The sequence below is a fragment of the Dreissena polymorpha genome, chromosome 2 (genome assembly GCF_020536995.1).
Source record: "Dreissena polymorpha isolate Duluth1 chromosome 2, UMN_Dpol_1.0, whole genome shotgun sequence".
Lineage (NCBI taxonomy): Eukaryota > Metazoa > Mollusca > Bivalvia > Myida > Dreissenidae > Dreissena > Dreissena polymorpha.
The window spans coordinates 125,552,752-125,624,840 of record NC_068356.1 but is presented as its reverse complement, the minus strand read 5'-3'; the positions used below and the strand labels follow the sequence as shown (position 1 = coordinate 125,624,840).

At 36.0% G+C, this 72,089-nt stretch overlaps 2 protein-coding genes, 1 long non-coding RNA gene and 1 pseudogene across 3 annotated transcripts; 3 read left to right on the top strand and 1 right to left on the bottom strand.

Moving 5' to 3' along the window:
- Positions 1 to 24,949: 24,949 nt before the first annotated feature.
- LOC127868888 (uncharacterized) lies at positions 24,950 to 27,050 on the top strand. Its single transcript, XR_008044297.1, has 2 exons — positions 24,950 to 25,279; positions 25,426 to 27,050. It is a non-coding gene; the product is annotated as an uncharacterized LOC127868888 (long non-coding RNA).
- Positions 27,051 to 33,296: 6,246 nt separating this feature from the next.
- LOC127870064 (allatostatin-A receptor-like) lies at positions 33,297 to 34,268 on the top strand (annotated as a pseudogene).
- A 4,079-nt stretch (positions 34,269 to 38,347) lies between these two features.
- On the bottom strand, positions 38,348 to 47,309 carry LOC127868885 (uncharacterized). The gene is made up of 2 exons (XM_052411024.1): positions 43,356 to 47,309; positions 38,348 to 42,943 (listed from the first exon to the last, which is right to left on the bottom strand). The coding sequence occupies exon 1, from the start codon at positions 46,555 to 46,557 to the stop codon at positions 45,760 to 45,762; it is 798 nt and encodes a 265-aa protein (XP_052266984.1). The 5' UTR covers positions 46,558 to 47,309; the 3' UTR covers positions 38,348 to 42,943; positions 43,356 to 45,759.
- Positions 47,310 to 58,577: 11,268 nt separating this feature from the next.
- On the top strand, positions 58,578 to 60,604 carry LOC127868883 (allatostatin-A receptor-like). The gene has a single exon (XM_052411022.1). The coding sequence runs from the start codon at positions 58,624 to 58,626 to the stop codon at positions 59,647 to 59,649; it is 1,026 nt and encodes a 341-aa protein (XP_052266982.1). The 5' UTR covers positions 58,578 to 58,623; the 3' UTR covers positions 59,650 to 60,604.
- Positions 60,605 to 72,089: the final 11,485 nt, after the last annotated feature.

Here is a 72,089-nt window from a genome sequence, read left to right as displayed (position 1 = left end):
GTTTAATAAAATATGGTATGATATGACAACGAGTGTCAGATCTTTTTGATCACATTCTTTTAAATGAGCAAATTAAACAAATATTTACGCAAACATAATGATAAATCCCGAATTTTGTTTACATTTCGTGACGTCATTTGACGTGGCAACGTTATTTCAGCAAAATAACAAAATGCGATTGGTCAATAAACGAAAAATAAGCCAATGAAAAAGCTTAAAAATGTTGTATTACACACGCGTAATAAAAAAAATAAATGTAATGGTTGTATTACATGGGAAACAGCGTATAGCATGTGATAAATCATAGCATGAAATAGTTCGTGTGTTTTTTGTTAAAGTAGTGGATAAGAACAATAATATATTTCCGGATATCGTTTTCTATACTTCCATCTTGATGAAGGTGAAGAAAGCCTTGTGGATTTATATGCTAGACACGTACATTGCTGTTGTAGTATCATTTATAACTACATTGATACGTTTGCAATTTACATAGTATGACATGGAAATTTCCTATTTGTCTTATACAAGAGTGCACAGGACAAGCACTTTGTCTTATGTATTTATTTATTACCTGTATAAATTATGATTTCATAATTGTATGCATAAATATACAATACACAACATTAAAAACATGTTATTTCGTAGAGATTCTGCTGTTGCTGATAATTGTTATTATTATACTCCGGTTTTTGAAAAACGGGCGTATTAAGGGAACCCACGAGTTGACGGGAAGCGGGCGGGCGGGCGGCGCGAATTATTTTCTTGAGCATAGCTGTGTACAGCATAGCTAGATTTTCAAATAACTTGCCATAAGTTATCAGCAGTATGAAACCGAGTGTCGCACGCAAGAACTTGGTTACAAAGTCCAAAGAAACACACAGTTTCATTTTAAAAGCCAAATTTAGGAAATGTGTAATTGACATCATATCCGCATAAACTAGTCAAGCATGTATGGATTTTAATCTAACTTATAAGGTCACTATTTAAGGTCAAATATCAAATGTGTACATGGCACTTTTTCCGGATAAATTTTGTTCAGTATAAGTGATCAGCATGTTAAACCACGCTGAGTAGCGCAAGAACAAAGTCTCTTGTCTTGAGGTCAAGGTCACGAGTCAAGTTCGAATGACACATTTAAGAGATGTGTTTACTCAACACGTTGTCCGGAGAATATTATTCAGTGTTGATGGATTCTCATATGACTTGACATAAGCGTTCAACGTTATAAGACGTAGTGTAATGCTCAATAGCCAGGTAACTACGTCCAAAGTCAAGGTCATAATTTAATGTGAAATGTCAAATTCATGTAATGTATACTTGACACGTTTTCCGGAGCATCAATTTTTCCAACATGATGGATTTTCAAAAAATGACCAGTATGCTGAGTTTAAGTGTCGTGCACAAAAATCCAAGTCTCTATGTTCAAGGTCATGGTTACCATTCAAGGCGAAATATCTAACTAACAGCATGGATGGACTTTCATATAACTAGCCATAAGTGATCATCATGGTGAGATGGTTTGTCGCGACTAAGAACATTGTCCCTAGGCCCATTGCCATGGCCACTATCAATGTCAACGTCCACATTTAGGAACGTTTTTTATTTACCAGCGTGATATGCATTATGAGATGTAATGCCGCAGGTAGAATTGGACATGTCTAGGTCAAAGGCCATCGTCAAAGGTCAAATTTGGTAAATTAGTACTTAAAACTTTATTCAGAGCATAACATTGTCCATCAGAAAGGAATGAATAACATGACAACATTGGCAAGCATGTTGAGACGGAGTGTCCCGGATAGGAGGCAGGCCACTAGGTCTTAGGTCATGGTGACTTATTTAAGTTACGATTTAAGACATACTCTCGAGCAAATTATTATCAGTAGTTATTAGTATATTTATGCCGTTGACATATGCAAATTAATGATGCAAATAATGTCATTATAAGTGTTCCATGGTATATGAACGTTTTGAGATGTTGTGCGTATTGTACGTCAAAGTTCATCATATCAACAGATTGTTCGTGGAATCAGCTGACATCAGCATTGCTCATGACTTTGCCGCCAGTTGTCGGCCGCAAGCATTTCGGCGCCTCCGCATTGTGACAGATGAGTGGCACGCCGAATTATTTTTGATGATTACGGTTAATTTTGAGGTATGCTCTAGTAACAACCTTGTGAAGCAGTTTGCATAAATCGCACACTATTTTGGACGATAATCAACATAACGGAAATAAGCCTCTATATGCTTTCGGCATTTTCTGACGCTATTCTATTAATATTTAATATGTTTTAAATAAAAACAATCACTTCAATTCATGTGTCTGTGGTAAATTGCAAATGCACTCCATAATACACATAACATTTGTATTGTACATACATGGTCTCTGGTTTGTCACACAATTGAAAAAAGGACAAGCGTAAATGGGTCGTATGACATATGCGGCCAGTGAAGCTCCAGACCAGTCCTTGCATTTGCGCAGTCTGGTCAGGAGCTATTATGTCCGCTTACGAAACCACACAATATTGCGTGATTTTATAAGGGATAGCGTAAGTCTCGACCAGATTGGGTGATTTGCCGCATATTGCATAAGACCCATTTTCGAATGACGCGGCACATTGATACATATTAATTTACCACCCTGAGTATGAGATATGACCACTGTGCATTTGCTAAGTGCCTCATGCAAAAGACGACATAGTAGGTTAGAATTGAGGGAAGGGTATCAACATGCAATCCATGGGTTCTGGCACCGATGTGTTTATGCAGCTTATTGTTCCATTAGATGTGAAACACCATGGATAAACAATAATTGGGAATACAAAGAAATTTTGAACGGAAATTAAATTATCGAATATATAGTATTTAGGGCGTTTATATCAAAATGATAAACCGCTGTTATATTAATTGACGAATGATATGAAAAAAAAGAAACACTGTTCAACCCACTCTGGATCAGCAGACGATTTATTCCATAAAGCCTATCTTGCGGAGGATTCCGATGATAGCCGATGTATCACGATTTTGCTAAACCAACAATACATCAAGGGAAGTAACTCACGATCCACTTCAAAAAATGGTAGCATGAGTTAATGGCATGAGTACATGGATATATCCACCAATATTTTAAGAGAGTTCAATCACGATTGAAAATATAACCTACATTGAAAAACATATTTACAACCATATACTATTGAGTCTTTGCAGTCAAAGTAAATATGTAGGACGGTTGGTTGAAAGGGACATTTTTTTAGCGTTTGGCCTGAAAAAACTAGTGTTGCCAAAATTCTGCAAACATCGCGTTTTTGAAAAATTCTCAAATATGTAATCTTACATATATGCAGCCAAAAGTGTGCGACACATGCAAATTTCGAAATGTCGATTTCGTCATAAACATTCCTCCAATTAAACACTCGTTTAACTCCCTTTTATGACATTCTTCATGGTAATTTTCGAAACAATTAACCATAAGGACAGTATCCAGATTAAGTTTGCAAATCCAGATTATTTGCAAACTTATTTTTTTATATTTATTGAACAATTGTTATGAAATTTTGCATATTTGTAGGGGGCATTGAGTAAATACATATAATTGAAAAAAAAGAAGAGTTAAAATGTTTTTGGATAGTAGAGTTATTTGATGATAAAGTTGCCATCCCCCGTGGGATCCCAACGGGGTTTTGGCACCCCCGTTAAAAATTGCAATTCTCCCACAGCAGTTTTTTTCCAGACGAGCGAATTTTTCCTATATTTTACAAAAAATATAATTTAAATATAATGCTTTGTTTACTGTTTAAATTTTTATAAATACACATGCTCAAGTCATAATTGTTAGAAATATGTACTTAAATAAGAAAATAAAGTTTGTAGATTTTCTTCTCCCGTGGGATTTTTACGGGAGCTCTCGCCAAACTCCCATTTCCATTAAACTCCGTGGGATGTTTGACAGGTTCCCTGTGGGTGATTTGATGGGGGACCCCGTCAATCCCCCATTTTCAATAAACCCCAATGGGAGTTTCACGGAGGCCCCCCGCCCATTTACAAAGAACACCCGTGGGTGATGAAGCCCCCCCCCATATAACTTAAATACAAATAAAACACCTGTTTGAGTAATCATATATGTATGTTAAATTCAAAATACAGTAAACATCAGTGTAATCAATAAAATACAATATAAATTTTAGACATTTTCTAGCTTCCTATTCTCAATATTTTGCTGTCTAGAGCTACTGTGTTTAAATAATTTAGTTCGCCTATTATCTTTTTTCAAATAATTGATTTTCAATAATAATCTTCTATATAATATACTATATTATGTATATTGACTCATTTCATGGCTGTCAAACCAGAAATAAAACAAAAATGTGTCCATATAGAATTACATTGTTGTTCAACAATATGTTTGAGCTAATGCTATATGGCAGCCATATGCCTTCTCTACCGGTAATTAACATTGACAAGTTTATGTTAAAATCTGTTTATCTAGTTAAATCATTGACTTGCAATATATTGAATATTTTAAGGTCACGAAAATATGTGACAACCAGATTGATTTTTAACAAGATCGTTGCACCATCCTCATGCGACTACCAGTACTTGCTGCTCTGACAAATGTTTGTCCAAGATTCATGTTAAAATTCATCATGTCTGTGAACGAACATGTTGTCATAGTTCATAAATATCCACACATAACACTGACATTTACACTGTCAATTACAGGAAACAGTTTGAATTGAATGGCAATAATCTACTTGTATAATCGATTACTTTTGTTTGTATTTAATGTATTTACTAAAATAAACATTTTGTTGGTCAAAAGTTTAAAAAAATATAATCCATTAATTGAACAATCATGAAATTATTCACATACTTGCATTGTAGATCTAGTCACAGGCAGCAGTATCATTAATTTGCCCCCCCCCCCCCCGAGCTTACCCCAGGGGTTCCAGATTGTTAAATGTACACGTAATGTGTCTGGTTTGACTTTTCAACAACGAATATTGACAAAAAACACAGTTTGAAAAAATACCTCTCGTAAAGGTATTATATACACACTATATAATACTTATACGAGGGGTATTTTTATCAGTATTTGTTGTTGAAAAGTAAAACCAGACACAATACGTGTACTTTTAACAATCTGGAACCCCTGGGGTAAGTTCGGGGGTGGGGCAAATTTATGATACTGTTGCCTGTGGATCTAGTCTGGGGGCAATTGCACTTTACCAGTACGTAAAAAAGAACGGAAAAGCGTACCCTAGCCCGAAAACCTAACTAATAATCCTAAACCCTAATAATCATTTTTATGCTACCGCCCCCAAACCCCCGCGTTGTCGATAGTGGTAAACAACTGCGTACCGGTAAAGTGCAATCTAGCCCTAGTCTGTGTGGTTAATCAAGTGTACTGTAGATTATTTTTAATTTCTTGAACATCAACTTTTCACACAAGATTTACCTCTGCTGCATTTTTTAGGGTTGAAAAGCCATAGGTTGTGAACAATTGTGTACATGTTATGTTTCTTAGTTCCTTCCTCATCTGAATAATTACATGACAGTGTGTGATGATAAATTTGCATTATCGTGCTTATGAATATGACAATGTGTGGACCTGGAGCTCCTGCAGTTTAGACTCAAAAGGTGGGAAGAATTTTAAGTATTAAGAGCTTAATTCTATGCATTAATCTCTGACTACTGAAAAACATATTTTAAAGTTGACATGGTATTGTGCCATGTGGGTCAACCAGAGTACCTTTTAAGCCCCACCTATATTGTATTGTCACCACAAAAAACAATTAGATCTATCGTTAAAGCAGGGACCTATACAAACAAAGGGATGAGAAACTCACTGAACCGAAGAACAAGATAACGCGTTGTTACGCAAAAGGGAAACGAGACTTGCGACCCAACGAGACTTCGCGCGACAAGGCAAATTTTCACAGCCGCCATTTTGACAAAACGAGACCGTGACAAAGCAATCGAGACAGAATAAGATAACAAATTAACCAAGTGTTGCCAACACAGAAGTATTCATTGCAAAGGTTTGTTGAGTTTGATACATCGTATTGTTTCATTTGTTTTCGACTATGCTTTGTATTTACTTATAATGTAACTTTATGTATTTTCCTCCAAATGTTTATTTGGTTAAATGGAAAACACAAAGTCGTGGGTTCTTCTTTACTTATTTCTTTTCAGTTCAGTGTTATATAAATATAAATTAATTCAGGAATACAATCATTCTGATCCGAAGAAGGAATCAATAGACGTCCTGCAAATTAACAATAACACACATATAACACATAATTAAAAATATTGCTGTCTTGCTGTAAAATAATATGATATATATGAAAAGTATTTATAACAGCAAATATAACAACAGTATATAGATAAATATATTAACAAATGATGAAACAATCATTTGACGCATTAGTACTAATTACAACATAAGATTAATTACATAATAAAATATCTTTCCATTAAGAATAATGTTGTGGCGACCAGACCGACTGATTGACCTAGACATCCAAACACATATCTCAAAACACAAATACATATGTGAAACACATACATACATATACACAGTTCAACACACATTTACTCACAAATTTATGGAATCTGGCGTCGCAGCGCTTCTTCCGAATCCGTGTCCGCAAGTGATGTTACTCTGCAAGCTGTTAAAAAGTGCACACATATTAATAAAGGAAAATGTGATTTTAAATAGAAACCATCTTGAACCGTAGAAGAATTACAAATCTCATAAATACGTTAAATTGCTGATCTTAAATAAATCTTTATGACAGTTGACAAGCATGTGCAACAGCATTACAATCAGTAATTACTTATTTACACATTTGTACATACATATTGTTAATGATACCTAATAATTTAAAGATGTTTAAAGTTGACAGATGTTCACTAGTCTCTTGACATATTTGTTCTGGCGCGCGAGCTCGTGAAACAATACCGTACATTACACAAAAGACGTAACCACATAAAATAGGTTACATACAACTATACTAAAATTTTGATGTGAAATCCACCCTGTCACAATAAAACAACGGTGGGTATTTTCACCAAATCATGCGTATCATTGTTTACACTTCCATAATCAAAGAAACGTGTGTCGTGGCTTTTTTCAAAAGGCTTGGTCAAATAAAGCTCTATACTATTCATGTTGGTATTCTTACAACAGTTACATTTCAACGCATTGTGTGATGCTAATTTTATTTGTATTATTAGCAAATTCATGATTTTGAATGAGCACAAAGGCAATACAATTTTAGTCATTTTTTAAAATATATTTTACCACTTTCAGTTTGATCAACATATGCCGTGGCTCTTTTTGAAGGCTCAGTCAATACTAGCCCTATATATATCATGTTGGTATCTTTACAAACGTTATATTTCAATGCATTGTGTGGTGCAAATTTAATTTGCATTATTTGAAATGGTATAATTTTGTATAAGCTCAAAGATTATACAATTTTAGTCATTTTTTTATTTTGTAATCACTATCAGTTTGATCAACATATGTCGTGGCTCTTTTCGAAAGGCTCGGTCAATACTAGCCCTATATTAATCTTATAGGTATCTTTACAAACATTACATTTCAACGCATTGTGTGATGCTAATTTTATTTGTATTATTTGCAAATTCGTGATTTTGAATGAGCACAAAAGAAAAAACAATACAATTTAAGTCATTTTTTTATTTTTTTACAATTTCAGTTTGATCAACATATGTCGTGGCTCTTTTCTAAAGGCTCAGTCAATACTAGCCCTATAGTTATCATGTTTGTATCTTTACAAACGTTACATTTCAATGCATTGTGTGGTGCAAATTTAATTTCCATTATTTGCAAAATCATAATTTTGTATTAGCTCAAACATTATACAAATTTAGTCATTTTTTTAATTTTGTAATCACTATAAATTTAATAAAATATGTCGCAGCATTTTAAGAAAGACTCAGTCAATACTAGCCCTATAATAATCATGATGGTATCTTTACAAACGTTGTATTTCAATCTATTTTGTGGTGCAAATTTCATTTGCATTATTTGAAAAATCATAATTTTGTATAAGCTCAAAAACAATACAATTTTAGTCATTTTTTTTTAAATTTTAACCACTATTTATTTGATCAACATATGTCGCAGCATTTTTGGAAAGGCTCAGTCAATACTAGCCCTTTATTAATCTAGTTGGTTTAAATTCATATCGTTTTATATTTTCAGTGTGCTGAAAAGAAGCAAAAGAGGGTCTCTTGCTCTTTAGACGGAAAGTTTGACCCCGCAAAGGAAAATGTCATGACGCCAGCGAAACTTGGGCGTACAAACCCAGGTCATTTCCACATTAAGAACTTTTAATGGTTGAAAAACATTGTGGACTTTAAATAGTGCTGACATACATGTGTGTTCACAGCTATGCCAAAGATACTGATACTGTCTGATTCAACTGGGAAATTGGGTTCCTTTCTTTTCCTGAGACGTACCTTGACCATCCCAGCACTAAGATGATGTTACTATATTCATGTCTACTATATAAAGCAGTGGCGACAACAAACTTCACAAACCTTTAGACTGATTAGTTTTAAATATTCAATTGATTAAATTAAACTGTTGCATTTTTTCATAAATGAACACATTCCAGCAGTGAATATCTCTGCTTAACTCAAAAGTGACTGTTAGATCTTTGATCATGTTAATCAAAAATGTGTTCACAAAACTCATTATAAATATAAAATTTTCAAACTTGTTTAAACAAGATAATTTGGTATTTTAATTTTAGTAAGCTTTTTGTATTGCTGTAGGCTTCGAATAAATCTTCTGCATAACCATGTCAGGAGGAATCTCAATCTTTTGTTGTTGAAATTGTGTATGTTTCAGTGATTAACTGATTTATACTGAGGAATAAAACATAAACGACTTTTATGAATTGCCTTTCCTTCAAATTCTGCTGATTTTTGTTCAATACTTGAACACGAAATCACGAAAAGACTTACAGTACTACTATGGATATCATGTTCAAAAGGAGTCCAACAGAATAATATAATGGCATGCGAACCTTCATTGTCTCGGATGATAAAGAACAATTATACATTTTAAATTGTAAGCAATCGGCAGGCGTTAATAATGTTGATATTTTTCACACAGCAGAGTAACATTGTTAATAAATTAAAAGACCGGTCTTTGCTACATGCACATATGTGCGATATACAATGGCAATTGAAACCATGTGAAACAAATGGTATTGTTACTCGTCAACGCATCCGGTAATTGGGTTCCGTGTAGCATACTGCATGTTAATATTACTAATTATTTATTTACAAGACAAACAAGGCAAAATTGAACGAATATATATTTGTTTAATTAAACAACGAAAGTCGAATATCGCGAAACAACTATCACCATCAATGAGCGAAATCGCTCGCAATCGAATGAATCTGCTTTCCTTCAGCTACATGAAGGTCAGTCTGGCTGCACAGGTTCTGAGCGACTCTGCTGGTAAATATTAAAATGGCGAAACTTTGCTGCGTCGGAGGTTAAAAGAACAGTTATACATTTTGTGTTGTTTGCACTTAACATGTCTTGATTATGTTGCTATTTAAAACAAAACATGGTAACATTTTAATTCTATTAAAAGACCGGTCTTTTGTACATGCACATACGTGCGATAAACAACGGCAATTTAACCCTGGCGAAACAACCGGCAATTAATATTCATCAAAGGGTCCGATAATTGGGTCCCCGTTCGACATACTGCGTAATAATTAGACTAAATAATGATTGATTTTGAGATCAACAACGCAACAATTGAACGAATAGGTACTTGTTTATTTAACATAATATAATTTGAATCCGAAAAAACGTAACCCGCTCAATAAGCGAAATCCCTCGCAATCGATATCGTGTAGCCGCATTATCGCTACACAGGGACCAATCAAGCTAGATTATCAAATCTCGCGCACCGGTTTATTATCGCTACACAGGGACCAATCGATCGAGATTATCAAATCTCGGTTTATTTTGCGTGCTGTAACGGGATATCGCGAGGTTGCTAATCCCTCTGTTTGTATAGGTCCCTGGTTAAAGTAACTATTCTCGAACCTCACCTTTATTAAAAACCCTTCATTTGTTTACGCACTTTTGCACACGCACTTCATCACCGTTTTTTGTACATTCAAGTTACCATTACCGGATCATTACCCAACGTAGTCGAACTTGTTGACGCTCTCAAATATTAAGCTACTTTTTATATTGGTAATATTTGGAGCGTCAAACCTGGCTAGCATTTAAAATGTGTTGGAATGTTTTTCTTCTTTGTCTATATTGTTGCGCAAGGATTTTGTGCGCAACATTCAAGCCCTGATATAAGACACTTAATATCGACAGATTGCAATAAAATTTAAGGACATATCACTTTCAGAAACAGTCAGAAGTGGGTGGGGTTATGTAAAAAAATATTCCTTATATTAACATTCTATATTAGGTTTGGAACAATATGCTCAATTAAAAATAGCATATACTTCAGTGATACATAAACAAGTTCTAATGAAGTCTTTCAAAGAGAGTAAATAATCACTTTTTTTATCTTATAAACCATTTTTTTCTTGAGCGTTCAAAGTCCTTATTTTCGTATTTTCTTCATAAATCCACTGATACCAGCTGGAACATACACCACTGTAGAACAAATTGTATTAGTATTATTAAATATAACACACTAGAAACACTGAAAAAAGCATCCTCTTTTGTAAGAAAAAAATGTAAACAACTTCAGTCTAAAAATAGTAGGAAAAAGTATGGTTGACCAGAAAAGACAAATATAAATTAGATTGAGACTTTTTTTAAATGTGTAAAACATAACTTTAACAAACACATTTATATATCATTATGCATATTTCATTAATATATATTATAAAATTGAAGGGATTTTATTAAAATGTTTTCAATATTTCTGTATCTTTCATATTTTTTATTATAAATTATAATTTTTGGCCCACCATACTTGTTCAAGTGTACTATTTTTTGACTCCAGTTGTTTACATTTTTTCTTACAATAAAGGATGCTTTTCTCAGTGCTTCTAGTGTGTTATATTTAATAATACTCTAACACTATGTTCTACAGTGGTGTATGTTCCAGCTGGTATCAGCGAATTTATGAAGAATATGAGAAAATAAGGACTTTGCACGCTCAAGAAAAAAGTGGTTTATAAGGTAAAACATGTAATAATTTACTCTTTTTGAAAGTTTTCATTAGAACTGGTTCATGTATCACTGAATTATATGTTAGTTTAGTTGTGCATATTGTTCCAAACATATAGAATGCTTATATAGACAGACAGAAAGACAGACAGACAGACAGACAGACAGACAGACAGACAGACAGACAGACAGACAGACAGACAGTTTATTCCGACTTATACACAAGTACATCGTCTTCATACTAAAGTATATACATTTTTTCTGTCACGTAACTAGGTATAACAACACAATTTTAAATAACATAAAATACACATTAACGAGTACAAATACTTATAAACTATCAAGGCGGTAATAAATTGTATTAAACAGTATTATTTAAAATCGTATTTCTAATAACAAGAGCTTCTTTGATATATTTACATACATTGAAAATAACTGATTTTATCACAGGAAATTAATAACTTTTGGAATTTATATACTGATGGGTTAATATAAAATATACGGTTTAAATATTTTTTTCTTAAATCCGTGTAACAACGGCATATACATATAAAATGGTATTCATCCTCTAAATCCAAGTCATTACAACATAAACAATAACGCTCATTTCGTGGTATGTTATTTTGGGCGTATCTGCCCGTTTGGATTCTCAACGGATGCGCAGAGACTCTTAATCTTACAAAAAATAATCGCAAACGTCTGGGAACTAAGTCTAAATATGCTTCATAATCCAAACGGCTTTTAATAACTTTGTACATCACTAAAACAGAACTATTATTGAATTTACCGCACCACTCTTGTTTAAAATTATCAACAAGTCTACATTTGAATTCGCTGATAAAACTTTTAACTTGTACAACGTTTGGATTTTCAAAAACATAACTAAATCCATAATTATTTAACAAATTATTTACATTTGAGACCCAGTTTGTACAACCTTTATTACAATCATTCAAGGCTTGTTTGTATACAGTTTGCATTATGATATTCTCATTGTTGAGAACCTTAAACCAATATTTAACAATTTTAACAAATCTGTTTACATACAATGGGAATCTACCTAATTCTCCATAAACAGCAACATTACATGTATTTATTTTCACCTGCAGCAATCGTTTACAGAATTTCAAATGTATACGTTCAATATCATCTGACTTGGTGAAGCCCCATACTTCTGAAGCATAATTTAATATAGAACCCACAAATGAGTCAAACAACTGACAAAATATTTTTGGTTTTATGTCAAATTCGTTGCATTTAAACAATAATGTATTCATGGCTTTAAGGGCTTTACCAACCAAATGCTCCTGAGTAAGTTTAAAACTTCCGGTATAATTTAACACTGTGCCTAAATAATTAAAGTTGTCAACCACTTCAATAATATTACCATTGTATGTCCAGTTTTCGTTATCTTTTAGTCCGCCCCTCTTCCGAAAAACCATTATTTTTGTTTTATCAGTGTTTACATTTAACCCCCAAGAATTGCAATATAAGTATAAGTTATCTAAATGAGTTTGCACTTCAGCTGGTGATTTGCCTAAAATAGCCATGTCATCCGCAAATAATAATAAAATTAACACAATATCTTCTATATTCAAGCCAGAGTTAATGCTATCTTGTAGGTAGAGTTCAAGGTCTTCAACAAATAAAGAAAACAAAATCGGTGACTTTACCTCCCCTTGTCTCAGGCCAACAGCATAACTCAAATAATCTGAGTAAGATGAACATGATTTAACACGAGACTTGACATTTGAATACATATCCTTAACTATTCTAAGCAATTTGCCTTGAATACCAGACTTAAACATTTTCAGCCATAATGCATTACGGTATATACTATCGAAACATTTTAACATGTCGACGTAAATTACATACAAACGTTTATTTTCATTTAAATAATTTTGAACAATTGACATCAGTATAAAAATAGCATCAACAGTCGAATATCCTTTCCGAAATCCGAACTGCGCATCCGAAATAATAGTATTTTCATTGCAAAAACTTTCGATGCGCTTATTTAAAATCGTGGAAAATAATTTTGAAAAACAACTTACTAGAGTAATCCCTCTATAGTTATTGACATCGTTTACAGAACCTTTTTTATGCAAAGGGATTATAACGCCTTCTGTCCACTTATCGGGAAAGAAACCCGATACAAAGATACCGTTAAATAAGTCACACAAATGGGCAGATAAAATATCAGCACATTCAATAAAATATTCATTCAAAATACAATCACTGCCAGATGATTTATTACGTTTTAAATGTTTAATTGCATACTTAACTTCTTTAACAGATATAGGTACATCAAGTTCAGGAAATGTTGAATTTTCTAGGTTAAAATCATTATTTAGACAGAAATCTTCTGCTTCAGTATTACAAAAATCAGACATATTGTTACTAAGATTGTTAAAAAACCTTGTAAATTCTTCTAAAGATATTTTGTTATTTATGACGCTATGTTTTGATTTAAAAAATCGCCAAAAGTCTCTTGGTTTGTGTTTCCTTAAATTTTCAATATTCAACATTTTTTGTCTATAACAAGAGGCTTTCTTCTTACGAATTAAATCTTTATAGTATCTCTTACTTGAACATAAACAATCTCTATTTTGTATCTGATTTACAAGAGTTAAAAACACGTAAAGCGGCGTGGTACAAATTTCGTGCAATAACGCACTCATGATCAAACCATTCCGCATGCTTTATACAGGTATTTACATTGAAACTCGGGTTTGTACTATAAACACGGCTTTTGGAAAATAACGGGTCCGCAACACTGCGAATGGTATCAGTAAAACTATTCAAAACGTCGTTAATTGATGAACGACTTGAAAAATCTATATGTTGCACAATATTATTAAATGTAGGTAACAATGAAATAATCCCTGAGCGAAATTGCTCGCGTAAAACATCGTCCCATTTATAATTGACATCAGTGTATGACTTAAACTCTGATGGGACATTATTACAAAACAAAGAGAAATGTAGAGGTGCGTGGTCACTAAATTCATTGAAGTCGTGCATGTCAAAATCCGATATAGTTGAAAATGTGATTTCTTTTGTCAACAAATAATCAATGACAGACGTACCGTTATGAGAATAAAAAGTATGCTTGCAGCTATTGCCCACTCTGCCATTAACAATGCGTAAACCTGTGGCTTTACATAAATCTAATAGTTTTACACCATGACTATTTACTAAAGTATCTATTGAGTCCCTAACTAAGGTGTTATCTGGGCAATAATCATCATCATCATATACAGTGTTAATTATGTCTTGAACAATATAATCATATTTATTTCCAACTCTACTATTTAGGTCACCTACAACAAAAATTTGGCCAAGTTCAGAATAGTAAGTAATATCATTTTCTAAAATTTCAAAGAGATCAACGTTAAGTGTATTGTACACTGGAGAATCCTGCCCCCATAAATAGGTTGCACATATATACATATCATTTGGGGTATTAAAGAAAGTATGGTCAAGTTTTAGCCAAATAATTGTATCATAGTGATTTTTTACAATTTCAATACCATCAGATAATTCAGATTTAATATACAAAATAATGCCACCAATATTTCTTCGAGCTTTTTTATGTTGGAATTTTCTAAAAAAGTTAAAAGTTAAATATCCACTTAAATTTATATCGCTATTACTATTTGACCATGTTTCATACAGAAAACATATATCATGATTGCTCAAAATATTTACAAAATTAGGACATGACTTTTTACAATCTGTTAGACCGTTTATATAAGGAATTATTATTTTACATTACCCCACCCACTTCTGACCATTTCAGAAAGTGATATGTCCTTAAACTTTACTTTATAAATTAAACGAGTTCGAGATAATTGACGTTGACAGACTTTTATCAGATGGTCATAGCCTGTTATCTATCACAGTTAATTTACCCTTTGATAAAACCCTAACCCCGATCCCAGAAATAAACACTAAAAACACCCCCCGCCCCCCTAAATGGAATCCTAATAAACAAAACGACTTTGTTTCTAATATAGACAATACAGAAATAAATGAAATACAGGAATTGCTGAATAATCGTCCAAATAATGACATACAAACATTCTTAAATAAAATTACCAATAAAATCTCAAATATCTTCCTACAGTCTGCGCGCAAATCGTTCCCTCACCAAATTAATAAACAAAGAAGTAAAACTTCTTATTTAAAAGCTACACCAAAACCATGGTTTGGGCCTCAATGTCACAAGGCACGAAATAAATACAATCACGCTCGTAAAGCTTACCAATTACACAAATCCACACTAAATAAACGTAACCTAGATTCGGCCAGCCGCCACTATAAACACGTTCTCAATACGTATATAAACAAACATAAATATACTGTAGAAAATAAGTTACGGTCAATGAACGCCTCAAACCCCAAAGAATATTGGAAACTTTTAAACAATATAAATAAAAGTAAAAAGGAAAGTGAAAGCCCAAATATCGAACAGTTTTTTAAATTCTTTAAAGATACTAACGCAACTATACACCCAGATATATTGCCACCAGACCCGGATGAACATGGTACACCTGATACATACAATGTCGAAGCCTTGAATACACCTATCACCTGCAACGAAATAAATAAAGTGATTATAAAATTAAAGAATGGCAAAGCGCCATCACAAATTGACAATGTTTTAAATGAATTCATTAAGAACACTTCTTTCAAAATGCTCCCAATATATTGCAGTCTTTTCAACACAATTTTAGACACCGGAATCTTACCTGAAGCTTGGTTAATCGGTGCAATAAAACCCATATTTAAAAATAAAGGATCTAAGCTTGATCCTAACAATTACAGACCGATTACAATTTTAAGTTGTTTAGGCAAGCTATTTACAGCTGTAATTAACAAACGAATAAACACTTTTCTAGAAGACAATAACTTACTTCATGAGAACCAAGCTGGATTTCGCTCAGGTTATTCGACATGCGACCATATATTTACATTAAATATGCTTATTCAAAAATTAAGGGCCGCTAAAAGAAAATTATTTTGTTCATTCATAGATTTTTCGGCTGCATTCGATTCTATCTGGAGAACAGGTCTGTGGCATAAAATACTTAAACTTGGAATTCAAGGTAAAATATTCACCATTATCACAAATTTGTATTCTAATATTAAATCCTGTGTTTCTCTCAATGGTGAACTATCCCAAATGTTTTTTAGTACTTTAGGAGTGAGACAAGGAGAAAACCTATCTCCTATACTTTTCTCTATGTACATGAACGATCTTGATGCTTTCTTACAACAAACGTGTAATGGAATAAGTCTAGAAGTTAATATAAATGATGCCATCCACTTCCTAAAATTACTTATCTTACTATATGCAGATGACACCATAATCCTCGGTGAAAATGAAGAAGAATTCCAAAACAAACTGAATTGCTTCTATAACTACTGCACAACTTGGAAATTAAATGTCAATTATTCCAAAACTAAAGTTATGGTTTTTGGGACAACTAAAACCTCCAAATATAAATTCTACATAAATAACCAATTGCTCGAAACAGTCAAAGAATACAAATATCTAGGTGTCTTTTTCTCTTCATCTGGAAGTTTTTTAAATTGTAGAAAATATCTCGTAGAACAAGCCACCAAGGCACTGTTCCACGTGTTCACAAAAATAAATAATCTTAATTTACCAATTGACCTGCAAATCAAACTATTTGACCAAACTATAGTCCCTATTTTGACATATGGTTGTGAAGTATGGGGATATGAGAATCTAGACATAATCGAGAATGTCCATTGTTCTTTCCTACGAAGAATCATTAAAGTTAAAAAATCTACGCCAAGATATTGCTTATATGCAGAACTTGGAAGATACCCGCTGGATATAATTATAAAAACAAGAATGATAAGGTTTTGGAACAAGATAATAACAAGCAAACACACTAAATTTTCCTTTTTGATGTATAAATTTATGATAAACTCACATATAAACAATAAATGGACTAACTTTATTGCCAGCATCTTAAACTCTACTGGCCTTTCATTTTTATGGTTACAGCAAGAGAACATTTCGACAAATAACATACATAAGCAAGTCAAGACAACTTTAACTGATCAGTTTATCCAGTGTTGGAATGCGCAGATACAATGTTCATCTAAAGGCAAAATGTATGGATTATTTAAAAATAATACCAACTTTGAACATTATCTTACAGCCTTACCTCAATCACTACGATTAAGTATGCTGCATTTCCGCACCGGCAACCATCTATTCCCAGTTGAGTCTGGCCGCTTTTCTCAAAACTTCATACCCCATGAGAATCGAAAGTGCAACCTCTGTAATACAAACGACATTGGGGACGAAATGCATTACCTTTTATTATGTCCTCACTTCAAAGAAAAAAGAACAAAATTAATCCCTTCTAATTATACGCTCCGTCCAAACGTCATTAAATTCCATGATTTAATGTGCACTAACAATCCTGTCACACTTAAAAACACAGCTTTATTTATGAAACACTTAATCAATGCCTTTCGGCGCTCGTAATAAAATAGTTGCATACACGTACCTAAAGACACAGTATTTTCTTTTGAGAAGTATACCTCTAATACTCTAAAATTAATGACCCACATAATAATATAAAACCTACCTCGCTATGGCGCACGAAATAATCCAATTGCCATTGTTAAAAGTTCCACTCTATTACGTTTACAAACAGTCCAACTCATCCATCAATGAAATATTACGCTACACTGTCTCATCACGTTTATATAACACTCCCGTCAATGAAATGCCAGTTATCGCTTCTATCGACAATCCACACAACGCAGGGGCACCATAGAGGGTTGTACGCTTATTACCGTTTACATTTTATGAACTGAAATTCCTGATAAACGTCTAACCGAATTATTTAATTGCTTAATAGTTCCCCGACGGTTACCCTCCCTCATTTTATTAGACGGGAGAGTACTCTATTTATACTAGGAAGACCTACCTACGTTCAACCATAAAATCACATTAAAAAATGGATATTGCAAAAATTAAAACTCACTACTCGAATGCATGTTCTTGTATGTATTAAATAAAGAAAATGTCACGTAAAAAAAATGATTAAAAATAAATAAATAATAATATAAAAAATGGTAGAACTATGTTCCCTGTCTTATGGTAAGTGTAATCGTAATATTTGCTCTTCCTAGCTTTATAATCACCACTATCATAATCATCATGGCCATCACCATTGTCGTCATCTCGATCATCATCATGATTACTAGTATCATCATTATCAGTATTACTATCATTATTAGCGTCGTTGTTGTTGTTGTTACTATTACTAGAAGTATTATTATAACTAACGCTGTTGTTGTAAATCATTAATCCTACTCTTTAATATGGAGTGTATCCACATAAATATTCCACCACTAACTGTTAACTATTTAATGTTGTTGTTTGTGTTACTTTTGTAGAAGTACTATTATAACAAATGTTGTTGTTGGTGATCACTATACATTATTTTGTAATTAGAACGAATTCACATACGTACTTAACTATTAATTATCCAACACCTACGGGTTCGAAACCCAAATTTTCTTTTGTTTGTAGACAATATATTGTTTAAATAACCATTATGTTACTGACCCTCTACTGGAGAATTTTCACATGACAACCACTTTCCCAATTGATCTACTATGATTTATCGTATATAATACTGTTTGTTTGATATCTGTGTAATTATCTTATACATATGCTCACATGTTATTACAAAATGTCATTGTTTTGTAACCTGTGAAAACAAATAAAGTTCTGTTCTGTTCTTAAATAGATGTGTAGATAATTCATTTCTCGATAATGTTCCATAAAAATTATGTGATGACACTTTGAATTTTGCACGCCTGAGCAATTTAAATCCAACCACTATTCAATTTTTCAATACTCTCGATTCGCTCGCTGTGTAGATATAAATCGATAACACGACCTCGATGTAAAGCATCTGGTTTAAATGTGGAAGAATAAACGACGAAAAATACAGTTTGCGTTCGTCTGTTGTGGTGCAGAGCGTTACATAATAAACCGATGTTATTATACTTTTCTAGATTTATTTAGCATTGTTTTTTTCTAAAGTGACAATTAAAAAGTTCTGCAATAAATTACATCTTTTATTTTTATACTGTACATAAATAATATTGATACAGATCGTACAGTATACCTTCCTATGTAACGTAGAATGTAAGTACATAAAACAACACAGACAGAGGTGCGAAAAAGACATGCATAAAAACTTGCTGAAACTTAGTAGAGTGAATAAAAACTGCACCATATCTGTTTTGAACATATGCTTATTAAATCGACAAAGATTAGCATACTTGTTAGATCTAGTTAGGTAAAAGTCGGTGTTAAAAGCTATTGTTAAATAAAATTACGCGTACACGTTACACCGTAATGCCTTCTTCTGATTGGTTCATATTTAAATCAGTTTCATGACCTGGCTACAGGTCAGTGATTGTTTTGCGATTTAAGCAGAAGTTTAACTGAAGAATTTATGCCTTTCGAACTTTAATTCGACGATATTTGAGATAAAAATGGACTTCTGAACTAAAACATTATGAGTTGGTAATGGAATTTTGCAATTTTACGCAAATTGATGAAAATTTAAACTTTCTGGCTTCCAACACATTTTTAACTTTTCCCTGATGAGATGTTCCAAAGAATTTAGCCCATATAAAAAGTATCTAAATTCTTTGCGCGTCTTATAAATGAGACTATACCCATAGCGGATCACTTTGATGTTCAAATCTGCGTAAAGAGATAAATAGTTAACATTTTTAGATGCTTTTTGCACACAGCATCTTCAAGGCCTGTTCTTTAAAACGCATTGATTGAATCTTTATCTGACCTACTCTTTGTCAAACATTTCGGTATGTTTTGCTGACATGTATATACGACTTTGTTGACTTCCGTCTTATTTTCAAATCGAGGTTGAACATTATTTGCGGCCACGTGCTACAACTCTTTTGGAAAGGAAGATGTTTACTAGTCTTTCTGCCTGCAAAAGTCCATTTCAGTTTTGATTCGTGTTTAAGATTTTGCAACACCATAAATGAAATGAAGAATTAGGGCAATAACAGATCAAGCGTGATTATATGCGTATTGATAATATATTATATTAAAATATGCAAATCCTGTTAAATCTTTCAATAAATGATCTCAATCTTAATGTTTTATTTATGCTCCATGTTCAATATCGATGATTAGATATGATTCAAACAATTTACATGGTTTATAAGATGCCCATATCTTTTCGATTTATTTAGGATTTTCAACAGATCATTCATTCATACAAGAACGTCATGCCTAAAGTGTAGATACAAGATAACATATAGAAAACAATTAATAACAAAAACAATGAATATACTTTATAACTGGCAATGTTACTTGGTCATTGTAAACGACAAAGTTCATGTTTCAACAGTTCAAATAGCGTGTTAGGTGCCCTCCTGAATGGTTTCGATCACGTGATCTGTTATGGCTACAACTGATCGGACAGTGCATGAATTCTGACGCGAAAAAAGGTATCACAAATACATTTTGCCTGCGCTTAAAAATAAGACTATGCGCTAATACAGGAAGCAAAGGTAATATTTAATCAAACTGGTGTAAAAGAAGTCTCAAAACATTTATTGCTTTTCACCAGAACAACTGTATTACACTACTGATCTGGTAATGGTAACTTGACTGTATATGTAATTTGTTTATGCAGACTTGCATGTAGCGGCAAATCAATGAGAATGCATGCATGAAAAATATGTCGATTTAATAGATTAATCATAAAACACGTAAGAATCGTAGTATTCCTTAATGCTTTTTACATATGTAATGATTTTCATTATAACAACTTATAAAAACATGGTCTTATTCTCGTTCTCAACTTTGCTTGACAATTTACACAAATCGGCTGCTGTAAAAAGTCACATGACCATGGTCAAATCATGGGGCGAATTAATTTTTAATGATGTACACTGAAAGGTTCGAAAGCAGGTACTCGTTGTTTGGGCAGCATTGACAGTTTTACATGATATGGTGGTGCTGGAAACTTGCAAAAAATCTGTAATCAAAAGAGGATTAAAATAACAATTAAAGTTGACAGCCATGAAGAAACAAGTTCTATGTCAAAAAAAGTTCCTATTAATATGTTTCACTATTTTCAATCTTAATCGTCACTATATTTGACGTGTCAAAAATTAAGAGGTTTCCTCCCCAGACGTTTTCTCCCTGGACGTTTCACCCCCATGGCCATTTCCAATTAAATAGATCTAATTATAATTGTTGTTATAAGTGCCTGAAAATTTTCTTTTATTAATTGAGATCATTGAAAAATTGAGTAAAAGCACAGCTTTGATGTTCTTTGATGGTCATTTTAAGTGCACTAGTATGTTACAAATTGAACTATTATAGCCTATTGTATTATGAATTGAGCAGGGTTGTCATTATTAACCGATTGCGGATCGAATTCATCGGTTCGTCTTCGTTCTTTTTTTGCACTCGTTACTCTAAAGCGCGAACGAACAAATAAATTATTCCCGGAACGGGCTACACGCTACTATACTGCCTTTCTATGTTTATGTTTTTGCGGCTGTATTTAAGTTATCCTTTTTTCTTATAATCAAACTGTATGTTTGCCAACATCGGATAAAAATGTACATAATAAATATAGCTAATGTAAATAAAATGAAAGCTATCCATAAATGTCGGTGTTAATTGCTACTCACAGCAAATGTTATTTTGTTAATATGCCTCCCGACAATATACAGTATAAAATCTGTGTTGTATTGCATTGCTCTGTGCATGTTAATTGTTTATTTTATATAGTGTACATATTATTCAAATATCGCAACTGTGGACTTTTCTCTCTCTCTCGAAAAATAAACTCAGGTTACACCTAACTACGACTACTAGTGATTGACATTGAATTAAATCTACTTATAAAGCCCAATACCTAAAAAAAACTTCCCATTTTCTGTTTTCATCATTGTCTGCCTGATTCATCATCTCGATATATAACTTTTTATATATACATGTAAAGACATGTCCACGCCCCCCCCCCCCTCCCAACGAACTAGTTAAAATTGAATGTGTTTGAACACTCCATTTAATAGTTTCCCTTTGTATCGTGTATTATAGTATTGTATTATATGTTTACATTATGCATGCTATAAATGATCAACTTGAACCGGATAATATTGTTAAAACCTGTTTTTTTTCATGTTGCCCTTATTGTATACCTTGTATACTTGGGTGAAAATAAAGAGTTGTTCTGTTCTGTTCTGTTTAAAATCGCCAGAAAATCGGTTGTTTTTCCCGAATCTTTATAATTGCGATCGGAAGTTTTGATCACGCAAACCGACAATAATTGACGAGGAATAACCGTAGTATAGTAGAGCAACGCCCGGTGATTGCTGATTCGATGTAAAGGCGAGAATTTACGCTAGCATTTCTGATCGGAAATCAAAGTTTAACCAAGCATCTGCACGCATGGAAAAAATCGTCTAGCTATAGGTACACGGACAGGTTGATTTACGGAATACGCTGGATTGTTTAGAAAAGAAAATAAAAATATGAAAATATATAACAAGCTGACCTTTTTAAAACTCCGTTCAAATTAACTATTTCAAATGAAAGTACATAAAATACGTTAGCGTAGTTTATATCACTGATTACAAAAGTATGTTCAAGAGTGTGAATGTACGTTTATCAACTATAAACACATTTTGCCCCATGTAATATTCAAAACATTTAACAACATCATTTTCTGCGTTTTACCTTTTCGATCAGCCTCATTGTCCTCAGACTGACCGATCCCAGCGGAGGCGACCGGAAGTTACCTCACAGTGTCCGCCATTCAGAACATGAAAACGTCTGTTTTCCTCGGCACTGGGTTGATTTCTTCACCAAAACTTTCTATGATAAATAATTTGCCACACAATATAAACATCATCACTATCTGTTGTCCCATACCTTGATTATTTAGCTAAGCATGTACTCCAACACGTATTCGTTAGATAAAGTCAAATGGAGGGAGGGAAGTGCGGAGGGAGGAATCTGAACGGTGCAAGATTGGAAACAATTTTAAAAGGACTTAAAGGTACTTGTTCACAGTTAAGTAACATAACGACTTTTCGAAACATTTGATTTAAAAATAATATATGCATTATGATTAAGGAAGCGAAATAAGGCTTTTGACGAAGAAAAATGTTAAAAATATTGGTTCATTACCGGATAATCATCATTCAAAATCGGAAAGATAAGCGAGTTTCCTCTAAAATATAGAAAATACGTCGAGTATAAATAAAGTGGTTATTATTTGCTCGTGATTATAATAGGGTGCACGGCGCAGTAGTAGCGCGTTGTCTTGTGCTTCAAGAGGAATCGAGTTAGATTTTTTGTCAACCTTTTTCCACTGCGATTATAATTAGTTTAGACCATTAAAACATAATAGATTTGTTAGCAAAAGTATTTTTTTTTTCAAAAATACTTAAATTAAGTTCCTGTAACATTCAAATGAATAATCGACTTTTTAAGTATGTGAAATAATTCTTTATATTATAACACGATTGTCGCTTACATGGATGCAATTTAAGTCGTTAAACTTTATATTTACAATCGCACAATAAAAACGGTCATATCAAGTTACAATTAAAATGAATTTGCACTATCTTTTGTATATCAGGAAATAAACAACCCCTGGCGTCTTGAAGCCTACATATTCAAATATCTTGCATCAAATCGTTTTTTATCGTCTGATAAACACATGAAATCAGATCGGAAACTAATCATTAACACCATGCAATAATTATACACAAAGAAGATACCGTTAAATGACTTTTAAAGGGGCCGTCCAACAGATTTTGGCATGTTTCGCTTTAAATGCTTTATATTGATAAATTTAAACATTTGAACTAAAAATCTCCATTCAAAAATAAGAAAACAATTAAAAAAAGTAAAATAGTAACCCTCAACAGGGCTCGAACCACTGAGCCCTGGAGTCCTGGAATAAAAAGTCTCCCACCTAGCCCACTCGACCATCCACGCTCATGCTGAAAGCGGATGTATTTTTTTTAGCTATTAGCTATATAAGCAATCCCCGTAGTTTCCCAAAATATCGTCTCGCGTCGCACGACGCTTTATCTGTTGGACGGCCCCTGTAAATCTTATCGTTGGAACGTCACATGCTGTAACGATAGAACCCATTTCTTTGTTATTTAATATTAATCATCGGGCCTCATTTGTATAGAATTGTACATTTGTCAAGTTATGTAAGTTTTGAGATTTTTCTGTTTGGAGGTTATAATAGGGGTTTTAAGCAAGTTTTTGTGAGGCACATTATTCAGTGTGGTAGAAGATACATTTTAAGCCAAAACACGATTAAATACGTTTAGTTTTAAGAAACTTCTATCTTCAAATTTTTGTAAATTGTTATGTTTTTCTGTAAAGTAAGACTTACGAGCCTCAGTAGTTTACGCTTGTAGTCGTACAATATCGGGTTGTTCAGTTCGAGTTCAAGGACAGCATGTTTCTCGCTTTGGGCATGTTTCTCGCTTTTACAACTATAAATCGGGAGACTATGTGACATACACGGACAGTTACAGCATTGCGACTATAGCACTAGCTGGGAAGTAAGTATCCGCAACATACGGCATTTGGGTAAGTTATTTTATTTTCCATTACATTTTTATGTCCCCCACTATAGTAATGGGGGACATATTGTTTTTGCCCTTTCTGTTGGTCTGTTGGTCTGTTGGTCTGTTGGTCTGTCTACGCCAACTTTAACATTTTGCAATAACTTTTGCTATATTGAAGATAGCAACTTCATATTTGGCATGCATGTGTATCTCATGAACCTGCACATTTTGAGTGGTGAAAGGTCAAGGTCAAGGTCATCCTTCAAGGTCAGAGGTCAAATATACGTGGCCAAAATCGCTCATTTTATGAATACTTTTGCAATATTGAAGATAGCAACTTGATATTTGGCATGCATGAGTATCTCATGGAGCTGCATATTTTGAGTGGTGAAAGGTCAAGGTCATCCTTCAAGGTCAGAGGTAAAATATATGTGGCCCAAATCGCTTATTTGATAAATACTTTTGCAATATTGAAGATAGCAACTTGATATTTGGCATGCATGTGCATCTCATGGAGCTGCACATGTTGAGTGGTGAAAGGTCAAGGTCATCCTTCAAGGTCAGAGGTCAAATATATGTGGCCCAAATCGCTTATTTTATGAATACTTTTGCAATATTGAAGATAACAACTTGATATTTGGCATGCATGTGTATCTCATGGAGCTGCATATTTTGAGTGGTGAAAGGTCAAGGTCAAGGTCATCCTTCACAAGGTCAAGGTCATCCTTCAAGGTCAAACGTCATATAGGGGGACGTTGTGTTTCACAAACACATCTTGTTGATACTTGTTTTTGCTAGGTTTGAAATAAATTGTTGTTTTATTTAAATATTGCAATTTATGCTTATAGGAATACAGTAAATTGTTGTTTTCATTTTTACAAGTAAACGCCATAGTCGAGTTTCTTTTTAAAACTATTTGTCAAAACGGAAATTTGCATGAACCTGTGTAATAGTTTGCTTTTGTACATAATACTAGGTATGCTAGGCATGTATAATAATGACTTTGTAAATGCCTATATCAATATATTGTGTAGACGCTTTGTGTTAGTTGATTTACCAAACCATTAGAGTTTGATTTAATTGAATATTACACATAACGGTGGAGTATAACATTTAACATTCAGATGTTAGTTGGTGAATTGAGTATTATATGTGCAACTCTTTGGCACACATTTACTATATGCATTCAAGCGAGTAGTAATATTTTATAAGAAACTTATGCATTTATGGAATTAAATAAGTTTGTTATAGCCTAATAGGACATTGTACCATATATATTTATATGGTAAGACTGTTAGACAGTCGTTAATGGCACAGTATTTACTAATGTCATTTATTTTAGCCGTTTCAATGTGGTGAGTCGTATGGTATGATAGACGTCAGGTCGTCAACGCACCGTTAGCGTGACGCCAGTGCTACGTGAGCATCCGCAAGTCTACAGGGCGTCATACTCGTTGACAGTACCTACGACACCTCGTTATAAGGCGGAAATACGGGGAACCGTTCGCACCGGTACATGGCCGGTCACGTAAGACGTCATCAGTACGTTCTACTTCCGGGCATAGTCTGCTCGGCGTTTGACAACGTTCTACTTCCGGGCATAGTCTGCTCGGCGTTTGACAACGTTCTACTTCCGGGCATAGTCTACTCGGCGTTTGACAACGTTTTACTTCCGGGCATAGTCTGCTCGGCGTTTGACAACGTTCTACTTCCGGGCATAGTCTGCTCGGTGTTTGACAGAACACTACTTCCGGGCTTGATACAGCTCGGGTATCTCGCTCTACTTCTGTGCTTGATATAGCTCTGGTAACTACAGTCTACTTCTGTGCTTGATACAGCTCGGGTATCTACAGTCTACTTCTGTGCTTGATACAGCTCGGGTATCTACAGTCTACTTCTGTTCTTGATACAGCTCGGGTTATCTGCACTCTACGTTCGGGCTTGATACAGCTCGAAGTTTGCTACTTCGCAGAACACTACAACCGGTACTCGGATTCTGTTCTGGTCATTGACGGCTGGACATAAGTTCAGGTCGTGACACTCAATATTAATCCACCACTACATCTACCATCTACAGTTGGACTACGTTAATTGGCCATTAACTTTGATATGTTTTTGTTCATTTCTTTTAATAGTCATATCATATTGTAAATAGTTTATTTTAATGTTGTAAATAAATTGATTTATTTTTCACGTGTATTTGTATCTGGTTCGGGGGTGGGGGGTATTGCGCTGGGTTATCACAGCTATTGCAATCCTGACGGTTACACATGCCTCCAAAATAAACCGGTTATTTTTTGCCATGTTTAAAATGTTTTAATCTTATCGTCGTTTACATAATATGCCTACACCCCTTTCTTCAATTACCTCATATGCCTATAATACCTATCGGCAATAAAGTCAAATGACTATAAAGCCTATCGTCTTAAGAATCAAAAGTCTATAAAACATGTCAACGATTGCATCACTTATCTATTCATCTAAGTGATTTAATCGTAAAATACAGATTTGAATTCAGCAGGATACTGATTTTAACGGGTAGAATTATCTAAGTAAAACGGCAATATATTTGAGATAGAAGCATTCAAATCCCAGTGAAACATTGATTAAAGTATATATTCATTTGTAACATTGTTCCTGTAACGTAGTCATCGCCACACGATAAACGTTGACAAAGTCCTTTTCTGAATTCTTTACGTTTTATGTCTGCTTATGTCTGCTTCTTAGCACAACACCATGTTTTCAAATGTTTGTCAAATTAATGACGCGAAGACCCGTAACGGGCCCCCGCACGCGGCAGCAAGCAATAATGCGCCTTCTATGTTCGGCTGCGCGCTTCAAACCTTTTTTTATTATACGCCCGTTTAAAAAAAACGGGCCGTATTATAGTTTCACCTAAGCGGCGGGCGGGCAGGTGGGCGGGCTGGCGGGCGGGCGGGCAGGTGGGTGTGCGGGCGGGTGGACGGGCGGGTGGACGGGCGGGCGGACGGGCGGGCGGACGGGCGGGCGGGCGGCGTCCACAGCAGTGTCCACTCTCTAATTCAAATAGTTTTTATTCGATTTTCACCAATTTTGGTCAGTAGTTGTATCTAGACAATATCTAGGACAAGTTCGAATATGGGTCATGCCGGTACAAAACCTAGGTAACAGGGTCAATTAGTGCATTTCAAGCATTTAGCATGGTGTCCGCTCTCTAATTGAAGTAGTTTTCATCCGATCGTCTACAACCTTGGTCAGAAATTGTATCTGGACAATATATAGGTCAAGTTCGAATATGGGTCATGCCGGGTCAAAAACTAGGTCATGGGGTCACTTAGTGCATTTATAGCATTTAGCATGGTGTCCGCTCTCTAATAGAAGTAGTTTTCATCCAATAATCGCCAAACTTGGTCAGAAGTTGTATCTAGACAATATATTTAGGTCAAATTCGAATATGAGTCATGCCTGGTCAAAAACTAGGTCACAGGGTCACTTAAACCATTTCAAGCATTTAGCATGGTGTTCGCTCTCTAATTCAAGTAGTTTTCATCCGATCTTCACCAAATTTGGTCACAGGTTGTGTCTAGACAATATCTACATGTAGGTCAAGTTTAAATATGGGTCATGCAGGTTAAAAACTAGGTCACGAGGTCACTTAGTGCATTTCAAGCATTTAGCATGGTGTCTGCCCTCTAATTGAAGTAGTTTTCATCAGATCTTTATCAACTTTGGTCAGAAGTTGTGTCTAGATGATATGTAGGTCAAGTTCAAATACGGGTCATGGTAAAGTTATCAAGTTGTCCAAAGCCTTAAAACGGGCGTATCTTGTGACAGTTTGGCACTCTTGTTAACACAGATATAAATAATGAAAACTTTTTGTTACGCGTGCGATTCTGATTGGCCGTTTGTACAGTAACGTGTCTGCAACGTAAATATGACGTATGCAACGGACACATAACGAATACATACGGAATTGACCGAAGATTGACACATAAGGTAAGCAAATATTCGTGCCCGGTACTTATTGACATTTGATAACCCGAGGCTACTGAAATGATGATCTAGGTGACTGTCTATTTAAGATTGGATGAAATTTGGTACATATTTCGATTATTATATAAATTCAATCATGCTCAAAATGTGCGTTATGTTACATTCCAAAAGTGTGTGACATGAAAATGGAGTGCTGCAAAAAGTTCGTATATTCATAGACTCAAATGACATGAAGACAAATGTATATCAATTAAACCCTCCCCTTTAATTATGATATGGTGAATGTTAATAAATGTTGGTGCGTAAATGGTCTTAATTTAGTTAAAAATGCAGAATAACAAACACACTTAGCAATAATTGCTGAAATTGTATCAAATGACAGAAGTTTGTGTGTATCAACAACACCAAACGCCAACTGCTTTAGAACAAAATTTAATGTATTTGTAACCAAAGCCTAGACTGTCGCAAAGAATGCCGATTATTTCGATAATCCTGCGATTCCGCGGATGACCTTTCTTAAATGTAAACTTCTCTCGATAAGCATTAGGCTGTTGTTTACCGAAACTTTTTACATGTAACAGATGTAACATGAGTTGATATGATTATTACCCTTCAACTTATTTGAAAACTGATCGCTTTTACTTGATTCATTTGAGATCTTTTGTTTTTCATCTTTAGGGACTGTTTAATTGGACAATTTCAGGCATGCAAAAATCATACACGCATCGACATGCCATATTATCACTGATACATAGTTCAAATACAAGAACAATAGCATTCATACAAGAACAATGTATTTTAGATTTTACTCAAGCAAAAAGCTTTAAGACATTTTTATAGGAGTAACTGTATCGAGGATATTTGGTATTTCCACTGCATGGTAATCGTTGATGTGCTCGGGGTTAGACAATGTTTGGACATTAAATATGATTTTTCCCCCTATCTTTCTCTCTGAGTGTTCATCCCTTTGATAGAAAGGTACCTTTTAACAAAATGTACAAGTTAAATTGGTATCGAAGTGGTATATGTGCTGGTATGTAAACCGATGGATCTAATACTAAGGCTTTCAGATGTGCTGCCATATGTTGTATTTCCAACTGGACCATGGAAGTTAAAATTTGCAATTCAATCATGAACATACAATATCGAAACACATATTCAAATATATGGTTTTAAGTTTTATAAAAAGCACATGAAAGACGGGTTTCTTTGACGGCTCCCTTCGCATACGTAGATCTAACGTGGATGTGAATTTCCAAACGTCGTCTTTAGTTTACATATGAGAGGTTAATCAAATAAATGTTCAAAATAAATTTTGTATAGATAAATATATCGGCAGCCTTAAATCATTTGAATTTGTATTTTTAAATGAAAATGGTCCATCGCTTTTACAACTGTTTATGGTGATCGGTCTTATTAGATACAATTAATGCATGGGCTTGAGAAAATATGGCTATACGTATACTGTATGATAAAGCATAACAAATTTCGGACCGGGAATCCCTTCAATTTCTCTCGAAAATGTCATATGTATTTTCAGTATTTTTCTCCATATGGAGACACAGTTATCATACAAAGCGATTAATTTGTATTACCCTGAAAAGTGAAGGTATACATACTATGTAAAAACACTTGTTTTTGGTGTCAAACTGAGAGCGATTATTAAAGCAAATGCTTATTACTGTTTGAAATAATATCAATGTTATAAGTTAAATCCAAACACGTACAGCAATAATTCGGCTCTTTAAGTATCTATTTTGAAGCTTACTAATCACATTAAGTGCGAATCAGTATGTACTTTATGTATACTTTAGTTTGCTAGGGAGACTCAGTCAATTAGAGGCGACCTGTCAATAATACCCGCAAGGGGAGTTAGACAGTATTTATAGATATATAGATTATTAAGCTAATATTGATGCCAGCAATCCTTTCGCGTTGGCCAATCAAAATGCGTTCGCTGTATAGTGCGCTCGAAGAGCAAGCGAATTTGTTTTCAAGTGAAAAGTCGTATTCTAGAGGCGATGCAACGCGCTTTGCATCTGGCAGTACCTTACTACATCTGCGAGATATGGAGTGGATCATTGTGCTTTTTGCTTGAAATGTTATAGACAGTGCTACGAATTTCCAACAAACTCGTAAAATAAAGTATTTAGAACAAACAGTAAAAGGACACTTTATTAGTTCGCGGATGGTTAAGTGCAATACTAGTTCGGGATAAGTACCGTTTTTACATTTTACAAGGGAACACCCGGCTGTGAAGATTCCTTTACAATTAGACCTGTGGCAATTGTTTAAATGCGCCCTGAGAAAGTCCATCGTGTTATATTATGATTGAACACAACTTATAGCCTATACATTTTCCGTTCTAGTTCTTTTGAACACTGCAGTTATAAATGTATAGGACGTTTACATTACAATTGTGGTTGTTGTAAACGGATTTTAATTCTGAAAGGTGCGTTACTTAGCTATACAAAATGTATTTTCTAGACTTGACACACACTTATCATTTGATAATAAAGTAATGTATTATTAAGATTTAGATTTTAATAATCAGAATGAAGATTTTCATATATTTCGCGAATTTATGAGCTGTTTTCATGTATTTTTTTTTCTAAAATTGTTGTCGTCAATTTGTACTACGCTTTGAAAAATGTGTGACTGTTATAATAACTGATACAGAAATGGTGGCAATAAGACAAACAAAGTGATTATCATACTATGTTCAAGTATGTTGAATATTTGAGTAAGTGTTACCTATTCAAAAATGTGTTATATTACATATCAGCCACTGTTTTATTGAAGATTGCATAAAGCAATATCAACTAGAAGTGGCGCGGCAAAGGCTGACGCGTATCCCGACGCCGTATAGATGTTATATTAAAAGGCAATTTTGGGTGGGCATGCCTATGTTGGTGGGGCCCCGGGGTGGGTAATGTGGACATTGATGGTCGAGATAGACCGTATTGTCATAAAAGATGTTTAGTACAAATTTGAAGTCAATTGTTGAATAAATGAAGAAGTTATGTTAAAACAAAATTTTGGGTACGAAAAAAAAGTGGGTACGAACATTTTGGGTACGAAAAAATTATGACAAAAAATATTTTGGGAACGAAAAGAAATTTGGGTAAGAACAAAATTTGGGTACGAAGAAAAATTTGGGTAGAATTTTTTTTTGGGTACGTAAAAAATGTTGGTACGAAAAAAAAGTGGTAACATAAAAATATGGGTACGAAAAAAATTGGGTACGAACAAATTATGCCAAACAAATTTGGGCACGAAAAAAATGTGGGTAGGGACAAAAATGTGGGTACGAAAAACTTGGGAACAAAAAATAATTGTACCAAAAAAGTTGGGGTAGTAAAAAATTTCGGAAGGAAAAAAAAATTGGGTACAAAAAAAAATTTGAGTACGAAAATATATAGGTACGAAAAAATTATGGTACGAACAATTATTTGGGTACGAACACATTTTTGCGTACGGACAAATTTTGGTAGAAAAAAATTGGGGTAGGAAAAAAAATTGGGTAGGAAAAAAAATTGGGTACGAAAAAAAATTGGTTAATTTTTTTTATTTGAGTTTGAACAAATTTGGGTTCGAACACAAATTTGGGTTCAAAAACTTATTTGGGTACGATAAAAATTTGGGTACGAAAAAATTTGGTAAGAAAAAAAGTTGGGTACGAAAAAGAAAGGGAATGAAAAAAAAAATTGGGTACGAAAAAAAAGTTGGGTATGAAAACAATTTGGGTACGAAAAACAAACTGGGTACTAAAAAAATTGTGTACGTAAAAAATTGGGTACAACAAATTTTTGGTACGACACAAAAATAGGGTACGAAAAAAAATTGGGTACGAAATATTTTGGGTGCGATTTTTTGGGGGGATACGGGGAAGTAGTACCCGTGGATCTCTCGATTAATTTATAAGAGGACGGGAACCAAGCTGCCTTTACCTATATCAATGGCCCTGGGATTAATAATGTGGGCATGGGTTTTGGGTGGGCGTGTTTCTCCACTATTTCCTCCTACACTATTAGCATTAGAACATTGAAACTTACACACATGGTAGCTATGAGCATATGTGCGACGGTGCACTATTTTGAATTTTGATCTGACCCCTGGGTAAAAAGTTATTATCATGTGCGTCGCATGTTGTTAGTAAAATGAGTTTTTTTTACCCATTTAACCCATTTATTTGACCATAACCACGACTTATCCCATATTAACTGAATAACAATTTACCAAAGAAACGGCTGGTGGGGATTATTAAATTAGCTATATAATTGAACTATAGTTTGTATTGATTGTCGCCTTTTTTACAGTAAAATATCTATTTCAGATGGCTACAATAATCGGAACTTCAGACAACTGCACAGTGGGTGAACACGATAACGTGTCCTGTAAGGCAATGACAACAAACATTTCACAAACAAATACAATAGATATAGCTTTGCAGCAGTATATTGAATTCGTAGCCTATGTGCAAATCATCATCCCTATTATTTTTGGACTGATTTTTGTGCTAGGGTTGATTGGAAACTCATTGGTTATTTTTGTTATATTTAAGAATGAACAAATGCGCAGCACTACAAACATTTTGATATTGAACTTGGCTATAGCTGATTTGTGTTTTATCATATTTTGTGTTCCATTCACCGGAACTAGATATGTACTTACTAAATGGCCATTTAGAACTGATTGGTGCAAAATTGTACATTACACAATTTATGTCTGTGCTTATGCTAGTGTCTATACGCTTGTTTTATTGTCTTTTGACCGGTATTTAGCAGTGGTTCATCCAATTTCGTCAATGTCTTACTGAACAAAGTGGAACACCATATGGGTCATTATTGCACTTTGGATTATCATTCTAGGTGGACACGTACCACTTCTTTATCATTATGATGTGATTTATTATGAATTCAACAACGAGCAAGAAACGGCGTGTGTAAACGTAGCAACACTTGCCAGTCCGTATTCTGCGAAAGTCTTCTATGGGTCGTTTTTCGTTTTTGGGTATTTTCTACCGTTGACATTGACGTGTGTCTTGTATGGCTTCATGTTGAAGCGCCTGTTGTATGGGGTTGTTCCTGGTGTATCACAAAGAGCTGAAAACATCCGTGCCAAGAAACGAGTCACAAAAATGGTGGTGATTGTCGTTGTAATATTTACCCTCTGTTGGTTGCCTGTACAAATTGTGTTTATGATTGAACACTTTGGCATGTTTAATCACAGCCTAACCTTCTCGGCCATTCTGATGGCTTCCAACGGGCTTGCGTATATGAATTCCTGTGTAAACCCCATTCTGTACTCGTTTTTGTCCGAAAACTTCCGGCGAAGTTTCCGGAAAACACTCTGCTGTGGCTATAACCAATATGAGAGAAGAACTGTAAACATGGAAATGAAAAAAAAGGCCAAAAATACCTCCAAAAACTCCTAACATCATGGCCATTCGATACCACCATCGGCATGTACAGGCATATCTACTTCGTCGTAACATAGATACTACAATAACGGCCAGCTTAACTAAAACAATGTTAACCACTGGTATCAAACACAATTTTTATGGGTAAGGGGATGTAAAAACATTGCGTCTGAATACAAACGTATAGTTAACATACAATGTTAGTATGCCTTGTGCGCCGTATATTTAATTGTATCTGTATTTCGCGTTTTTAATTTTGAGATAATTCAGATAATACTAGTTTATATTCTACCAGATTTGCTGAATACAATGTGTAAAAAAAGCTATCATTTTCAAACTATTTGCGTTGTATACAAAGTCTGGTTAATAATAAAATGTTAATTGTTGTCATCGACAAGTTATTTTTTTTTATCTAATTGCTTTCATTACTTTACTTTCCATATAATCATTGATATTGTATTAAATATCAGGCCCGTAGCCAGGGTTTTGAAAAGTGGGGGGGGGGGGGGTGCGAATTTTCCATTCAACGATTGTTGTTGAGCGACGAAGTGGCGACGGGGGTAGGTAGGTGGGGGAGGGAGTGTCCCCCTCCTGCAATCAGGGAGTTCGGAAGTAATACCCTTAGAAAAACTTGAAAAAGTAACGTAAAATCCAGCATTCCGGTGACTTTTTATCTGTATTGAGAGACTGAAGTTATATACCATTTTTACATGAAATTTCACTGTCATTGACTAAACTCAGTGACTGATCGACATGAATATGATATATCATACATGTATTGCACACTACCGTATTTAAATAACCACCTGTTGTGTTTGGGTAAACAAACGAAGTGAAACGCATGTAATTTCAGTGGCTACTTTATTATCATGCAACGATAGAAGCGATCAATGCCTCACAACTAACTAACACATATCAGAGGTCAACATGCAGTTATGAAGAACATTGGGCGGGGCGTTGCTACGCTTCATTTACATGTAGGCGTGGCATAGCGGAATTATCTAAATACACAACAATTCTCCCCTTTTAATTTCATTGATCATACACATAAATTAAAATGAACATACATACAAATGCGTTTACATGTACATATCAATCCACACAATTCCAACCGTTAGAACGATAAATCAATAAAATCTTTCCATTTCAAGTTCATGACCTCTCTTAACTAAGCATGTCCTTTTCTTCATTATAGGATGCAATTTAAGAACATTAGTGAGCGTCCAAATTAGACACAGGTTGTAAAAACAACCGATAACCTGTCTTTCTCTCCTGTCAACTAAAGTTAATGTCTTTATGCCACTATAACACGTAATTAGCTTAACATTAAACCATCAGTGTCATGGTTACTGCAGGCATTCGGGCGGTCTTCTATTGCGTAATGGATGGCGTCTTTATGGCAATCGTAAATCCGTTTCATTACTACAATTATCCCGGGACTCATTTATTTCCATCGAATTCGGTGCCGGCTGAATTTCTCTGACATTTGTGTTCGCGGCATTTAAAGTAGTTTCTAAGGGTGTGAGAACTGGTACATTTATTCCAGAATAATTATAAATTTCCGTGGCGCGAAGCTGATAAACATGGCGTTTCCATGTCATATTATTCCCGATATCTACTTTGTATAAAAGTGAACCATCTCGACAAACTATTGACCCAGTGATCCATTTTTCCTTTTAAGTAGGTCCGAAATCTGGCGCTATGATACGTTGGCCTAATTCGAATTCGCGAACTTTTCTATTGCCAGCCATTGACAATTTCATTTGACCATTAGTGACTCGTGTCTGTGTGTCGGGTATCATCAAATCTAGTTTACCGCGCAAATTCCGACCAAAAACAGTTTTGCAGGAGTTTCCTCCGTCGTACATTTTGGCGTATTACGATATGCCAACAAGACAGAGTTAATCTTCAAATTGAAATACTTTTCGATTGAAAATTGATGACATACTGTGTTATGTATAGCAAACTGACGAATTTCGGTAGCCTAATCAGGCTTTCAGGAACGATTCAGCCGAAAGATTAGAGCCTATTCTTTGTATAAGTTGTTTAAATATAAATCATCTGAAATAGCTGAACACGCAATAGCAAAACATGCAATTAAAAAAATATACAACTGGTGTCATCGCCGATGAATTGTCAATATAAAGCGTTTTAAACCGGTGTGTGCAGAGCTTTTAAAATACGAATAGTATTCCGTTTCATTATCAGGAGAGAAATGTGTTGCATTTTTAATAAGCTTATTTTGGCCATTTAATTATGTTCAAGCTAAAGTAATGAATATTTCTGTAATATTATTGCTGGTCTCACATACTTGTAATAAATACCAGGTGTAGGCCTAATCTTCCATGAGTACCTCTTCGTTTTTGCAAATTGCCATAAATCTTTTCATTTCTGCAAATTTCCAGAAATTTGCAAATTTCCAGAAATTTCCATACAGTCTTATTTGAATTGTATATTGGAGAAAATGAGAGAGGAAAACGGACGGATGCTTTTAGTATAAATTATTACTATTGAAAACTTGTGCATTGATATCAACATTTTAATGTTTTGAATATACTTTCCGTTACTAATCATACAAGTGTTTTTCTTGTGTACTTTCTTGAATAAATGTGTGATTGTGAAATAAAAAAAGTAGAAGAAATTTAAGTTTAACTTAAATATTTGTTCACAAAGTCATTGTGGACTAGTGGCAGCAAATTAACCCCTGTTTGCCCAAACTAATCCATGTTGTTTTGGGCCATGCGCTGAATGACCGGAAAGGAGTGAACCGTTACATATGCATGTTTATGTACTTAAGCAATTTACGTGAACAATTGACGGCAACACAAATAACAACGCAGTACATTCCACGCGTAATATGTTATATAAACACTGAGTACCATTAGGATAAACGCATTATATGAAAGTAATTAATTCGCCTCAAAGGCTGTCTATATACTTTCTGTAACCATAAATGCATTTGTAGCCAAGTGTATCAACGTTCGGCTGATTTATTTATGTATAAAAATAGGTTTATTTATGCGAACAATCAGAAAAAATACCATACAACGTGCACACAAATAGTATTCAGCATACACCTGAGTTGTTAGTGCAGTGATTACTTATGGATTTTGGCACAGGCCATTATTTTTATGGCATTCATTTCTGACGTAAGTCTAAGAGTGTAAGAAGTATGTTATTTAATCGAAAGCAAGTGTTAAAGTACACGTGGTACGTAAACAATAAAATAATGTCACTATTTGTCAATACTCATCCTCATGCGAGTGTTTTCGCTGCCCACACTGGCTTTATCTAGATCCTGTATTAACAAGATTTCCTGAATATAAATGTATCACTTAGATGTCAATATGGCTCACCTCAATGCTTGGTTTCAAAATTTATCTTTATAACACTATGTTGAAAACAACCATTTATTTCCGTTGACATTTTAACAAAGAACCCTTTAAAACTCTTTCAAAGTTCAATGTTTATTGTAATACAGCTAAATTCATTATATATGTAGGTTGTGATCTGAAAAGCTTGACAAGTCCTATCAATTCTGCTTTCAGATACCCGCGGTATAAACTACACCATGAAGCTGAAGTTAGTATAGCATCATTCTACAGATAGATGGTGACGTCACTACGTTATCATTCTATACATAGATGGTGACGTCACTACGTTATCGTCACCTCTATACTAAGACGCATCACATTCCCCTGCTTTGGGGGATTATGCTTCCGCCAAAGTAGTTCTGCGTAGGAATGAAAATGCTTTTAATGAAAGAAAAATCGTTTTTATTGTGTGTTTAAAACGAAATGTTGTTTAAAGAAATGTAATTTAAATATGTTTAAATTTGATTTTCTCTATTAAGACTGATAGCGAATATCAGAAGCACGATTACCTGACCTACTTTCGCTTTCACTTTTCACTCGTAAAAGAAGTGCTACCCACAATTCCTTTCGCGTCAGTAAGAACGGTGTGTATACAATAGTCCAGCATCGCATTCTTGGTACTCATGTGTGTAGAGGTAGTGGGGGCAGATGATAAACCAATTCCATGGGTAATTATCTCCATTTTATTGGAGACGTTGACCAATATAGTTATAACGGAAAAATATATACAAAACATGGCAATATTTTACAAACAGAACAAAACAAGCGATACAACAAAATATGAATGAAATTAATATCGCTTAAAATGCACACACATTTTATTATACAAAATGTTCAATAAAGGAAAACAATTTAAAAACTCACCAGGTTGGATTAAAGGAAGACCATGAGGATGGACTTACGTCCGCTTGATGGTCTTTGAATATCGAATGCACAATGAACATATTTCATCAGAATAATTCTTAATTATGATTGGACATAACAGGTACAAGTATTGCATCAGCTTTCATTGGTAAACGCAAAAAATAGAGGACAGAATTTCCACACTAAGTAAATGTATGTCATATGATAAAGGAGACAATAAATTGACCTTTACTACATGTATTTATTTATGACCACATCAACACAAATACAGACACAACAACACAATAATTCAACATACAAACCATTCCAATATTCCAATGAAACTGATTTTATTGCACGAAGCATCGTCCAGAGCACCAACGAATGTGACTGTCAAAGTACACAACGAACATATTTTTGCAGTGTGAATTTGAAAGATGTTAACATCTTTACTGTGAGCGTTCACGGGACAAACATGTGCTTTATTTGTGCGATATCACACAAACTCGTTCATATATCTAGCGTATGCATGTATGATAGTGACATTTGAATGCTGGTTCGCATTTTAATCTTCACGTGGGAATAAATTTGATAGCATGATTTACATAATTATTGAATGCGCGTTTTGTCAAGTCAATCTAGCCCTCAAATAGGCTTAACCTCAAACAAATTGAAACAGAAAGTATGATGACAGATTTTGATAACTCAACCCTCACTCTTAAACATATCAAAAGTCTAAAAGAATCTAATGAGGGGAAAACTAAAAACAATCAGTTGTAGTTAGTGTCTGTACGGGAGAAAATTACAAACAAATATACTCAATCACATAGTTGATGATTGTGCTTGGTCTGTTTTTTGTTGTTTTTAAATCTGCAATTGTAGGTGTCCTATGTTTTGAATTAATAAACTAAACAATAAATATGCATTTTTAAGTTTATTAAGCAAACTTAAAATTGTCAAATTATTAGTTATTGACCAAACAATAGTTAAAAAGTGGGTGGGGTATTTCAGTATCTACAAATTAGACAATGCCCGGTGAACGTAAACAGAAATGTCTTTTATTTATTAAATAAGTTATATTTTTCCAAATGAATCTCTATGGTGTTACCAAGTAATCGTATGCTTTTAGTATATTTTGCTTATTATGCCCCCCCCCCCTTCGAAGAAAAGGGGGTATATTGTTTTGCACTTGTCGGTCCGTCTGCCGGTCCGTCCACCAAATGTTTTCCGGATGATAACTCAAGAACGCTTAGGCCTAGGGTCATGAAACTTCATTGGTACATTGATCGTGACTGGCAGATGACCCCTATTGATTTACAGGTCACTAGGTAAAGGTCACGGTCAAGGCCACGTTTGGGGGGGGGGTCATATGTCTCCGACCGCGGAACACTTGTATAAATATATATTAAATCATTGCTTTAATTCATTATTGCCTGCTTCAAATTTTGGCAAAAAGTTTACCTTATTTGGGGGTAGATAGAAACGAGATACCCAATTACCCAAAAAATAAAACCTCAGTCTGTTTAATTTACAAGACAGTACAGTTCATGTAGTCCAACTTGGAATATTGTTACATTCCTGGATGTATTATCCGTCTGAAAGGTATCATACTATTTTATAGTGTACAACTCTAAATATTAAATGACCAAAAATAATATATCTACAAGAACACATTGTAACATGCACATAATACATTATTTACAAAAACACAGCACAAAAGCGTAAACAAGAATATCTGATCAACCATATAAATAAGACTTTGAACACCATAGATCCAAACTTATAGTCGTCGGAGAAATTGCATTTGCCTTTCGGGTCATGTTTTCTTCAAAACTAATCCAGAGTTTAAACAAACGTGCCAATGCTTTAGTTATGTAGTTTAGTAATGTAGTATACATGTCTTTCAACAAAAACTATTCCGAATCCGAGTAAATAAATTATGTGCTGTTCGAACAACTTGTACCCTTAATTCACCGCAAGCAGTGGAGCATTCGAGTCCAGTTTTCATACATGTGCACCTTTTCGAGTCACAATTCTGCTTACATTCACACCAGATCATGTTGAAAAGTTTTCAGGAGCAACCTGTATATCGGTCTCTGTAGGTACGAGATTGTCCTGTACTTTTGCCCAACCCAAATATGCTGGGTGAAGTGTTGATTCCTAACAAATCCACTCCTACATCTGCCGTGCTAAATGTTTGTTCTTAAAAAGGTTTATCATTTCAAAATATTGTAGCCAAAGTGCAGCTGTTGGAATTTTTGAAATTGCTAGTTTATATTTTTGGAAGGACGTGTACATTTCATCTAAAAACCTATTGCTGTAGACGGATTAAAGTCAATTTGACCAGAAACAAGCTTCTCGTACAAATCAATAAGTTCATTACAATATAAAGAAGTGAAACTCCAGCTGCTGGAGCAGTATTGAATTTTCATTAAAAACAATTAGTTGGTCCTGTATTTAAGGCAAGTGACCGATTGCCCAAACAGTATAAAACAGCACAATACAGCACAAAACAAACCAACATAAACACAAAATATGAAAAAAGCTGGGGTAACCGCCTTGGAACGCAGAATACTGTCTCCAATAAGTAATTTCAATCTGAGCCTGACATAAGCTGACCGATACAAGCAAGGTTAGTCAGAATACAATACAAACCACCAAATCATACGAGAATACCTTTGAGGAGACTTGTGTCGTTTTCATTGCATATTAGTTGGACCGCTTTTCCAGTCAATCGCTGATCAAAGGTAATGATAGCAGGTTGTTCATTATCGCATGCGTGCATGCTGACAAAGGATAATGAAGTGTAAATGCATAACATATAATTTGGGTCCATGTCTATCATTGGTAAAAATACACCATTAGATTTTTCAGGAAAATCTCCTTTTCTCACCATTTGCATTAAACCTGCTACGAACAGCAGGTCAAGTACCGGTATTTGTGAACGAAACATAATCTTAGAACCAGTGTCAGTCACCTTTAATGTTGTCAAATCTGCGAATGTAACAGGTAGTTTTTGACCTTCTGGTTGTCTGTAAAAATAAATATCAATTTTCCGGCAGCAATAGGTTCCTCAGCTGAGACTGCGATCTGTTTGATAGGTGTATAACCAAAGTTTCCTCAGGGTAACGCAGGCTACCAGACCCATACCTTGAAAGGTAATATGACCATCAAGTGTTATAAGACTATGATATACATTGTCTGCTACAAACTGTTTATACATGTCGGTTAGGAAATTGTTTATATGTTTTATTAGCATTTGCAGCAATTGCTTCAAACCTCTTAGTAAGAAAAACAGTAGCACACACTATTCCAAATATCAATTACCGGTAGATACTTTGAAGCAACTGAACACTTAGTCCTAAATGCAAAGCCAAAGGGCAAAGAACCGACCTTTGACGGGCTGTCTGCATGATAGCTTGTCCTATTGAACATACTTTTATATAACCCTTTGCGCTTATAAATCTTGCAAAAACTGCATAATTCTTTGCGGCATAAACTGTGTATTCATACCATCAGATTAAATCACATCTGGATTTGGATACACAAAATAGTTGTGTCTGTATAAGCAGACTTTAAATCATTGCTGAAAAGATTTACTGCTGCTTTCAAAAAGTTTCATTTTTTCTTTATAAGGATCGTCATATCTCTTTGCACAATACAAATCATGAACTATTAATGCTGCAGTATTTTTCGATGTTTTGTTTGCCATTTATCTCTGTTATAATCGCAGATTCCTCAAAATATTCGTCCAATATATGTTCATTGTATTAAGCTCTATAAGCTTTCTCACCACACAATTTCTTCATTTTGTCTGTAAATTCATAAATAGTTAATTTTTTTTATCCCCATTTCCATTTAAAAAGTAAACTGTTGTCATGCGTCTCCTGCATCTGCGTCACTTGGTCTTCCTGAGGATGTCTTTCTTTTTTCAGGTGTTCATGTTGGAAGTAGACAGGAATTGCCTTATTGGTTCTGAAATTGATATTGCACATTTGACGGTTCACGGCATCTGCAGTTGCTGCTGGCAAATCGGATACAATTTCCAAACGTGAACGAAAGGCAGCAGCCCAATCATCTTTGTTTGTTTCACAGATATCTTGCAATGGCCTCTGAAAGTCCAGAGTCCGAACAGCGAATACAGCATGACCACCTTTTTCTTAATACATAAAACAAGCTAAACAAAACAAGCAGTGTTCTTTAAAAAATAAATTAATCAAGTTTGGATCTTGATTCCCTACATTCAGATTGTTGTTTTTTCTGTTATTCATCCTGGGAAATTGTATTTTGATTACAATACTATTTGCTACATTCCACATGAACGAACTGACCATGTCTGTTAAAAATGGTAGTACTTTGTTTTTTTCTTGCTCCGTTTATCGAACTGCACCATTTCTCTGTAAACTTTGCTGCTTTTTTGCATCGTCTATACAGATGTTGCAAATTATGCACAGTTACTTGGTACTGGACATTCTGAAATGAGAAAAAAACGTGTATACATATAATACAAAACCCCTCAAACTTTTAATTATAATAATTTAGAGCCAGTTTTGTCAATTTTGTTCTAGCGAAAGTTAAATAACAAAATATTTCATGGCATGTATAGGCTTCCGTAGTTTTTTGTTTTTCTCGCCACCGCTATACATTTTCAATAGATAAAAATAGCTTTATCAATAAAAAACCATAATAAAATGACACGTGAAGAAGAAATATGACACAAAACACAAAAGGAATGACTGAAGCTTCTTTTTTGAAACGATACATTCTTTTTATTATTTTTTTAAGATTGTCATCAATATTGTGGTGTTTATTTCGGTTAGCTCTCAGTGGGTTTCGCCTGCAATTATAGCGACTACTAACAACGACATTAATCTACTGCACTCACATGGGTTTCGACTGTAAACCTTGTCAGGATGGCAGACGTCGTCCTCGGCAGTACACACTTCGAGGGAAACACTCGTCCGCTATCGTCTTCGGCTACACGCCACTGTTCCTCCTGGGAAAACCTACCCCACGCACAGGCTAAACCTACCTGGCAAGACACTAAGTCACAGGCTTATACTTACGTCACAGGCTAACACATACACAGGCTCACATCCACAGGCTAATACATACCGGCACACACATAGGCTCCTGGAAATACTCACCTCAGGTAACATGTCTGCACACGTCCGCGGACACGGTAGCAAGAGAGCATGGTCATCCCATCAGGCATCTGCGTCCATCCCATTGGCTCCACATCATGCAGCATGGTCCCGTCACATGAACGACGCAAGCCGGGTACCACTCTGCAGGGGGGCTTGGCACTGGCACTACACTCCCCTCACTTTTCTCTTTTTAGGGCGACCCCCTACTCACAAAGGAATCGTCCCACCGAATGTCATAGTCAGTCCGCCACAGACATCCCGTCGCACCCGAGAAAGTATATTGACTATCTCTCGGACCCCAATGCCCCTTTCGTAAGCAAGGAGGTCGCCTTCGCCATGCAACGTACTCTTAAGCCACTGCGTCCAAGCCGTCCCATGCACCCCAAGGAAGTATATTGACTATCTCTCGGACCCCAATGCCCCTTTTGTAAGCAAGGAGGGCGCCTTTGCAATGCGATGTACGCCTAGACGCAGCGACTTAGCGGAACTATGACAGTGCCCAGACTCCCCAAAGTCGGGACAACCTAATTGTTTCAAAACTACAGGCACGCCACAACGTGCGCAGAATGGGGGCCTCAACCCTAAATAGACCGCAACTTATTTAACCCATTGGCCGGTTTTCGTACGACCACCAAGAATATTTTAATATGCATGCATACCCCAATTAAAGTGTAATACCCTCCATAAAGTGTCAGTGATCCCTGGTCTGAAATAAAATGTAAATAGAATGCTAACATTTTAGAATTGCTTTATATTGCCGTTCACAGTCTCATGCTGAGAGATTAATGGGCTCGCCCAGCCAGTAACTCCACAAAGCTTTAGCCATGGACAGCCTTCAGCTGTGAACAACAGTTTCCCACGTTTCCTGACATGCAACAGTTCCCCACAGTTCATGACATGCAACAATTTACATATTCTAATGGCATAATACACAATGACGACATGTCCATGAGTGGTTATTCAGAGAAATATAAATAAAAGTGGCTGCAAGAGCTCACAGCTGGATCTGATAAAGAGTACTCTAAATGCCTCGCCCTGCCGCCAACTACCCCCCAGTTTTCAGCGAGGCGACGTGTACCCATTACGACATCAGGCGTATTACACTCGCGTGAAAACACACCGTCAGTACAAGTACGAAATAATAATAATAATTTATATAAATGTTATGTCTATAACAAAATCACACAAATATGTATGTTTTCTCTATTTCCGGTGGCAAAACCAGCTCAAACATCTCCACTTCCACTCAGGTAAACCTGAACAGAAACATGAAAAAGGTATCAGTTGCCGGATGTCATGACATTGAAATCAACCCTGCGTTGTCACGATAACCAAGAGTAACCAGTCTAAAAATGTATTCAAAGTTAATAAATAATAACCAAAATATGGACTGGTGGGCGAGGCCAATAAGGGACTAATCGGATAAGTGGACACGTGCCTGATTAATCAAACATAACGATTCTATCAACATAATTTTTTGACACATAACAAGTTAACACTTCACTGACACTAAATGGAGCGAAACACAACTAAAATAAAACAAGAAAAACAGAGAAAAACAGAGGTACCCACCCCCACCCTTTAAATAGATAATTACTTCAGGCCCCCACGCTCGCTTACACACTTACCTTATTTCCACCACTGGGACCGCTCCCAACGGCGAGAACTTAAGGGTCACCACCCTTCAGAGCCACGCCTGAAAGGTCCCCGTGATCAATCATCCGAGATCTTCCGGAGTACACACGAGGCGACTCCGTAACCGCTCTGGCGGTTTACCGAGGAGTCGCCATGACTAAACTGGTTCCTCTGGGTGTTACCAGAAGGAAACCGGCGACTGGACAACTCCTGTGGGACTATGCCGACAGGTCTCTTGGGCAACCCTGTTAGGACTATGCCGACAGAGTTGCCGTAGTTAGACGATTCTTCTGACGTGCTCCGAAGACTGGACAACTCCTGTGGGACTATGCCGACAGGTCTTTTGGGCAACCCTGTAAGGACTTTGCCGACAGGGTTCCCGTAGCTAGACGATTCTTCTGACGTGCTCCGAAAACTGGACAACTCCTGCGGGACTATGCCGGCAGGTCTCTTGGGCAACTCTGTAAGGACTATGCCGACAGAGTTCCCGTAGCTAGACGATTCTTCTCACGTGTTCCGAAAACTGGACAACTCCTGCGGGACTATGCCGGCAGGTCTCTTGGGCAACTCTGTAAGGACTATGCCGACAGAGTTCCCGTGGCAAGACGACTCTTCGGACGTGTTCCGAAAGCTGGACAACTCCTGCGGGACTATACCGACAGGTCTTTTGGGCAACTCTGTAAGGACTATGCCGACAGAGTTCCCGTAGCTAGACGATTCTGCTGACGTGTTCCGAAAACTGTACAACTCCTGCGGGACTATGCCGGCAGGTCTCTTGGGCAACTCTGTAAGGACTATGCCGACAGAGTTCCCGTAGCTAGACGACTCTTCTGACGTGTTCCGAAAACTGGACAACTCCTGCGGGACTATGCCGGCAGGTCTCTTGGGCAACTCTGTAAGGACTATGCCGACAGAGTTCCCGTAGCTAGACGACTCTTCTGACGTGTTCCGAAAACTGGACAACTCCTGCGGGACTATGCCGGCAGGTCTCTTAGGCAACTCTGTAAGGACTATGCCGACAGAGTTCCCGTAGCTAGACGACTCTTCTAGGGCTGCGTTGCCCACACTGGACACTTCCTGCGGGACTATGCCGGCAGGTCTCTTGGGCAACTCTGTAAGGACTATGCCGACAGAGTTCCCGTAGCTAGACGACTCTTCTAGGGCTGCGTTGCCCACACTGGACACCTCCTGCGGGACTATGCCGGCAGGTCTCTTAAGCAACCCTGTAAGGACTATGCCGACAGAGTTCCCGTAGCTAGACGACTCTTCTAGGGCTGCTATCGGGACGATCTCGCTAGTGTCCATACTAAAAGGAAATGGGAAAGTAAATACTCCGCAACACCGATGACGAAGCCAAGCATAACAAAAAAATAAAAATAAAATCAACAAATCTGGAAGATCCCTGCTGGACTGGATACGGATTGCAACTGTTTTCTCCCTCCGCTGTAGCTTCACCGTCACCGACGCCGCCAGTCTCACCGTTGCCCCTTACAGTGCTCATGTCGGTGCACACCCAAATGTGACGGACAACTTCGCAAACTGTAGGTAGCTGCAACGGAACCGCATCATCGATGCCTTCGGTGAACTCGTCTTCTCTGCCGCCGACGCCGCCAGTCTTACCGTTGCCTCCTTCAGTGCTTATGTCGGTACACACCCCAATGTGACGGACAACTTCGCGAACTGTTGGTAGCGCCAACGGAACCGCATCATCGACGCCTACAGTCTCATCGTTGCCTCCTTCAGTGCTCTCGTCGGTGCACACCCCAATGTGACGGACAACTTCTTGAACGGTCGGCAGCTTGATGTTACTAGTGGAGACTCGGTAACCGCACGCACTGTTCCAGCGGACTTCCGATGTTACGCCATAACCGGAAGCCCTCTTCCGACGGTCTGCCGCGGTGACACCAGCCGGATCTGCATGTCCGGCGGTCGGGACGGCCCTATCTCCAGACTGGACCGCCACCCGCTGCACGCGAAACGTACCGACATAACTAGAACCCCCATGGTCCCGCTCAGTTCTCTCATCGGACCCATCTGTGGATCCCGGACGACTTCTGAAGCTGTCGGCAACGCAAACGGAACTACTGCGTCATGCACGTGGTCGGTATGCTGTAGGCTTCCCCCCTCGAGGCTCAAAACCTGCCCATCAAAAATAATAGTGGCCTCTGCCATATTGATGATGGCCCTGCCCAGATTCATCAAAATGTCGAAACCAAGTAGCATATCTACATTTGTCGGGGACTACATACAAATGCTGCTGATACCAGTAGTTACCAATCTTTAACTCTACTGGGCCTACGACAAAACCCTGCATGGAGGCATCCCTTCCTGTCATCAACAGCTTGACATCACGCTGCTTGGGAGGTGACTGCTTCATGGCCTTATAGACCCGATCTGAAATAAGGCTGACCTCCGCTGCCGAATCAATCACTGCATCAACCATTACGTCACCAACCTGAACATTCAAACAATACTGCGCAGCTGAACCCAACTGGTTGACGCGACTTACTTCCGGTCTACTCTGCTGCTCAGCCGCCTCGGTAACTGACATCGGTATCGACTTATTGTTGGCAACGGACCCGGCGCCCACACTACAATCAAACCGGAAATGTTCCAAATCACCAAACAAGCACGATATTTCCCGCCTCGCCATCCCAGGATACTCGCCCCAATTTGAACCATACCTGCCTCGCTTCGATCCCTCGGGGCGGATATTTGAATTTTGGTACCCACTACGGTACCCGTTGTTCCGCCAGTTACCGGCGCTCCCTTGGTAAGCATTTGGGCCGGATCCCCTTTCTTAGGCATGTTGGTTCCGATGCCCACGTGGACCGCCGCCACCCGTGCCCTCGTGACACCTAACGTGGCGTTGTTTGTTGAACCCTCCGGTTCTGGCTGCCGTCTTCATTGGAACCTTCGGCCGCATACTCGCCATACAATCCCTCGTCTTTATCGGAACGGACACCTGAACCGGTTGTCTGACGCGAGAATCATCGTCCTGGCTCCCACGAGAGTCCGATAATTGCCCCACTGGACCCAGCAGCCGATCGACCACCTGGGTCAATTTGTCGACCGCCAACCCGATTACTGTATCTGGTGAGGGTGCTCTTCTCACCTCATGAACACACCTCGACTCTTCTCGCTCACTCTCTTGGCTATCCCTCGGAGCCGCTGCGCAAGCCAATTGAACATGGCTATATATCTTCATCATGTTCATCGCTTCTCCCATCGATGTGGGTAACTGCAGGCGTACATGTCTGCCGGCCTCCTTGTTAAGCAAACCGTGACAAAACTTCGTCACTGCCTGCTCAGTGGCGTACGCATAGAACAGATCACGAAATGCCGTTGTTGCCAGCGTTAGCACCCGATCGGACCAATCGTCCAGGGACTCGCCTACTTCTTGTTGGACATCCTGGAAACGACCCTGCGCGGTTGCTGGGAGCTCCATGGCACCAAAGCGCTCCTGAAGCCGCTGCATAAGCTCGGCGTAAGGTAACGTCTCCCTTCCTTCGGTCAGTAATGCATAAAGGTCCACCGCCTTACCAGTTAAACACCAACAAAGACAATCACCGCATTCTTCGTAAGACCATTCTTGCATTCTGGCGTAACACTCAAACTTCCTCTTAAACAACAGCCAATTGCTGCACCCATCAAATAGCAGGCTCCTTGGCAGCTTGGTCAAAACATCCCGATCACGCTGGGTCGGGGGGTTTATTGGGACTGGAGGGCTTATCTGAACGGGGATACTGTTGGGTAGGGCCACAGTTGGGTCGTTTGGTGAAATTGTATTACCTAATATGGGTAAATTGCTGGCTGCTATAAGATTACCTACCACTGGTAGTGTGCTTTGCATAGGGAACACTACTCACAACGGTTGGGTTGTTAGGCAGTGAGACGCCACCTACAACAGGTTGGTTGTTATACAACGGGACGCCACTTACAACATGGTTGGTTGCTAGGCAGTGAGACGCCACTTGCAACAGGTTGGTTGTTATACAATGGGACGCCACTTACAACAGGTTGGTTGCTAGGCAGTGAGACGCCACTTGCAACATGTTGGTTGTTATACAATGGGACGCCACTTACAACAGGTTGGTTGCTAGGCAGTGAGACGCCACTAGCAACAGGTTGGTTGTTATACAACGGAACGCCACTAACAACAGGTTGGTTGCTAGGCAGTGAGACGCCACTTGCAACAGGTTGGCTGCTAGGCATGGTGAAATGGTTTAGACAAGGACGCATTATAGGAGCAGGAGGGATTTTTGGGGCCCGAAAGTGTCCCAAATATTCTGCGGACGTCTCTCTAAATTGTGCTGGCACGTTGTAATCTGCCCTACCAGCCCTCATCTGGGGCAAACCTAACGACTGGGGCGGGGACGCTTGATGCGACATCAGACAGTATCGGCATGCCTGTCACCACCACATGATCTGGCTGAAACAACAGACGCTTGGGGAACAAAGGCTTTGCAAACTGGGGAAGGAAATCTCTCCATATCCCCGGGAACTCCTCCCATCGAGTGATCTCCGCCTCTAAATCTGATATCAGAGAGGCTAGCTCTGCCTTCATCTGGTCTTGGTTTAGTTATGGCGTGCTTTCAAACATTGGCTCAGGGGCCCTGGACCTACTTGGGTGTTCTTCCGTTCCACTGGACTGGGACGCCGCTGCAAGCATTGGATTTTCTGCAAAATCCAGCTGGTCTAACTCCCTCTCACTTAGGGGCCGCCCAATTAGTACCTCCAAGGTGTCCAGGTCTAAGTTACCTGACCCTTGTCTAAGTTGGACAATGACCCGCGCCAATTTGGGCCCTATTCCGGAGATCAACATCAACGTTTGTGGGGGGTCGAAATTCACACGTACAAGACCCGGAGACATATTTCGGCTACCCATTTCTAATGCAGCTCAGTACACAAAAAAATGAAGAAACACAGCACGCACAATAACAATATACGTCTATTAATTTATTTCAAAATTCAATGAAACAATTTAATATAAATTGCAATTAAACAATTATTAAACCATATCCATAACACCAATCCAAAACAAAACACTACCCAACCCGCGCTGCTCTAGCTACACCACAGACGGACTTGCTCATAAACCCCGATTTCTCGTACTCTGTTTACATTTTGAACAGCGACGCAAACATTGTAAACATTCAGGTCATCTAGTGCACTTAAACTACTCCGCACCAATAATCATGCGACCTCGAATGCAGACAAGGTAAATTCCCAGCAGTCAGACCACGTGGTCACCTTGCAACATGTCTAAAAATAGACGGCTGGCGCGTTACTCATGTCTAGTATAGACCACTTTACGGTACAATTGGATTGGAAAAATATAGAAACTAAATACGATTCGTGGTTCAATTTAAACACAGGATGCCGATTTTTGCAAAGAATAAGCCTAACCGTTAAAACACGACTGCACTAATCCCCACTTCTAGACACCATTGTGGTGTTTATTTCGGTTAGCTCTCAGTGGGTTTCGCCTGCAATTACAGCGACTACTAACAACGACATTAATCTACTGCACTCACAAGGGCATCGACTGTAAACCTTGTCAGGATGGCAGACGTCGTCCTCGGCAGTACACACTTCGAGGGAAACACTCGTCCGCTATCGTCTTCGGCTACACGTCACTGTTCCTCCTGGGAATACCTACCCCACGCACAGACTAAACCTCCCTGGCAAGGCACTAAGTCACAGGCTTATACTTACGTCACAGGCTAACACATACACAGGCTCACATTCACAGGCTGATACATACCGGCACACACATAGGCTCCTGGAAATACTCACCTCAGGTAACACGTCTGCACACGTCCGCGGACACGGTAGCAAGAGAGCATGGTCATCCCATCAGGCATCTGCGTCCATCCCATTGGCTCCACATCATGCAGCATTGTCCCGTCACATGAACGACGCAAGCCGGGTCCCACTCTGCAGGGGGGCGTGGCACTGGCACTACAATATGAAAACGCGAAAACACATTACATGTTTTCATTCACGGACATTCTGCACCGTTAAAACCTGTATGCGCTAAATTATAAATTATTTAATAAAATGTATTGATTGACTTACCTTTCTCATTCGAATTGGTCCATTATATGAAATTATTCTCGGTTTGATAAATACGGTATAGTATGGTTTAATACGTGTTATTTAGAAGAGAGATTATGGTAATGGTTTAGCGCGAATAATGCACGGGTTTTGTGTGCATGTTTTAGCGCGAAAGCGCACGAGTTTCTCGTTTTGGGGTATATATGATTTGCACATCTATTGAGTCGCCATTCGAGGGTGTATTTGACAGGCAAACGTTATGGAACAAGAAAACGAAAGGATGATAACCCCGCCCGCCCGCCCTTAATGAACATATGTATGGTTAAATAATTGGTTACATTTCTTTTATGTTTATTATTTTGCAATTATAAAGTCTATATTTAGTATATTTTCAGTTCGGTTTTTAGTCCATGTGAGATGGGATCTTAACACGAACCGATTCCTTTACTGGGAAATACGATGGGTGTATTTTCATTTAAGTCTGTAGCAGCTAAGTTTTCTTGATTATTTTGACTCATTTTTTACTTAACCCATTTATGCCCAGTGGACTCTCCCATCCTTCTACGTTGGATCAACGTATTTCCAAAATTAGGGATGTCTAGTATATTTAATTCTATATTTAGAACAATTCTTACAGAAATTCATTTAAGCAAACAGCGTTGAGCCAGATGAGACGCCGCATCATGCGGCGTCTCTTCTGGATTAACGCTGTTTGCAATGTCCCTTTTTCAGGACGCTAGGCATAAATGGGTTAAAGGGATCTTTTCACGCTTTGGTAAATTGACAAAATTGAAATAAGTTGTTTCAGATTCGCAAATTTTCGTTTTAGTTATGATATTTGTGAGGAAACAGTAATACTGAACATTTACCATGGTCTAATATAGCCATTATATGCATCTTTTGACGATTTTAAAACCTAAAAATTATAAAGCGTTGCAACGCGAAACGATTGAATAATTTGGAGAGTTCTGTTTTTGTCGTTAAATTTTGTGAAACTACGAAGATTGCTTATATAAGGTATAAAATAGATCAAGTATGTGTACTCGGCGGAATAGCTCAGTAGGCTAAAGCGTTTTTACTTCAGGACTCTGGCAGGACTCCAGGGGTCACTGGTTCGAAACCTGCTCCGTGCAATGTTCTTTTCCTTTTTTAAATTTTATTCTTGATTTTTTACTGGAGCTTTTACGATCCAATGTTTACATTTATCAATATAAAGCATTTAATGAATAAGTTAAAAAATGCCAAAATCTGTGAAAAGGCCCCTTTAATATTGCGTTTGAATGAGTTTTTTTAAGTTATGGGTGTCATGTTTTTCGAGACTCTCACTTCCTGGAGATAGTACCTCCAGCATATTTATTGAAATATTGGTATGTTTAAATGTCAGTGTTATTATTTTTTGTTGTCATTCGTAATGAACGTTTAATTTTAATTTTAAAAACATTCTTATTGTACGATTACTTAATATTTTCATTTTGGTGTGACTGGTTAGATGTTGAAGTCGGTTTAATGTAGCTGTTAATAAAAACAACATTCATCATCTGCATTTATATATTTCTCGGAATACTTATGATTTATCAACATTTTTTTATGTGCTGTATGGATTTTATGGTTTGAGTGATTTGTTTGTTTCTTGTTGATGTCCGGGGTGTGTGCGGGATGCTTTTGATGTTTGTTTGTTATGTTAATTTGCGCAATGAAATTGATAATGTTTTAATTACATTTTTTTGCTAAAGAATACTTAATGTTTACAGTATAATAATAGCTGCTTATTTGTAGATTTCTCTAAAATTAGAGGTTTCGGGAGGTGATGAAGGCACCTAGACACCGGCCTCGAGCCATGGGTCCTCATACGTCCCCCTGCCATTAAAAGAAACAAGAAATATCTTTAAAAAAGATATACGGCGTTGATTGTGGTTGGAGTTTATGGAAGGTAAAGATTTAAATGAATGAGATCAAGGATAGCTAATATCTTTTTCTGTGCAGTTTTTAGCTGCATCAAACGCAGTACGGGATGTTACGCGGAGTTTTCGCGGCTTATTTTACATTATTACATATTGCTGGTCATAAACCTATAGATATAAAACAGAAAACCAAAGTCAACCGGCCACACGCGGAGTCTCCGTACATATTTTAAATATGTATACGCGCGTTCTTCGAACAAACCTGTTTGAGTGGTTTATCGGGCATTGCTACGTGTATTTGATTCGATTATTAACAGTATCGAGAATCATCGCGCTCATACTTAATACATTAGTCAATATGCTGCAATAATACATTAGTTAATATGATGGAATAATTCTTGTTAATTAATTAAAAATAATATGTATCATGGTATTGTTAAAAACACATTAAGAATCTATTAGTGACATGCCATAAAAAATATCGCTGGATATCTTCATTTCACATCTTTTTAGTGGTAAAGAAAATTCCAGTTCACCTAGTTCACGCTATAGCGTCTTTATTATATAACTATTATGTTACTGACCGCGAACTCCGAACAGCACATACGGTCTGACCTGTATATAAACTCTGACATTCAAACACACTAACCGCGAACTGACCCCTTATACCTCGCGGGTTGAAATGCAATACATTAAAGTGAGGCATCGCTTCCACTGCTATTTATACTTTTTCATATAACATGTTGACAGGAATATGGAAGTCTGTACTAAATATGAGAACATGGCCTTTAAGTATACAACGTTCTCGCGCTGAAAATCCTCTGAAAATAAAAGGTGCACGCACAAACTGTATTGATGTCGAGATTGAGTGTAAAACTGTTCTATCTATTAACCCTTTTTATTAGAGATTAAACTGTTTCATGCTGAACACGCAGTAAAACAGTGTTACAAAGACGCGGACATGTTTCCAATGTTCTAGTGGTATTATCAAATCAGCCAATGCAGTCAATGAAGTGTATTCATCTGTACTTGGCCGCGGGAAGTTTTATTTGAATTCTATTGGACGCTAACAAAGGTCAGGATAAGGTGAAAAGCTGGCGTATACAGCTAACGCCGAAAAAATAAGAAAACAAAAATGGCAGTAGGGTTGCGTATCCCGCTCGCGGTTTTACCTGAATCGTTTATTACTACTGATTATTGTATGGGGTGTACGTGAAGTCATGTACACTTCTCTTGATTGGTGGTGGTGAATGAATCTTGCAGATAGTAGCAGCTTCTTTGAACTAATTATTGTTTCACATTTGTTAATTTATAATATAAGCAACTTGGCGTGATTGATTGGCATTGTGGGCGTTCTGTGCGCACTTTGGGCATCGGCGGGGGTCAGTTTATTCAAACAGTAACTCATTATTTGAGATATGTACTTGACGTCTAATTGTTATGATTAAATTTGCACTTTTTCACATGACACACACGTGCATGTGAAGTATTCATAATTATGTGCCCTACAGCATTTAAATAGTATCGTTTCAGTTCTTTATACACCTGAACAAAGATGTTACACCGTTTCCAGTCGTCTCGAGACTCATCAACTGAGCGGTGCCGTTGAGGTCTAAATCCATTGCACATATAACACATACGGGCGTCAGAGGAATTGTTTTTGCATTTATATGTTGAAAGTCCTGTCAAATACAAGCACTCACTCCTATTTTGTCTTTGGTTTATTATTTGTATGATAATGATAATGATGATGGTATGGGTTAAAAGAGGATACGATTTTAATAGTATTTTGAGAATAGAGAATAATAAATTTACTCATAACTATGAGTAAATACAATTTTCCGGCTTTTAAGAAATTATCGAAACCCACGTCGTATCGATCAAATGAAGGCGATGCCATTTGTGTGTAGATCTACGGTAGTCGAGACGGTTCACAAAATATCTTTAAAAATTATTAAAATAAAATCATAAATTTTACAACTTTCCCCCACATGGATTTTTCTAGACTTTTTATGTGATTAAGATAATGCTTTAATCAACATATTTACGCACTCAGAAATTCTGTTGCAATTAGTTTAAGGTCAAAGTGTAGAATGACTGGACTAGTTTTACCATAGTTGTGTTTGGTTAACGATGATAATAAAACATTATTTATCAATCATAAAGCGTCTTGCAAATCGTTGTTGTTAAAATTTTGATCAAAGTAGCATGTCGTTCATGATCACAAATATTAAACTGAAACCGACGTTTCATAAGGAAGATGTGATTGTTTATTGAAAGTTGAAAGAATGCAAGTCGTTCATTGTAATTTTTTCTCAATAAAAACTATCGTAGTCAAATTCCAAAGAAATCAAATTATCCAACGATCATCCATTAGGCAGTATCAAATGCGAGTACTGGGTTTTGCGCACTAATTATCCAGAGTTGAATACTTGGGGTTTTTAATAACTAATTGTGTGTGACCTTTTTTGTATTAGTAAGTAAAAAATAGTGAAAAAAATGTTCCCGAATTAACATATGAGATTCCATCGTAAAAAACCGACATAAACAAGATGTGTTTGTGAAACACTATGTTCCCCCATATATTTGACCTTTGACCTTAAAGGATGACCTTGACCTTTCACGGCTCAAATTGTGCAGCTCCATGAGATACACATGCGTGACAAATATCAATTTGCTATCTTCAATATTGCAAAAGTTTTGGCCAATGTTAAACCTTTACGCAAACAAACCAACAAACCAACAAACAAGCCAACAAACAGACAGGGCGAAAACAATATGTCCCTCAGTATAGACTGTGGGACATAAAAATATAGCGCGAATTAAGTTGATGTGTTATTAATCTTCTTAAACACACAGTGGATATTCAGAACATGTCGTATGGAATTCTTTAATTGACCTTCAGGGAACATTATCGCAATACATATTCAAATATATGGTTTTAAGTTTCATAAAAAGCACATGAAAGACGGTGTTCTTTGACGGCTCGGTTTGCATACGAAGATCTAACGTGGATGTGATTTTCTAAACGTCAAATAAATGTTCGAAAGAACTTTTGTATAGATAACTATATCGGCAGCCTTAAATTATTTTTGTTTGTAGTTTTAAATGAAATTGTTCCATCGCTTTTACAAGTGTTTATGGTGATCGGTCTTATTAGATACAATTAATGCCTGGACTTGTATACAATATGTATATACGTATACTGTATGATTAAGCATAAATAATGTCGGACTGGGAATCCTTTTAATTTCGCTCGAAATTGGAATAAGTATTTTTCAGTCTTCAGCATTTTCTCAATATGAACACATTGTAATAATACAAGCCAATTTGTATGGTTCTATATGGTGAACTTATACAAATTATCTGAAGACACTTGTTTTTGTTGTCAAACGGAGAGCGATTATTAAAGTAAATGCTTATTCATGTTTGAAATAATAACAACGTTATAAGTTGAATCCAAACGAAACGTACATGAGAAATTCGTCGTGTCTCTTTGAGTATCTATATAGAAGTATATTTAGCATATTAAGTGCACATTAGTATATTTTCAAGGGAGACTCTCTCCATTAGAGGCGAGTTTTTAGCTATAAGGGACGTCAGCAATCCTTTTGCGTTGGCCAATCAAAATGCGATAGCTGTATAGTGCGATCGAAGAGCAAGCGACTTTGTATTTTACGTGATTAGTCGCATTCTAGCGGCGATGCAACGCGGTTCGCATTTGACAGTACCTTACTACATCTGCGAGATACGGAGTGGACCATTATGCTTTTTGCCTGAAACGTCATAGTCAGTGCTACGAATTTCCAACACGCTCTTAATGTGAAGTATTTTGGACAAAATGTAAGAGGACAATGCTAAGTTCACTTTATTAGTTTGAGGAAGTTTTGATACAATACTAATTCGTCATTTGCATTGTTTTAACATTTTATGAGAAGATGTCAGTGGATTTCCTTCTAATTGCGTCTTGTGGCAGTAGGTCTGAAGGCGCCCTGATGAAGTATATCGTTTTATTAATGAATTGAACACAACTTACAGCAAATATATTTTCCAATCTAGTTCTATTGAACACATTGGTGAAACGGATTTCAATTCTGAAAGGTACGTTACTTAGCTATACAAAATGTATTGTCTAGACTTGACACAAATTTGTAATGTGATAATAATGTCAGGTAGTTTTAAGATTTAGATTTTAAGCATCAGCATGAAAAAACTCATATATTTCGTGAATTAATGAGCTGTTTTCTTTTTTAATTTGTTAAGTCCATTTGTACTACTCTATGAGGCATGTATGGCTATTTTATCAACTGGTACTAAATAGTGGCATCAAGCGTAAACACAATGATTATTTTATACTTTGTTCAATTATGTTGAATATTTGCTTTAGTGTTTCATATACTTCAAAAACGTGTCGTATCAGATATCAGCCACTGTTTTATTGCATTAAGCAATATCATTAACATCTACGTTCATATTGAAAAAGAGAATTTTAATCCTTTCAAGAACTTTTGAAATGACTGTATGACAAAAATATGCAGAAATCCGCAGAAAATACGTGCTGTTACCGTTCATAATCGCAGGAGACAGTACTATAATTATGGTTTTGAGTTTTCACGGATGCAGTGTGAAAATAGACGTAAGATGTTTAATGTGCGATTGTAAGTAGGCAACATATTTCATTGATCACAAACACTAATTATACTAAACAGAGCAGAGGCAATATATTACAAATGTTAGTATGTCTAATTCCATTTCAGAGTTGGCTATAATGAAATTATTAATTAATTCCGAAACAATTACAAGTTATGTTATAAAAATATATTTTGTTAAATGTGTTGAATTCTATTGAATATGCAATGATTCGAATAAATAGTTATTGTTTATGTTAAAAATAAAAAAATAGTGTAGTTATACTGTACAAACTGTGTAGCTCATGCACATAACGTGATATATTATTATAAGCCTTAATAAAAGGCCCATATTAAATAATCTGATTATAATCAGTGATATAGATCTATATTGTTATTCAAAAAGCCGCGCATACAATAGTTCATTTCCTCATGGTTCCGTGTCTAATATCCACTGACAATTCTGATACTTGACTCCAGAACTTTGCAATAAGCCTTAGACTTTCGATGTAATATAGCTAGAATAAATATGTTTAAAGTAATACTTGACTAAACAAATAATGAAACAAGATAGTATTCATGGCGATTACTTATCACATATTAACTGCATAAAACATTACCAAGGACACGGCAGGTGGGGATGGTTTAATTAGCTGTGTAATTAAAATATAGTTTGTATTTGTTTTATTTTTACGGTAAAATATCTATTTCAGATGGCTACAACAATCGGACCATTAGACAATTGCACAACGGATATACACGATAACGTGTCCTGTAAGGCAATGGCAACCAACATTTCACAAACAAATACAATAGATTTAGCTATACGGCAGTACGTTGAATTCGAAGCATATGTGCGAATCATCATCCCTATTATTTTTGGACTGATTTTTGTGCTAGGGTTGATTGGAAACTCATTGGTTATTTTTGTTATATTAAAACATGAACAAATGCGCAACACTACAAACATTTTAATATTGAACCTGGCTATAGCTGATTTGTGTTTTATCATATTTTGTGTTCCATTTACCGCAACTGGATATGTATTTACTCAATGGCCTTTTGGAACTGCATGGTGCAAAATTGTACATTACACAATTTATGTCTGTGCTTATGCTAGTTTCTATACGCTTGTTTTAATGTCTTTTGACCGGTATTTAGCAGTGGTTCATCCAATTTCGTCAATGTCGTACAGAACAAAATGGAACACCCTACGGATCATTATTGCACTTTGGGTTATCATTCTAGGTGGACACGTACCACTTCTTTTTCAAAATGATGTGATTTCTTATGAATACAACAATGAGCTAAGAACGACGTGTCTTAACGAAGAAACAATTTTCGAGCCGTATTCTGCCAAAGTCTTCTATGGGACGTTTTTTGTTTTTGGGTATGCTGTACCGTTGTCATTGATATGTATCTTGTATGGCTTCATGTTGAAGCGCCTCTTGTATGGGGCTGTTCCTGGTGGATCAAAAAGAGCTGAAAAAATCCGTTCAAAGAAACGAGTCACAAAGATGGTGGTGATTGTCGTTGTAATATTTGCCCTCTGTTGGTTGCCGTTACAAATTGTGTTTATGATTAAACACTTTGGCATGTTTAACGACAGCGTAACCTTCGTTGCCATTCAGATGGCTTCCAATGGGCTTGCGTACATGAATTCCTGTGTAAACCCCATTTTGTACTCGTTTTTGTCCGAACATTTCCGGCGAAGTTTCCGGAAAATTCTATGCTTTGGCTATAGCAAATATGAGAACAGAACTGTAAACATGGAAATGAAAGAAAGACCAACGATACCTCCCACATGAGCATATGTGCGACGGTGCACTATTTGGAAGTTTGATCTGACCCCTTGGTCAAATGTTATGGGTAAATAAATGGGTAAAATGGGTAAAAAACTCATTTTACTATCAACATGCGACGCACAAGATACTAACTTTTGACCCAGGGGTCATATCAAAATTCCAAATAGTGCACCGTCGCATATATGCTCATAGCTACCATGTGTGTAAGTTTCAAGGTTATAGTGCTAATAGTGTAGGAGGAGATAGTGGCCAATGGGGGTTGGAGTGGGGCCCAAAACTTTGTTTTAACATAACGTCTTCATTTTTTCACCAATTGACTTCCAATTAATACTGAACATATCTTATGACAACACGGTCTATCTCGACCATCCATGTCCACACTACCCACCTCGGGGCTCAACCAACATAGGCATTGCCTACCCAAAATTGCCTTTTAATATAACATTTATGCGGCGTGGGGATACCCGTCGGCTTCTGCCGCGCTATTTCTAGTTTTATTCTTGAAATTTTACTGGGGCTTTTGAGACCAAATGTTTACATTTATGATTGTCAAGCATATAATGACAAACTTCAATACATGCCACAATTTGTGAAAAAGGTCTATTTAAAAGACTTCCAATCTCGTAGGATGAAATAACTAAATGCACAGTTTGCTGTCATTTTTTAAGACAAACTCTCATCCGTATTTGAAAAAGACTATTACACATGTTTTATGTTAAATGTTAAATTGTATAAAAACAAGTAAATATATGAATGCGTAAACATAGTACCAACCTGATTTTGAAAAGATAAATTCATACATAAGTTTACACTGTTTTGCAACTATGTATTGTATTATGTGAGTTAACAATTTTAAAATTACATGATTACGGAGGGATATTTAGTTTGTACTGCAGTTATATTATTTATTGTATTTACTCTACCAATTTATATTTACATTTTTTGAAATATATATGTACTTTTTGTACCGATTTGTGACATTGTCAGATAATTAGAGATTGTCTTTATGGAGATTTATTGATTCACTCTGTGCAGATAAAGCAATTTGCGTTGTACACAAAGTCAGTCTGGTTAGTCATTAAATGTTGTAATTGACAAGTTATTTGTTTTATATCATTGTTTTCATTGCAGTACTTTCCATATTTGCATAAATATTGTATCTATTATGAACAGCCTAACCATTCGGGCTAGAACGAAACAGAGCGCTTTACACTTTGTGCAACAACATAATGTGCACGTCCTTGTGTTTTATTTAGATGCAACATACATACAAATTATGTGTATGAATGGAACATTAGCAGATAAGTTCATCGTAAGATGAGGCTACAATAAACATTAAGTTGTAATATTCTAATACCAACCTCTTTTAGTGAACGAGTTAATAACAATTTGACCATAAGTTCAGCTAATCTGTTGGTACAAAGTTTAACAGTTATGCATTTGGGTGTCGCATGAATATTCGCCTATCGACAAACAAGTGATGTCATTATAGTTTGAATGATATTCTTTAAGTGAGTTTCGAATAACGAATATTCTGTTTGACACGTAGATGTGTGAAAACTATATAGGTAACACATTCGTTCGATGTAATTCACAAACGTTTTTAAATGTTAATTGATAGCTGCAGTTGCAGGTGGCTATTTAAAGCATTAGTCTGCTGAACCAATGGGACGCTGTTCATACATGTCAGGCGCATGAAATAGCCATCAAACAGCAGCTTTGGTGACGTCACGGTGTTAGTTTGTGTCGTTCATACAGTCCAAGACGTGGTTTAGGTGAAGAAAAGCGTAAAAACATCTGTTTACAAAAACATTTGCACAAGTAAACAATAGTATAATAGCATCCTTTGAATTTATTATAAACACAGAAGCCAGCAACTGACGTTTATAATTGTCAAAAGACAGCATGTAATTATGGAAGTAGATTATGTCTTTTTTATGCCCCCGGATTGAATGATCGGGGGTATATTGTTTTTGGCCTGTCTGTCTGTCATTTTGTCTGTCATTCTGTCTGTCACCAAAACTTTAACCTTGATTAAAGTTTTTGCGATAACTTTTACAATATATAAGATAGCCACTTGATACTAAGCATGCATGTGTATCTCATGGAGCTGCACATTTTGAGTGGTGAAAGGTCAAGGTCAAGGTCATCCTATAAGGTCAAAGCTTAAATATATGGCTTCAAAGCGGCGCAATAGGGGGCATTGTGTTTCTGACAAACACATCTCTTGTTTGTATTAACAATTACCACCATATTATCTTCCAGTGGAATAAAAATATTTACCGCATAATTGAATAACGGACACACACCAAAGTCTTTTGTTTAGTTTTGTAAATACAACAAGAATAAATAAAACTAGAAACACATTAATTGTAGTACGTACTGTGCTACCAGAGTGCGATATGTAAGATAGATGGAACAATAAATATTTTTAAAAATGATAGTCGGCAAATATCCTGACTTTGAAATAAAGTAAGACAATTTACGTTTTTGAATAATATATATATATATTTTTCATTTTTGAGTCGCATATGCTCCGAATGAAATGTGTTTTATAAAGTGCATGTATATTCAAACCAAACACTAGTGTAGATCATAATAATAATAATCTGGGGGATTACTTCATATTTGTCATGACATAGCTTTTTATTAGTTTATTTCTTCACCTTTAAAATATACCATGTGTTAATATTTGAATTACACGCATTTTTCTTTCGACACATTTAAATCACACTGTCAGAGCCGGGTCTTATTGCGTTTTGGCAAGCTTAGCCCAAGTCCAGCCTGCGAATTCTGGTCCGCTATAAAAAGTTATCATGATATAATAAGGTATCTCCTGACCAGTCTGCGAGATGCGCAGGCTGGGCTATAGCTACTCTGGCCGAATATGGCATAAGAAACATCTTCGCACGACGAGGATCTTTAAAATCTCATAACGTCTTGTAAATGAAACATCTAAGCACAATACTTTTTGATTGAAACTTGACGACATACTGTGTTATGTATAGCAAACTGACGAATTTCGGAAGCCTTATCAGGCTTTTAGGAACGATTCAGCCGAAAGAGTATAGCCTATTCTTTGCATAAGTTGTATAAATATAAATCAACTGAAATAGCTGAACACGCAATAGCAAAATATGCAATAAAAAAAATACAACTGGTGTCAACGCCTATTAATTGCCAATATAAAGCGTTACAAAAGGTTTGTGCAGAGCTTTCAATGTATGACTAGTATTTAGTTTCATTATCAGGAGAGAAATGTGCTACATTTTTAATATTCTTACTTTTGCCATTTAATTATGTTCAATCTGGAAGTAATGAATATTTCTGTAATCTTATTGCTGGTCTCACACACTTCTGATAAATACCAAGTGTAGGCCATCTCTCCCATGAGTACCTCTTCATTTTTGAAAATTGCCATAAATCATGGTCACTTCTGCAAATTTCCAGAAATTTGCAAATTTCCAGAAATTTGCGAATTTCCAGAAATTTGCATACAGTCTTATCTGACTTGTATATTAAGGGGGGTTAGGGGAAAAATGAGGGAGAAAAACGGACGGATGTTTTTAATTTAAATTATTATATTATTACTATTTAAAACTTGTGCCTTGATATCATATTTTAATGTTTTAAATGCACTTTTCGTTACTAATCGTAATAGTGTATTTCTATTGTACTTCCTTGAATAAATGTGTGATTGTGAAATAAAATTAGTAGAATAATTTTTGAGTTTGGATTAAATAACTCAACGTGGACTGGTGGCAGCAACTTTACCGCTGTTTGCCCAAACTAATCCATGTTGTTTTGGACCATGCGCTGAATGACAAGAAAGGAGTAAACCGTTACATATGCATGTTTATATACTTAAGTAATTTTCGTAAGACACGTCAACAATTGACGGCACCACAAATAACAATGCCGTACATTTCACACGTAGTATAAACACTGAGTACCATTAGGGTAAACGCATTTAAGGTCGCTGACAATGAAAGTAATTAATTCGCCTCAACGACTGACTATATATTTTATGTAACCATAATTGCATTTGTAGCCAAGTGTATCAAAGCTCGGCAGATTTATTCATGTATAAAATAGGTTTATTTATGCGAATTATGCAGAAAAAAAACGTACAAAGTGCAAACAAATAGTATTAAGCATACACCTGAGTTGGTGAGATTACTTATGGATTTCGGTACAAGCCATTAGTTTAATGGCATTTAGTTCTGGCGTAAGTCTAAGAGTGTAAGAAGTATGTTATTTAATCGAAAGCAAGTATTTAAGTGCACGTGGTACGTAAACAATAACTCAAGCCACTATCCTTCAATACTCATCTTCTGTATAGTTGTCTTGCTGCCCACACTGGCGTTATCCAGATCAAGTATAACCTTTACCGGATAACTTCTAAAGCTATCTCTATAACACTATGTTGTAAAAAAACATTAATATCCGTGGACCCTTTAACTAAGAGACCCTTTTGAACTCTTTCAAATTTTAATGTTTATTGCCATACACCCTCATCCATTACATAACTAAGCTGTGATATGAAAAGCTTGGCGAAGTTATTGCTATTCTGTTTTCAGTGTACCCGCAGTATATACAACACCATGCAACTGTAGCAAGTCCAGCATTGCATTCTTAGTGTCCATGTGTTTATATGTAACCACAACAAAACAAATACAAACACAACCATGCAACAAAAAAAACATTACAATATTCCATTCTAATTGAACTTTTTGTACGGATCATCGTCGAGAATACACGAATGTTACCAGTTTACCAGTTTATTATTACACTTAGCACATTTACAAATGCGATATGATGTACAATAATACAAATACAAATAATAGATACAGGACAGATGTGGCTGTCAAAGAAAGCAGCGAACACATGTTTGCAGTGTGAATTTGAAACAGAGGAACATGCTAACATCATTTCTGAGAGTGTTCACGGGACAAACATGCGCTCTATTTGTGTGACATCACAACTCGTTCATTTATCTAGTGTATGCATGTATGATAGTGAAATATGAATAGTTGTATTTGTATCTTCACGTGGTAATTAACATAGCATGATAGCATGGTTTACCTAATACAGTTTATAGGAAGTATTTAAATGTGTGCGCCATTGTTACGTATATTTAACATTTATGAGCGAGCTAAGATTAAACGGACTTCCTCTAAATATACAAATAGGCCTTTATAAACGAATTCCTAGAGACGAACGATATTATACCTTTTGCAATTCTAATGATATCGAAGGCGAGTACCATTTTGTCATTATATGAAATTGCTATACTGTAATTAGAAAGAAGTATATTAAACAATATTACTATGTAAAACCTTCTGTATTTAAATTTACACAACTTTTGACCTCATGTAATAAGACCGATATAAGTAATCTTATTAAGTTTTTTAAGGACGCTCTAAAATACAGAAATGCACTAAATTGTGTTAATAACTGACACACAGTTCATCTCCGAATAAATTTTCGATTAAGCAATGTTTAACAAATAGGTTCGTATAAATCTTTCACTTAATGCTATGTCATGTTGTTTAATGTATTATACATGTATATGTATTGAAGACGATTTACTTGTACAAGTCTTAAATAAAATGTTCTGTTCTGTTCTGTTTCATTATAATATGGTGAATGTTAATAAATGGTGGTGCGTGAATGGTCTAAATTTAGTTTATAATGCCGAATAACAAACACACTTATAAACAATTTCTAACATTGTATCAAATGACAGTAGTTTGTGTGTATCAACAACACCAAACGCCAACTGCATTAGAACAAAAATTCATCCCTAGACTGTCGCAAATAATGCTTATTATTTCGATAATCCTGCAATTCCGCGGATGACATTTCTTAAATGTCCACTTCTGAACCGTGTATTTTTGGTGTATAAAGGATTCCAATCTCCCGTCAATTATTAAGTGGAGCAATTATTGTAAGTACGCAATATACATTCTTTGTAAGGCGGTCTTGAGATGGGGTCGTCTGGAAATATGTTAACGTTTCAACCAAAGTTCTTGTTATAACTAGAAAATCGCCCAAATAACTTAATTGTTATGCTACGTAAGTAAGTGTCCACCTTGCGATCAAAGATATCATATGCAATCCCCGTCCTGGATGTGTTCTCAGCATTGTCTCGAAAAACGAATGGTTCTTCCCGTAATATTGACTCGAGAGATATAGAGTCTCGATAGGCGTTAGACTGTCCTTTACGTCGATTATGAAGAAAAATAAATAAACCAAAATAATTATCGACTTCATAGGTCTAATTGTTCGCTCCGCCTTCCACACAAAACGAAGTACAAACAAGATTTACTACACGACGTTTAGTTCGATTATAAACATAACATACTATACCGGAACTCCTTTTATGTTAAGGAGGTAACACGAGGTAATATGATTATTACCCTTCAATTATTTTGAAAACTGATCGTTATTACTTGATGTATTGTTTTTACCGTCTTATTGTTTTTGTTTAATTTGAGATATTTTGTTTTCATCTCTAGGAACTGTTTAATGGACAGTTTAAGGCATTGCGAATCATACATGCATCGACATGCCATATAATCGCTGATACATAGTTCAAAAACAATAACGATTGCATTCACACATGAACGATGTATCTTATGTTTTACTCGCGCTATTGGCTTTAATACATTTTATAGAAGTAACTGTTTCGAGGATATTTGGTATTTCCACTGCATAGTAATCGTTGATTTGCTGGGGTAAGACAATGTTTGTGCTTTGAATTTGATTTTTTCCCTATCTTTCTCTTTGAGTGTTCATCCCTTTGATAGAAAGGTACTTTTTAACAAAATGTACAAGTTTAAATTGGTATCGAAGTGGCATATGTGCTTTATGTAAGATAAACCGATGGATGTAATACTTAGGCTTTCAATTGTGTTTCCATATGTTGTATTTCCAACTGGACCATGATAGTTATTATTTGCAATTCAATCATGAACATAAAATATTGCAACACATATTCAAATATATGGTTTTAAGTTTCATAAAAAGCATATGAAAGACGGTTTTCTTTGACGGCTCCGTTCGCATACGTAGATCTAACGTGGATGTGATTTGCCAAAAGTGAGTCGTTCGTCGTTTGTCGTCGTATACATATGAGAGGTTAATGAAATAAATGTTCAAAAGAACTTTTGTATAGATAAAAATATTGGCAGCCTTAAATCATTTGTTTTTAGTTTTAAATGAAATTGTTCCATCGCTTTTACAAGTGTTTATGGTGATCAGTCTTATCAGATTCAATAAATGCCTGGACTTGTATACAATTCGTCTATACGTATACTGTATGATAAAGCATACATAATTTCGGACTGGGAATCCCTTTAATTTTACTCGAAATTGGCATAAGTATTGTTCAGTCTTCAGCATTTTCTCAATATGAACACATTGTAATCATACAAGCCAATTTGTATGGTCCTATATGGTGAAGGTATACAAATTATCTTAAACACTTGTTTCGTTGTCAAACTTAGAGGTCGCCGTGGTGTAATGGATATGGTGTCCGCCTAACGACCGGGAGGTCACGGGTTCGATCCCCACCGTGGGAGCGTTCTTTAGATCTCCCCCAAAGACACCAAGTACTGGATCTAGGCCCAGGAAACGGACTCGAGAGCATTTAGCCTTAGGCTTTCGATGCAATCGAGCTAAAATAAATAGGTTTAAACTAAACTAAACTGAGAGCGATTATTAAAGTAAATGCTTATTAATATTTGAAATAATAACAACGTTATAAGTTGAATCCAAACGTACATGAGAAATTTGCCTGTTTCTCTTTGAGTATCTATATAGTGGCAGTTTAATCAAATTAAGTGCACATTTGTATATACTGCATGTATAATTTAGTATTCAAGGGAGACTCTATCCATTAGAGGCGAGTTTTTAGCTATTAGGGACGTCAGCAATCCTTTTGCGTTGCCCAATCAAATTGCGATAGCTGTATAGTGCGCTCGAAGAGCAACGGTATTTTACGTGATCAGTCGTATCCTAGCGGCAATGCAACGCGGTTTACATCTGACAGTACCTTACTATATCTGCGAGATATGGAGAGGACCATTATGCTTTTTGCCTGAAACGTCGATGACAGCGCTACGAATATCCAACAAATTTCTAGACTTGAGAAATTTGTCATGTGATAATGATTATTATACTTTGTTCAATTATGTTTAATATTTGCGTAAGTGTTACATATATTTCAAAAACGTGTTATATCAGATATCAGCCACTGTTTTATTGCATAAAGCAATATCAATAACATCTGCGTTCATATTGAAAAAGAGAATTTTAATTCTTTCAATCACAGAGGAAATGACTGTATGACAAAAATATGCAAAAACCGCTGAAAATACGTGTTGTAACCGTTCATAATCACATGAGACAGTTATACCTGTTTTGAGTTTTCACGGATGCAGTGTGAAAATAGACGTAAGATGTTTAATGTGCGATTGTAAGTAGGAAAAATATTTCATTGATCATAAACACTAATTATACTCAAGCGAACAGAGGCAATCTATTACAAATGCTAGTATGTCTAATTCCATTTCAGAGTTGGCTATAATGAGATTAGTATCAATGAATTAATTCAGAAACAATTTACATTTATGTTATACAAATAAAGTTTGTTCAATGTGTTGTATTTAGGGATGGCAACGAATACCGATTTTGGTATTCGAATATTATGTCATCCTTCCGAACGAATATTCGGATATTTGGTCAACACCTGTTGGACAAATATCAACAAAATAAACTTTGTTTACCGTACCATTACTCCATGAATTCTACTTTCGTTTTTACCGGAAGTTCATCGGAAGTGACTGAATATTGACGCAGCGTTGCCGTCTCTAATTCGAAGTTGACAAAACATTTACATGACAAAACAGTTAGATCTATACATAATTTAAGCTGAACTTAAACGTATTATTTACATAGCGAACACATTCAAACAAAAAACAAATTTATTATATACGGACAAAACACCAACGATATATACTGCAACACGATACAGTCCATGTACGTAAGATAAGCTCTACACAAGTTACACGTTGCCGACTTCTTATCGGATGATATCGTGAATTACTTCCAAGCAGCGGAAGGTGTAGGTGGCATTTTGATTTGACAGCGATTTACTTTATTCGCGTAGCAATGATTTTTCTTTTTTTTTTCAATTAAATAAACGATCAAAACCATTTCTTTAAGTAAAGTACATGATTGCATATAGAGTAATTAATTAAATTTTGAACCATACGATACGCTTATACTCATTATGGGTTGAGTAAATTATTTTCTAAAAGCTTTTTTGATTGGACAACGTGATTGTAACCATACGATACGCATTTACTCAATTTAATTAGAGCAAAAAAAATAATATTTTCGATTGGAGAACGCGATTTACGTCAATCGAAAATCTTTTTTTATAAGTTCTTATTTTTTTTTTTTACACCAAGTCGGCTTTTCCTTTACTCATTTAATCTTTTATCATTTTAAATGTAAATAGAGTCATTAGATCAAGTGCGGGTCGGCGTTTTAATTGCCGATGCGATTTGCACCAATCATAATTTTAACACAAAGTGACTGTCGTTGGTCAATTAAAGTTCCTAAAGGTAGGCAATTAGCCTACTATTAGACAGGTATAATACTGTCATCGCCATAGCGACGCATTATCGCGCCTACCGGAATAAACACTATGACACGAGAAACAGTTTTTTTAACAATCTTTAAAGCAAATGTCACGAATTCAAAGTCATTGAAATTACTCGATTTTTTTTAAATTCTTTTCTTCCGAATATTTGATTCGAAAAATAGTATTCGAATATTCGGTGCGGGACCGAATATTTGGATATTCGTTGACATCCCTAGTTGTATTCTATTTAATATGGAATGATTCGAATAAATAGTTATTGTTTATGTTAAAAATATACAAAATATTATAGTTATACTGTACAAACTGTGTAGTTCATACAAATAACGTGATATATATGTATATGCCTTAATGAAAGGCGCATATTAAATAAACTGATAATAATCAGTGATATAGATCTATATGGTTATTCAATAAGCCGCTCAGACAATAGTTCATTTGCTCAGAGTTCCGTGTCTTATATCCACGGACAATGCTAATATTTGACCCCAGAACGTTTATATAAGCTTTAGGCTTTCGATGTAATATAGCTAGAATAAATATGTTTAAAGTTATACTTGACTAAACAAATAATGAAACAAAAGTGTATTCATGGCGACTTCTTATCACATATTAACTGCATAATAATTTACCAAGGAAACGGCTGGTGGGGATGGTTTAATTGGCTGTGTTATCAAAATATTGTGTGTATTGTTTTTTCACTTTTTACAGTAAAATGTCTGTTTCAGATGGCTACATAAATCGGACCATTAGACAACTGCACAACGGGTATACACGATAACGTGTCCTGTAAGGCAATGGCTGCCAACATTTCACAAACAAATACAATAGATTTAGCTGTACAGCAGTTCATTGAATTCGAAGCATGGAGTTGTTCCTGGTGGATCACAAAGACCTGAAAACATCCGTTCAAAGAAACGAGTCACAAAGATGGTGATAATTGTCGTTGTAATATTTGCCCTCTGTTGGCTGCCGTTACAAATTGTGTTTATGATTCAGCACTTTGGCATGTTTAACGACAGCATAACCTTCGTTGCCATTCAGATGGCTTACAACGGACTTGCGTACATGAATTCCTGTGTAAACCCCATTCTGTACTCGTTTTTGTGTGAAAACGTCCGGCAGAGTTTCCGGAATATACTATGCTGTGGCTATAGCCAATATGAGAGAAGAACTGTAAACATGGAAATGAAAGAAAGACCAACGATACTTCCCAAAGCTTCCGAACATCACGGCCATTCGATACCACCATCGACATGTACAGGCATATCTGCTACGTCGTAACATACATACTACAATGATTGCCAGCTTTACAAAAACAATGTTAACTATTGAATACACCAATACAATGTTTATGAGTTAGGCGATGTGAAAGCCTTGCGTTTGAATACAAAAATATCTTAAATTACCATGAGATATATGCCTTGTGTGCCGTATATTTCATAGCATGTGTATTTCGCGTTTTAATGTTAATATGTGAGGAGCATCAATAAATAAAAATAACGCTACAGTAATTAATTTCGATGTGTGTCTCGTTAACTGATACAAGAAAAGTGTATGCTTGATTGACGGTATACTCGGTTAGTTTTAATGCAGTTCAATGACGATATGAGAAGAAGGCCGATATATGTGTGTGTTATGAGCGTATATAATTATATAAAAAATAGAGATAGATGTGTGCCATAACGGTATATGCTTATTGTTTATTCTTATAATACAAATTTAAGTACAGATAGATTTAATAATAGGGAAAGATTTTAATAATATGTTTGAGTATGTAACGTTGCTGTATGTTGCGGGTATTTAGGAATTAACATCACAGATGTCAGTTCGGATGGGACATGTAATGAAGTTTGAAAAATTGATTATGGAAGTATGGTTTCATTTCTCCAATGTAGTTTATATATCGGGAACACGTGTTGATTTGTATTAGTCCTTGATTAACAATTTGGCTCGTATTACTTCAAACCAATACATAACGAGTCCCATTTCAGATATGGTATTTAATGAAATTTAAATAATTGATTATATAAGTGTAATTCCAATTTCCCAAGGTACATAACAGATACAAGTTCAGATTGAATGTGTATTATATTACCAATGAGGTTTGTCCATAGATAACATCTGGTTATATGATCAAGCATGCTAAATGAAATGAGGTTTCCTGTTCCCAAAGTGATAATTGTGTATTGCACTCTTCTATTGTGACATGTGGTAGAGGCAGGAGCGATATATCCAAGGGTTATTCGAAGGGGTGGGTTTAGAAAATCGGGGGAAAAGTACAGTCAACCAATCAAGAATGGGATAGGAAATTTCTAAATTTTATGCTTATGTACCTTGGAATAAAATGCTGTGTTATTGTGGTAAGACGGTCATTCTGCGGTTAGATTTGGAAAAGAACTTTGAGAGTTGTCACGTCTTCTTGACGTGGTGACCATGTTGGCCGCCGCGCTGTAAAATTGTATTTCACGAACAATAGTAAGCGTTATGTAGAATATATTCAACAGAAATAAATCACGATGAAAACGGAAATGAACTTTGTTTGTCACTGTGTGTTCTCCACGAACGATACATAATTACGTGACAGATTGAACATGAAACGCTAGCGTTACAGATTGCACATGTTCAATTATATAGAAAGCAATGATGATATAAGGCTATATAGTCGTGTGTTGGGAAAAATGTTAAAGGTAAAAAATATTGAGTGTATGATAAATAATGCGTGTATCGTGGTTGGTGTGTGGTAAACAGGAACACAAACATCGTAAAG

What these genes read in the sequence shown, in the direction of transcription:
- LOC127868885 (XM_052411024.1), bottom strand. Translation starts at nt 46,557, where the DNA reads ATGGACACTAGCGAGATCGTCCCGATAGCAGCCCTAGAAGAGTCGTCT.
- LOC127868883 (XM_052411022.1), top strand. Translation starts at nt 58,624, where the DNA reads ATGGCAACCAACATTTCACAAACAAATACAATAGATTTAGCTATACGG.